Source organism: Diceros bicornis, chromosome 34 (assembly GCF_020826845.1).
Source record: "Diceros bicornis minor isolate mBicDic1 chromosome 34, mDicBic1.mat.cur, whole genome shotgun sequence".
Lineage (NCBI taxonomy): Eukaryota > Metazoa > Chordata > Mammalia > Perissodactyla > Rhinocerotidae > Diceros > Diceros bicornis.
The window spans coordinates 3,968,197-4,038,654 of record NC_080773.1 but is presented as its reverse complement, the minus strand read 5'-3'; the positions used below and the strand labels follow the sequence as shown (position 1 = coordinate 4,038,654).

The 70,458-nt window shown below is 52.1% G+C and overlaps 1 protein-coding gene across 2 annotated transcripts; it reads right to left on the bottom strand.

The window, feature by feature from the left end:
• Nucleotides 1-35,880: 35,880 nt before the first annotated feature.
• Nucleotides 35,881-46,298, bottom strand: CCNE1 (cyclin E1). 2 transcript variants are annotated; one of them, XM_058529056.1, is made up of 12 exons: nucleotides 46,156-46,297; nucleotides 45,651-45,702; nucleotides 45,461-45,548; nucleotides 45,176-45,244; nucleotides 41,026-41,165; nucleotides 40,784-40,919; nucleotides 38,173-38,319; nucleotides 37,493-37,588; nucleotides 37,152-37,286; nucleotides 36,929-37,040; nucleotides 36,678-36,835; nucleotides 35,881-36,403 (listed from the first exon to the last, which is right to left on the bottom strand). In XM_058529056.1, exons 2-12 carry the CDS (start codon nucleotides 45,671-45,673, stop codon nucleotides 36,281-36,283), a joined length of 1,227 nt encoding a protein of 408 aa, XP_058385039.1. In that variant the 5' UTR covers nucleotides 45,674-45,702; nucleotides 46,156-46,297; the 3' UTR covers nucleotides 35,881-36,280. The 2 variants fall into 2 exon arrangements, with proteins under 2 accessions (XP_058385039.1, XP_058385040.1); XM_058529057.1 differs by lacking the exon at nucleotides 45,176-45,244 and having other exon boundaries at nucleotides 46,156-46,298.
• Between the last annotated feature and the right edge of the window lie 24,160 nt (nucleotides 46,299-70,458).

Genomic DNA, 70,458 nt, shown 5'->3' with positions numbered 1-70,458 from the left:
GGGCGCCCACCACTCCCGACGGCTCCCGGAGCGGGGAAAGGAGCTGGAGAGGGGGCATTTGGCCGAGAGTGAGCGCAGGCCCCCTGGCCAGGCACCGGCATGTTCTGAGCCGGCTGGGGGAAGGGCTGCCGAGAGAGGGCGGGCGCCCAGGAACCCCACTCGGAGCGGGGGAGAGGGCCTCAAGAGTGCCGTGGAGAGCAGTGCGCGTTTGGGGCAGAAAGGGCTGTAGGCTCGGGCCGGCCGCGGGGGCGATGGCCCTGCAGCTGAGTCCTCTGCGCCGTGGGGGGGGGGGGGCTGAGCCGGGGCGCCCGCGGCGCTCTGCCTCACCCGCGCTCTGCGGCCGGGACATCGAGGGCGCGGGCGGGGCGCAGAGCGCAGGCGGCGGCCCCGCGGAAGCCTTTACGCAGCTGGAAACAGCGTCTCCGGGTGGACGCGGTCAAGCGGCTAATGAGATGACCTCCTCGGGCCGCGCGGTTAAAAGCCCACCTGGCCGTGCGCGCTCGCGCCGCGCTCCTGCCCTCCGCCGCCCCTCGGCCCGCAGCCAGGCCGCACGCGGGAGCCCACGCCGGGGCCCGTCCCGCCCGCCCGCCGGCCTCGGGCTGTCCCGGCTCCGCCCCGTCTCCGGCCGCTCGGGGCAGGGGCTGGAGTGGCGCCTGGAGGACCAGCCGGGACAGTCTCTGGACAGCGACTGGGCGCCTCCCGTGTGCACACTGCTGTTCCACACGTTTATTCAGGCGTCCTTAGGATAGAAGGACTAAAAACAATGAAGTACAACAAAACAGTGAAGGGCAATGAGAAAGTTCACATGTAAAAAGACAGAGCTGTGCAGTGGAATCGACAGCCTCGAGCCCGTCCCTGGCTCTCTCATCTCCTTCCTTGCTCTGCACTCGCCTCGGGGGCCTCCCTGGATCCCCTGCTAAGTGGGATGGTTCGTGCGCACGCACAGGGCCGCTCGCTGGGGGCGTTAAAAGGACGGACCATGGGGGAGGCTGCGGAATTGTGAAGGGTCTGAGGACCCACCGTCGTGCTCTCAGGGTCTCAGACCCACAGGGTCCTGCCGTAGTGCAACACGGCCTTTTATTTCATTTCATTTCGTTTTATTTTCTCTCTTCACTTGTATTTTATTTTGCATTGCATTTTATTTTACCTGTTTCATTGTTTTTACTCTTTCTTTTTCTTAAGGACCTTACCATAGCGCTAGCCCACGCCACCCCCTGCACGCTCCTGCTCTCCTACCCACAGTCCTGTACATTCTGTGAGTATGTGGGAGGGGGTTCCTGTGCCCCCAGATCTTTCTCTCAGGCAGTCTGGGCTGCCCTTGAAGAACCCAACAGCTCAGCCCTCTGTGATCTGGCCCTACTCCCGTGGCCGACTCCACTTCCAGGCCTCCTCGACCTCTAGTAAACAAAAGGTGATGAGAAAAAGACAAGCTATCCAATGGAAAAATGGACAGTCAGGACCAGACAATGAAGACGAGCTGCAGATGTCCCATAAACTGGTGAGAACACCTTCAACATCTCTAAGTGTCAGGAACATTCAAATGAGAACAGCATCCACAAGGGTGACAAAAACTCAAAAGAATGATAGCAAGGTGGGGCAGGTGAGGTGGGGCAATAGACACCTGTAGAAGTCTTTGCTGGTGGGAGAGTGAATTGCTACATGTTTTGAACTGTGTATCATTTGTTACAATTTTAAAGTGTCTGTGACAGGAGACAGGTTTTATTTCTCTCCACCTGTTATTCCCCTCTCCCTGCCTCCCCTGTCCTTCCTCCTCCACCCCCATCCAATGCAGGCAGCTAGGCCATTCTTTGCTCGCATTCTCAGGAGAGAAGTGGGAGGATGAAGATTGCAAGTATTTTTCCAACTTTGGTTTCCTAAAATCAAGCCCTTAAGTAAACAGAGAGGACACGGGCCAGAGAGAACATCTGGAGAAACGTTAGGAGGGCAGGAGGAAGTTTCAGGAAGCTCCCCTCCTGCCCTCCACTTGCCCTTCAGAAAAGAGTTCTCTGGACTGGGGTCCAGATGGGTGGACTGCATGAGGACAGAGAAAATGGCAGAGGATAACAAGAGCTGAGACACTGGCCTGGAGTGAGAAGGGAGGGGCTGCTGGTGTCTGTGCCTTCCTGTGGGAGGCAGGCCCCTCCTGAGATGCTGGGCTATGGCAGGAGGGGGCAAAAAGGCCCCCAGGTAATTGCACACTCACCCCCACATCCTATAGCACAGAACCCAGAGAGGGAGCTGCCTGGGCTGAAAGGATCAGGAGTCCATGATGTGGCTGAAGCTGGAATGGACCCAGGACAGAGAACAGATTCCCCACCACACACCAACGCCTGGGCATTTCAAGGGGGACTCAAACTTAGACTCAAACCCAGAAGAAGGGAACCCCAAATAAGCTAAGACTAGTTGTCTACATGAAATTAAAAGAAAGTTTTAGTGGAAAGATAGTTTTCTTTCTTGTGCACCCCAGGGTCCCAGCTCCAGCAGAGAAGTTTTCTTGACCCCGCAACTCCACTCTCCAGACGGCACTGAAAATCTCAGCATGTAAAGATCTCTGGGCAAGGACGTTTCCTGCAGCACTGTGTGTAGAGTGACAAAACTGGAAATAACTCAATGTGGGGAAATAAATTCTGGAGTTATAAAGAATTATATTTATATGCAGTCGCTAAAAAAGAAATAAAATTTAAGAGATTTTGCTAGATTCCTAGATTCCAGATAAATATACAAAAATCAATGGTTTTCTCCATGCCTACTATAAATGATTAGGAATAGAAATGGAGGAAAATCTATGTACAGTGTTCACAAAATCCAGACAACAATAAAGAATAAGTTTAACAAGAAAAGTTCAGCATTTATAAGGAGACAGTTTTTAGACGTTATTTAAAGAAGATTAAAGGCATTATTTGCAAGATATACCATGTTTCTGGATAGGAAGATTTACTACAATAAAATTTACTTCTTCCCAAAATTATGTTTAAAAGTAATTGGAATTACTTCCATCTTGGAATTGGTCCAAGTAATTGGTCTCTTCTGTCTGTTATGTATGCCACTTGTTTCATTTTCTTCTCTTATTGCACTAGCCAGTACTCTGAAATAATGTGGAATAATAGGCACCCTCCTGATGGCAGGACTTTGGTTGCTATTCAAGGTTTCTATGATTCTTGGTCAGCTGAGATTTTTTCTACCTACTGTCAAGTAAACTTTGGTAATCTATCTTTTTTGGGAAATTATCCATTTTCCTCTAGATTGTAAAGTTTATTGCCATAAAGATGCATGCCATGGGGTCTGCACTTGTAACTACTTGCTTATTTCTAACAATATTTTTTGCTTTTTTCCTTTCTTTTTTTTTTTTCAAAATCAGACTTGAAGGAAGTCTATTTAACTGTTTTTTCCACAAGAATCGTATTTGGGTTCACTTCCTTTATAGTATTTTCAGTTTTCTATCTCATTATTTGCAACTTTTACCTTTACTTATTCCCTCCTACTATGGGCATGTGTGTGGTGTGGCCTTTTGTATTGTTCTTTTTCTAATTTCCTAAATTAAATACTTAAGTGGTGTTTCTTCACTTTATTTTCTAATATTAAAAGAATTTATTACTGTAAATTTTTCTCTGATTTTAGCTATGTCCCTTAGATTTTGGTGTGAAATGTTCTCCTTCATTCCTCTTTTGATCCAGATAATTCAGAAGAGATGGTTTAATTTCCAAATGCTACAGGTTTGTTTTCCTCAATCATTTTTGGAGGAGATTGTTTTGTTTTTAATTGTTGCTTTCTGTTTTCACTGGGATCTGATCAGAGAATATTACATGTGAAATCTTGAGTTCACTGAGACCGCCTAAGGTTTTGCTTGTGGGCGAGAACAAGCTTGATGTTGGGACCGTCCAGGAGACACAAGAGAACGATGTGCATTCTCTGTTTACAGAGTAGAACCTGTAGCAATTGACCGCATTATTCAGATCTTCCACGTCTTTGTCCACGAAGATCTACACTTTCTGGAAGAGATACAGGACATCATCATTATCCGAGAACAATGGTACTAGAGGAAAAAGAAAAAAACAGTTTAGAGCTAATCCTCTTGGGAGAGGGCAAAATCGCATGCAGAGTAAAAAGATCTTACCGGCATTATATGGTGAGAAAGGAAACCAAATATTGTGAAAAAGCATTTATTTTATCCAATATTTACCAAAATTTAGGTTATAATTGCAATGACGCAGTAATTTTTAGAACAAACACATATAAATCTAGTGTACTTTCCCATATGTATGTTGTACTTGAACGAAAAGTTTGCTTAAAAACATTAAATCTAATGTTGACTTTTTGGAAGAATAATGCTTCCAATACAATTGAGTGAGAGCATGGCAAGACCCCCTTCACTTCACGTTTGACTTCTGCAGTACTGTTATGTTTTGCAAAAGGTAATTGATGGCTTCAGCTATCGTCCTCAGGGCCTCTCTTAATCTTCTATTTGTATCAGTCAGGATTGCATTTGACAGAAACTCAATTTAGTAACTGAAACAAGCTAAGAGCTTATTTTTCTCATATGACAAAAACTCCAAGGGCAAATAAATGGGCCAGGGTGCCCCTGCTCCCAGAAAGCATTGCAGACGCGGCTCCTCTGGCTTCTTGTTCTGTCATCCTTAGAGTACTGCTTTCCTCCTCGCATTCTCAGATGGCTGCTGCGCCTCCAGGTATCACATCCATGTTTCAACTCAAAGAAGGGGGCAGGACTCAGGGCAAAGATGTTCACGCCAGCTTAGTCTGTCCCTTATTTATCAGGAAAACAATAAGCAGGCTTTTATATCTCATTGGCCAGAATGTTGTTCCATGGCTACTCCTAGCTGCAAAGGAGTCTGGGGTGTGAGACTTTTTGATTGAGCACATCACCACCCTGAACAAAATTGGGTTGCTGTCAGTGAGAAGACGATGAGGGTGACAGTTAACAGCTTTTGTCACAATAGCCAAACCATTTTCTTTTGAAATACCCCTTTTTCATTTTTGGTAAAATTTTTCTTCTCCACTGTTTACTGCTCTTACTCAGTCAGTGATGCTGCGTGTGATTCTAGCAATTCTTCAGTGTCGTTTTTTTTTTTTTTGAGGAAGATTAGCCCTGAGCTAACATCTGTTGCCAATCCTCCTCTTTTTGTTGAGGAAGATTGGCCCTGGGCTATCATCCGTGCCCATCTTCCTCCACTTTATATGTGGGACACCACCACAGCATGGCTTGATCAGCAGTGCATATGTCCGAGTTCGGGATCCAAACCTGGGAACCCCGGGCCTCTGAAGAGCGTGAGAACTTAACCACTACACCACTGGGCTGGCCCCCCTCAGTATCACTTTTTAAAATATGATTCTTTTAAAAAGCCAGTTAAAATTCTACATTTTATTTATCCTACTTCATGAAATCTTACTTTTTTTTCAAGATTTATAGTTTCACTTTTGCAATTGACTTGCACTGTATTCTAACATGGGATATTCCTATGACCATCAAAAATGTTGATGCGTTTGTCTGGGACAGATGCAATCTGCAAACTGAGAGGAATGTTGAGTGGGAATTAATTTTATAAAATCTTGGTTCTTTGGTACCTAGATTCAAATCATGGCTTAACTTCTTACTAGCTGTGAAAATTTGGGCAAATTATTCAAACTTTCTGTGCCTCTGTTTCCTTATTTGCAAAATGGGGATTATCAATTATCTATTTATCAATTTCTGTAAATTATCAATTAGCTATTTCTGTAAAAGATACCACTCCAAAAAATTTTAAACAAAAACCATTTCATTTTCTCACGATTCTGTGGGTCAGCAGTTTGGGCTGGGCTTAGCTGGGTGGTTCTTCTGTTGGTCTTGTCTGGGGTTGCTCACGAAGCTACAGCCATCTGGTGACTCGACTGGGGCTGGATGTCCTAAGATGGGCTCACTCCTGTGTCAGTCATTCGTGCCTGGCCACAAGTCCTCAGCAGGCTAGCTCAGGACTCTTCACATGCTGGGGGAAGTGTTCCACCAGAGCAAGAGCGGAAGCTGCACAGTCTCTCGACACCCAGCTCAGAAGTCACAAAAAGGCACTTCTGCGACATTCAATCACCAAAGCAAGTCACAAAGCCAGACCAGATTCAATGGATGGAAAACAGACTCTACCTCCTAAAAGGTGGGAGTGGTAGAGTCACATTTCAAGGGTTATATGTACAAGGATGGGAGAAATTTTTATAGCCATCTTGGCAAACATTAATGATCATGACACATAGTCTGTGGCAGGGACAGCAATGGTTAATATACGCAAAGTGCTTAGAACCTTGGCTGGCACACCGTAAGTGCTTAATATCTGTTGCTTTTTATTATCAGTATTGTTGTTGTTGTTGCCTTAGGACTACTTGTGTTTCCCAAAGCAACCTCTTAACGGCAAGAACTTGAATAATGGATACTCAGATAATTGCTCCTTTGATTATAACTGCCTATTGTAGTTGTATTTTTATCATGTTCTCTGTGTACTCCTAGGAGTTTTGCTTTATGTGTTTGACTACCACATTATTTGGTACATACGTGTTTATGAAGGTTGTTTTTTCTCTGTAAGTTGTACCTTCACATTTCATAATTTCCCTTTGTCTTATTTGTACTTTTCCCCTAGGACTCCACATTGACTGATGTTCATATTGTCAATATGCTTTCTTTTTGTCTGCATTTGTCTGGTATCTCTTTGCTCAACAAGTAATTTCCAATCTTGTTTTGTATGTTTTTTTTAGATGTGTCTCATGTAAACAATATCTACTTGGATTTTATTTCTTTTTCCAAATTTGATGGGAAAATTCATAATTTGTTGTGATAGATGATATATATTGGGTTTAGTTTCTTCAATCTTATTGCATGTTAACTAATTTTATTAAATGTTTTTCTAGTTTATGTTTACTGTTATTGTTATTTTCCCTTTCCCATTTACTTGCCTTTGCTGGCTTGCTCAGGTTTCTTATCATTCTTTCTCCTACTAATTTGGAAATTCTGTGATACTTTTCACTCCTACCAATGGTTACTTTCCCATCCCTAACAATAATAGAAAGCTGTATTTCTTTACAGATTGTACTGGTTACCTATTGTTATGTAACAAACTACCCCAAAACTTAGCAGCTTAAAACAACAGGCATTTATTATCTCATGGTTTCTGAGGGTCAGGAGTCCACACGTGGGTTAGCTGGGTGGTCTGCTCAGGGTCTCTGCCGAGGCTGTAATCAAGTGTCAGCCAAGGCTACAGCCGTCAGAAGCTTGACGAGTCTGGAGGGTCTTCCTCCAAGCCCATGCGTGTGGCTGTTGGCTGGAGGCTTCAGTTCTCTGTCACATGGGCCTCCAGAGGCTGCTCCCAACAGAGAGATTCAGGGGAGGCAGTCCCTGTGCCTTTTATGGCTTAGTCGCACAGTGGCACCCCATCACTCTGTTATATTCTGTTGGTTAGAAGAAACTTGCTAAGTCCCTCCCATGCTCCTTGGAAGGGGAGTTAAGCTCCACCTTCTGAAGGGAAGATCATAAAAGAATTTGTAGACACATATATATAGACATATATATTTTTTTTTTTGGTGAGAAAGACTGGCTCTGAGCTAATGTCTGTTACCAATCCTCCTCTTTTTGCTGAGGAAGATTGGCCCTGAGCTAACATCTGTGCCCATCCTCCTCCATTTTATATATGGGACACCTGCCACACACGGCTTGATGAGCGGTGCATAGGTCCATGCCCGGGATTGCTGAAGTGGAGCGTGCCAACTTAACCACTATGCCACTGAGCCGGCCCCTGACATATTTTTTAAAAAACCATACAGACATATCAATTTCAAATAACCGTACCCTCCCATCAAGCTATTTTTCTTGCCTACTAAGATGAAAGCCCTCAAGTTACATTCTCCCCTTCTCTTTCCTCTTGCCCTTCTCCACCCCCTTCCCACCTCCTATGTCTGGGTTTTGCTGAGATCTGTTTGAATTCAATCTCCAGGTCATTACTTGGTTTCCCTCGCTGTGCCCCAGTCCATCTGGTTTGGGCTGTAGCATCTCTCCAGCAGCTTCCTCAGATGGGGTACAGGAATTTGCATGCTCTGACACCTCTTGCCATCACGCTGATATGTGAATGATACCTTGTGTGGATATGGGATTCTTGGGTCATTGTCCTTGTCCCTCAAGTGTCTGAAGTCAAGGTTGTGATTGGGTTGCAGGGTGGCAGACGAGAAAGCCAAAACCAACCTGATTTTTCTTTCCTTTGTAATCCAGGAATTACACCAGGTCTAACGATATGTCTTTTTAATTAATCCTTCCTGGAACTCTATGAGCCCCTTAATCAAGGCTTTTCTCAGCTCAGAAAATGTTCTTTAATTAATTATTCAATTATTGTTTTCCCTTTATACGTTCTTTTTTTTTTTTTCTTTTTCTGAAACTCCTCTCCTTTGAATGTTAGATTGCCTGGATTTGTCCTCTAAATCTCTTTCTGGTTTTGCACTGAGATGAGATTTTCTTCCACTTGAACTCCCAGGACGCTGACTATTTCTCAGCAGTGATCACTCTTTTTCATGGGTCCTCCCCCCACCACAAGCCACCCCAGGTCATCTCCTTAAGGCTTCTCACCTTTCTGTTGACCTTGTCTTCCTTCCTCAAGAGGACCGCTGTCCTGGTTCCTCAGTCTGAACTTCCTCCCTCAGATCCCTGCCTCCTCGCAGATAAGGTGCCAGTTTTCCTGGCTCTATATGGCCAGTGGTTCTCCGGACACTGACAAAGATTCTTTCCTCTACCAAATTCAACTCGGGCTCCCCAGAACTCTTTTTCAACTAGACTTCGACTTTCGGACTTCCCTGTTGGTCTCTGCATTGTCCAATTTTAGCAAGAATCCTGCTGAGTCAGTTTAACCAGAAACCCCCACCCTCAAAATCTGATTCCTCTTCCCCTCCACCCCCCAGGTAATGTCTGATCCCCCGGCCTGCCTTCAGCAAGAATCTTGTCCGGTCGGTTCAGCCAGCATCCCACCACCCTGATGTTTCCTCTTAGTAATTTTCCATCCACAGACTCCCACCTGCTCCTTGGCTATAAATCCTCCCTTCTAGTCATTGTTTTCGGAGTGAGCTCGATCTCTCTCCTCCGGTTCAAGACCCCTCTGCAGTGGTCCCTACACTTATTTTGATGTCTCCCTTGAATAAAATCTGCCTTGCTGTCTTCAGCAAGTGTCATAAATAATTTTTTCTTTAACAACCACACCCATGTGGGTCACCCTGCTAACATCTTCTGGGCAGAGGCAAACCAGCACCACAGTTTCAGCCCATGCGGGTCCCAGTGGGCAAACTGGTACATTGTTACCCTTCTACCGAGTGCTAGCGGTATCCTCCCAGGCTGCGCAGGAAGGCAGCCCACCAGCTTTCCTGAGGCCAGCAATGACACACAGACTTCCAAGTGCCTGTTTAGGCAGGTGGGAGGGCCTCAGGGCAGGGGATGGCAGAGAGGGGCTCCCGCATGCACATGGTGGGAAGCTGCAGGTGCCAGCCTGCCCTCCAGGGCTCCACTGTGGGCTGGCCTCTCAGTGCTTCCAAGGAGAGGAGGGCTGTTTTGGAGGAGGAATCAAGGAGAAAGGGCTGGGCTCTTGCTTTGAATGTGTGATGGGATGGAGCCAAGAGGGGACTGGGATTCCAGGCTGGAAATGTGAACCAGGGGTCCTGGGGCATATTAGAATTGCCAGGGGAGCAATTCTGACATACACTAACCCCCGGGCTAAACTTCAGACCTAGTGTATCAGATCTCTAGGTGGGGGGGCTTTAGCATCAGCATTTTTAAAACCCTAAGTAGTGGGTTCTGCAGAGCAGCCAGAAACAGAGGCACCGGCCTACGAAGGGTATTTGGACCAACCTTACCTAGATCTTGAGGGTGGTGTGTCCACATCCTTCTAAAATACTGGTCCCATTCGCCTGTCCATTTACACATCTGCGACGTCCCTCATCGTGCCTGGTCTTTCTGTCCGTGCACCTAGTGCAGTGCCTGACGCTCACATCAACAGAGAAGTGAATGAATAGATCTGCATTTGAACACGATCATAAAACTACGGCACCAAAAGACCCCTTGAGCCCATTTAGCCCACAGGCCCCATGCACACACTTCGCAGATGGAGAAACCAAGGCCCCGAGCGGAACAGATTTCCCCAGAGGCTCCCCCCGCCTGGAATCTGGGTTGGAAAGTAGCCATGGCCATCATTCCGCTTGCCCTATTTTTGGTCTCTTTTCCGTTCTTTATAAACAGGTATGTATGTGAGGAGAGGTGCACACAGATTGTCATGCCATAGGCTGAGAAGCTGGGCATCGCCCCCCAGTCCTCTCCTCATAGGCAAACTCTGCTTTATGCAGGCCTGTGTTTCAGGAATGGGGCTGGGCATAAACTGAATATTGGCAAATTGAGTCCAATTCATTCAACAAATATTTGTTGAATATCTACTATGTGCCAAGAACTATTCCAGTGTCCACATGTGGGACACGTCACTGAACAAAAAGAAAAGAATGCCTGCCCCCCATGGGGTCACATTCTAGTGGGGTGCGGTCTCCAAAGATGGCAGTCAAGAACGCCAGGCACCTGCATGCACACACTCCTCCTCCCATCAGGAGGGCTCGAATTCTCCTCTTCCTGAATCGGCCCCGTCCCGTGACCGACCTTGACTGACAGCATGCAGCAGAAGAGAGGCCATGCCAGTTCTAGGCCTAGCCATTAAGAGAACGGGCAGCTTCTGGTTTTTGTCTCTTGGAGCCCAGAGTACGATATAGCAAGTCCTGCCCAGAAAGCAGCCCAGCCAGCCCTCAGCCATTCCAGCCACCCCAGCTGAGGCACCAGACGCACAACCATGCCGTCTCGATGCTCCAGCTCCAGCCGAGCTCCAGCTGAAAGCAGATACCTGAAGGACCCTAGTCAACACCACGTGGAACAGGACTGCCCACCGAGTGCAGCCACTCACAAGGTCATTAGAAACAATAAATTGCTCTTGCTTTAAGCCACTAATTTACAGGGTGGTTGCACCAATAGATAACTAAAACATGAGAAGAGACAGGTAAGAAACAACAAGCATAGTAAGTATTCTTTATTATCAATCGTATTATCTATTGTCAGTGACTCCCAATTCTTTGGCTTTATGTCCTTGAATACTCTCCTTCCCTTCTCTTCGGGGTAGACATCCCCATCCTCAGAGCCTTGGCTGCCCAACTCTCCTTTTCTGAGCACGGTCAGATGGTTGAACAGTCCCCAGCAGCACAGCCCCTAGACCTGCCCCAAATCTCTCGAGTGCCTGGTACACAGTAGGTGCTTTCTCAGTGCATTAGGCTGGCTCTGTCAGAAACCCATCATCCACTTCAGTCCACACTATAACTACCCTGCAAGCCCTCCTCTCCACCAGGGGAGGAACCAGTGATGATAACCCAGCGCTTCTCCAGACAGTGCACACGTGATTTGCTCACGCTCCCTCTGGCCTGCGCCGGCCTTGCCTCCACTCCCGCCCCCGGAGGGCACTCTCTGCAGGCTGAGGTCTCCAGGGAGGGAAGGTGCCCAGGCAGTGTGTCATGCTGGCCCAGTTGCTGCCGCTCCTCCTTTCCGCCCACTCAGGCTTCTTGTGGTAACAGCACTGCGACTTTTCCTGGGGACCCACCCTCCCTCTCTGGTCCATCTGACTCCGTTGGCCACTCTGGGGCGGGCACGTTACTCAGCTGGGCCAATTCCTGTATCCTAACCGCGGCCACGGTGACTGGCTCAGGAATGGGCACACAGCCAAAGCCCATCCAATCAGGGCTAATCCCAGAACTTCGTGCATCTATCAGGAAGGAAAATTCCCTCTTCCACGGGGATTGCTCTTTGTAAGGATAACGTGAGCCTGGAGATGCTGGGGCTCCAACAGGGAGGTTGCTAGAGAAGGACACCTACATGGTAGAATGCAGAGTAGAGACAGACAGACAGAGATACAGACACAGACAGGGAGGGAGGTGACGACAGCGTTTGAGCCCCCCGGTCCAGCAGTTCCAGGAGCATGCTGATCTTGTCAGCAGCAGTAACATTTGCCAGAGGGATTCATCCTCTCAGGCACAAATGCCTCCCTTCATTCTGAAGGGCAGAGGCCGTATTCCAGGAAACCTAACATACTTTGCTGGCAGGTATATGAGCTGCTAACAAGTCATTTACAGTTAAAGAATCAAAAGTCACCTTTATCTGCACACATGCGACATGATGGTAAGGGGGGGGGTGGTCAAGCCTCTTTTGGTTGTGACGGGAAACTGAGCTTAAACACACAGAGCCCTTATTGACCCACCTATCCTGCCACCGAAAGGACAGAGGTGGTTCCGTCTTCAGGAACAGCTGGATCTAGGGACAAGAAAACTGTCTGGACTGTCTTAGGCTTTCTCTTTTCTCTTTACATGTCAGATTATTCTTTTCTGGTTTGGCTTTCTCTGAGTGTCAGGGAAGGTGGCCTCAGACAGTCCCCAGCTTACTTCCTCAGAGCCCAATAGCCAGAGGGAACAAAAGTCTTTCCTCTCTGACGCCAGTTAGAATAATCTTGGGGAAGGATTCTGATTGGCCCAGCCTGGATCGCTCGTCCATCCACGTGGCCAAGGTCAGAATCTGTTATCACAGGCAGGAAGACAGGTGCCCACATGGCCTCCAGGGGAGCCCAGGAGCCGGTCTTAATGGGGTCTACTTGGAGAGGAGAGGGGAGGGGGGGGAGAGAAACTCTTTGGGTGGAGGTGGGGAGACTCTTTGTTTACAGCACAGCCAGCCCGACGTCTAATCAAAGAACAGTGCCCAGGGCACGGGCTGCCCTGAGTCCCAGACCTGGGTTCCTGAGTGGTTATCGTCCCCCCAGGCTAGGGAACTGACAGCACCACCAGGAAGATTAGGGGGGAGCCTGAGAGAGGCTGGCTTGCCTTTGAATTTTGCAGAGTGGAGTGTCATGGTGGCTTTGATGGAATTTAATTAAATATTTGCCACATTTAATTAATTAAATATTTAAACGTTAAATATGGAATCAGATGTGACTTAGTGGACATTATATTTCAATAGCCGTTAGCCATTCAACAGCCCTCTGAACAGAGCCGCTGCAGCCTCGGCCGCCCCTCCCCTGCGTGAGGAAGGACTCCAGGAGACACTTGGGGAGCATCATTAATTAATTAGTGATGGAGGCTGCACTGGGCTTTGCTGTTTCAGAATGTCACGTGTCACTCAGGCGGGGGTCTCTCCTGTTGGGTCCCTGGGAAGTGGAATAGGCAAGAGCCCAATTCCTGGGTGGCAAAATCTGCCCCCAACCTACACACATACTTACACACCTCCTCTATCAAAAATAGTCACAGTGCCCTAAATTCCACCATTAGAGATTGCTTCCTTGGTTTCAAGCCATGTTCCCTCCCTTTGACCTGCCATTACCCCAGGGGTTGGGAGTTCCTTGGCAGCCTCAAAAGGGGGCAAGTGCTTCTTCCAAATAGCCCGGGATGAAATGTGGTGACCTTCAGCCCCCTCCATTTAGAGCTCAAGGACCCTCTGCCACCCCTACCCCACCAGCTAGGCTGGGAGGGGATCCTGAAGAAAGCCTCCTCTGGCCCAGCCCGCGGGAACCCCAAGGCAGGTCAGGCCCTAGTTATCCCCGGGGTTGGAGGTGTGCAGCTCCTCCCAGGCAGGGTGGGAGGGTGAGTGCCTTGGGGGGGTGGGGGCGACAATGAGATGCCAGGAGCTGCAGCCACAGTGATCTTTCCAGGGGGCAAAGCTGATAGTTTGAGTGGGCTGGGGGATTCCCCACTGCCCTCGAGATAAAGTCCAGACACTTCCTTCATTCAGGCTGCACTGGCCCAGCTGCACCGCACCCCCCCCCCCCCACCATCTTGACTCCCCAGCCCCCATCCCAATATTCTACATTCCAGCTACACCAGCCTCCGGTCAGGTCCTGAAAGCACCAGAGTCCATGTTCTTTGGACCTTGGCGTATTCTGTTCCCTCTGCCTGAAGCCCTTTATTGTCTCTCAAGTCTCACCTAAGACGTCAACTCCTCCAGGAAGGCCAGTTGCCTTTAGCAGGGACCCGGGCATCAGACGGGTGGGCGGGCAGTCCTGGGCAGGGGCAGCTGGATGCCACTAGGCTGCCCTGACTAGCTTCTCAGCACATCCCATGGCCTCCCTCCAGGCACCTGGACCCTGTGGTGTGTGGACTGAAAGGCCTGGGGATTCTGGGCAGGAGGAGGGCCAGGGGCCAGGAGGAAGGCTCAGAACTGCCACCTACTGGCCACTGAAGAGAGCAGGCCTGGGGGTGCTGCCGGGAACAGTGGAGCCGCAGCCTTCCCTAGCCCCCCCTCACCCCTACCTGGCTCCCCTGAAAGGCGTGGAAGGGGGAGGCCCGACCACTCTGAGACTGCAGGGACATTCTTTGAAAAGAGTCAGAAAGAAATACCACAAGAGCCATACAAGAACCATAGCTATTTAAAACGTTTACAATGAATGATCGAACACTTATTGATGCCAAAATACATACAACGCCGTGTAATTATGCTTTTCCCAAGATAATTGAAGAACTGATCTAAAAAACATTTGCTCAGGGAGCCACTACAGCTGTTGGATGGATGTCAGTGTCCCTCCCTCCTCTCTGACTCTAAGTGCAACCTCATTTGGAGATGGCAGTCCTTTGGGGACCCTGAGGCCGAGGTCAAGTGGCCCACATGCTCCTTGCAGGGATGAAAACTGAGGCCAGAGCAAGGAAGAGGCCAGCCCAAACTGGCCCAGCAAACCAGGCTGCTCCCGCCCAGCAGTTCCTTCCCCTGCTCCACAGAGCTCTGCGCCCTCCTCCAAGCCCCCAGCCCTGGCATAAGCCAGGCCTGGCAGGCTTCAGGATCCAGCACCCCTCCCACCTCCCTGCCGCCCCCAGCCCCCAGGAATCCGGCCTCCTCTGCCTTATTTCCCTGCCCTTTATAAATATGCATTGGGCCAGGGAGATGGGGGGGGCCTCTTTTTGAGGGAAAATTAACCACAATGACAAACTTAGTTATTCATGCAAACCATCAGCCCGTTCTCCCTGATTATGCAGGACGCAAACTGTGAGTATCTGAGTGACTGAGCGCGCTCATCAAAGGCGCCACCCGGCAGCCGCCCAGCCCACCTTGCCCGCCGCCTTTGTACTCTCCCTTAGTCCCGGCGCGGGCCAGCGGCCGCCTCCCTCTGACAGCGCCTGCTCCGGACGCAGGGACCCCTCCACGCTGTATTTTAAAGGATTAATTAACCTTGTGAGATTGGCGGGGAAAGCTCCACCCGGCTATCTGCTGCATGAAAGCATCCGCTCACCAGAGTATTTTAAGCTCACAGTGCAGACCATATGGTATTTCAAAGAACAGAAGTTGAAAGTACAGTACATATTTATTCCTTCCACACAGAGCATTAAAGGGGTTTAAGCATTTTATTAAAGCCTATATGTGCGGGCACGTGTGTGCGCGCGAAGCAAGTGGAAATATACTTGACGCATAGAAAAAATAAATGACACAGATTTATTTTCATCTCTCTGCCAACCCACCCCATAGCAACAGTGAAAACTTGGTCTATGTAAACTTGAGAAAACAAGAAATATTTTATCAAGTCGTCTCAACTCACGCCTTTTGCCAATTTCTCCTCTTTTCTGAAACACGAACAGTCTCCTTGGTGTCAGGACTGCAGGCAGAGGGGGGAGTGGGGAGGCAGGCCTAAGACGAGAAAGGAGGCCAGGCCACACGGGCAGCCCAGGCCCTGCCTTCAGAGACAGGGAGTTCCAGCACAGGGCCACGCCGCTCCGGCGAGGTGCTTAATCTGTCTGAACCCCAGTGTCCTTGTCTCGAACAACACCGACCTCTCAGGGCCGGTGTGGCAATAAAATGAGACAGCCCTGGCGGCCCTGCCTTGCAGAGTCCTGGACCCGGAGTGTGGAGGAAAGCTTACTGTAGACGTCTGCGGATTGCACCCTACCTAGCAGCCCAGCTCTCTTCTCCGGAAACACCCCACCCTTTTCCTTGGGGAAGCCCCTTTTCCGTCTCTCAGCCCAGGTGATCGGGTTGGAGTTAACTCCACCCCTTCATAGGCGTGGCCAGTGGCCCAGGCTAGCCAATCAGAGCCCTGCATCTCCCTGGCCTCAATGACTGGTTCAGGGATGGTCACATGACACACGACAGACCAATGAGGCTCCCCCCTGAGACTTTCGCTGGAATTACTGGGACAGAGGCTCCCTTTCCCAACAGACTTGCTAGGCTGGGAGCATGGAGCTCACTGCCAACCTAATGTTGGACAAAAACCTAGTGACAGGAGAGTCTAGGGCAGATGTGGGCTCTGTCCAAAGGACAACTCACCCCTCCTAAGCAAAGGCAGAAACTGAAATTCTCAAAATAAAAAAATAAAAATTTTAAAGGAAAAAATAAGGTAGAGTAGGCAAGTTGGTCGGGTTCAGCTGCCCAAGGATCTGACTGTCCTCTCTTGACAAAGCCACAGGCCTGGTCCAATCTAGAGAGGAAAGAGCTCTAAGGAATGCCGGGCTGCCCCATCCTTCAACACCTCAGGCTCTGCCTGCAGTCCCAAATCTCCCCTGATGGGGGCAGCAGTGAGCCCACGGGGCCTGTGACCTGAGGGCAGTGAGGAGGGGCTTAGAGCTTGGGACTCTCCACTCCCCGATATACGTCCCTTTTCACAGGAAGAGACTCTGTCACTCCCTGGTACACGTCCATTTTCACGGGAAGAGACTCTGTCAAGGAAACAGTTAATGGTCTCAGAAATTCATAAAAAGCACATAGCACAGGTGTCACAGCATGAAAAGACACTGAAATCCTAGGCCTCCCCTCCCCCCACCATTCTGCTGATGAAAGAACTGAATACCAGGAAGGTAATAACTACTTTCCACCCAGCCTTTCTCCCACCCCATATTTACCATCTTCAAGTCTTTCCCTTCATATATGTAGGAGGGAAGATATTTCCTGGCCACAAGATGTAAATGGGAAAATGCAATTTTCTCTAAAATTCTGTAACTGAGCATTGAATCTCCATTTTACATGATGATAAAAAAGTTAATCTGGTCAGTTCTACCTTTCCTCAGACACTTGGTGCTATGTTCAGTCATTTCGGATTTAAACTCAATCAATTGAGATTTTCCTCTCCACCCTCTTCTCCATCTGAGTTTCAGGAGCTAACAGAGTCACGGCACTGGGGACGTTGGCAGAGACAGAGTTCTTCTTGGCCATCCAGTGTCATTCCTCAGAGGTTCTGTTCTGGTCAGAGCCAAATAAGTCCTATCTGAACAACCCTCCTGTAGCAACAACCGCAAAGTCCAACACTGACTAAAGGCACAGGGGAGGGACTAAAGGGCAGACTCTGGGGGCGAGTCAGTACCTACAGAAAGCAAACAGCACTGGGCAAGGTTCCCATTTTTATGGGCTTAAGCTGACGGCAGGCTCCAGTCTGCCCCACGCAGGGCAACTAAAACTTGGATACTAAAGTCCTACTGGCTTGACGATCCAGGGGTCAGGGCGATTACAGCAACTAAAAAGTGACTGGAGAAATCCAAGAAAAGAGAGAGCCATGGAAGAGGAGTCCCAAAATCTGTGTATAAAACACCCAAATCTCTTGCCAACCCCAGAACCACACGTGAGGGAGGCAGTCACGAGGCACTAGAGCTAGAAGAACTTAGCTGAGATTTCAGCTGCCATCATCTGCAGGGGAGAGAGAGTTTACAGTCAGAGGTCAACCAAGTGAATTGCTTACTTAAATAAAAATCAACATTCTTCAGAGGACCTGAACGAATCCAGAATCTCCGTAACTTATCATCACAATGTCCAGGATAAAGTCCAAAATTATCCGACATAGGAAGACACAGGAAAACACGACCCAAACTCTAGAGAAAAGACAACCAGTGGATACCAAACATAAAGTGACTTTCGATGTTGGAATTAGCAGACAATCATTTTAAGGCAGCTATTATAAGTATGCATATAAACATAAAGGAAAATATGATCATAATAAATAAAAAGATAATATTGTCAGGAGATAAATAGAAAGTACAAGAAACAACAACAACAAAAAAAAACTGATGTCACCCTCCTATGTGTGGAGGGAAACCCACTGGTTATAGTCGAGACTTCTACACCTCCTGGCATCAGCTGAGAAGGCCAATCCTCCAACTGATCCACAGTTATCAGACCATACCAGCCCTTCTCTACCCTCCTCTTCCAAAATAAGAGGCCCCATCAAGTCTACAAGTCCTCTTTTGAGAAACACTTTCCCCCTCCTTTGGGCACAGGAAAATGTGACTGAAGTCCACAAATCTGGGGCCAGAGGAGCCACACACACACACACACACACCCCAAACCAACATCTCTCCTGAATACAGATGCAAAACCCATAACAACATTTTAGCAAATCAAATATAGAAATATATAAAAATGGGCTTATCTCAGGAATTCTACATTTGTTTAAAATTCAAAAATCAATAGGTTCATCATTATAACCAAAGAAAGGAGAAATACCACATGCTCATCTCACTGGGTGCAGAAAACACATATTTGAAAAATTTAAAACCTAGTCATAATTTTAAAAGAAAACAGACAAACTCAACAAACAGGAAGTGGAAGGGAAGTCCCTCATCTGATAAAAGCATCTTTGAAAAGCCTCCGTCTAACGTCATCCTTATCGGGAAAAGACGAATGCTTTCCTCCTGAAACCAGGAGGAAGGCAGAGAAGCTCCCTCTCACTACCCATACCCAACACTGTACTGGAGGTCCTGGGCAATGAAATAGGCCAGGGAAAGAAATAAAAGGCATACAGACTGGAAAGGAAGACCTAAAACTAAATTTATGCACAGAAGATATGATCGTCTCTGTAGAAAATCCCTAAGAATATACCCCCCAAAAAAGATTAGAAACTGTAATGTTATAATCAAATTTAAAATTTATATTTAAAATGGCATTAAAAAGTGAAATACTTAGGGATGAATCTAACAAAATATGTTTAAGATTTGTATGCTTAAATATTTAAAACCTTGTTGAAAGAAATGAAAGACCCAAGTAATTGGAAATATACGCCATGTTGATGGATTGGAACAGTCAATACTGTTAAGAGAGCATTGAAAGGCTTCCTGGCGTAGGTACTGTGCAGAGTCACAGGGATTTTGTGATCCCATCAGGAATTAGGATTGTAATGTATTTGGCATCAAGAAGGCTTGCAAGACATGCAGAAGGCTGCCCTAAATGAGCAGCCACATGCTGAAGACAGGGTTCCAGGCGCTGCTCTGCACTAACTTGCCAACTTCCCTTCTTTGGGCCTCAGTTTCCCCATTTGTGACACGAGGGGGCTGGACTAGATGGAAAGCTTCCCACAGCTGTGACAATGAATATTTCCCGGGGATGTCCACCCCTTCACTCACAGCTCCATGGCTCTACTCGCTCACACACCACCATCCCCCAGCCCGAGCCCCACCAGGAGTTTGTGTCCGAGGCGGCAAAGGGCTGGTTTGTCCCTGTCCTGCAACCCCCCCGACCTGGACTGTTGCAAAATTTCCAAGTCCTAGTGAACTTCATAATTAGGCAGGGTCCAAATGAAAGGGTACATCACTTTACATAAAAAAAGTTCTCCTATAACTATATGCATTGTGATGTTTATCACAGAAGTATTCTTAAAAGCACAAACTTGTAAACATCTAATGACCATCATCAATTGGGGATGGAATATACAGCCTATGAAGACTAGGTAATAACACCAGAAAAGCTCATGGGATAACGTTACTTTAGAGAAGCAGGATATAACATTATATGTGCCTTATGATTACAACTTAGTGAATATGCACAGAAAGACAGAATGAAACACTCCAGGAGTCTTGATTCTTGGCTGTACCCCAAACAGTCGAGGAATGACGGAATGAAGACAGAAGGAAACGGCTCATGCTTCTGAGAGCTGCAGCTCAAGGGTCTTACATTCTGTTACCAAAAGTCCATCTCCTTCTGGACTGTTTTTCTAGGCAGGGCTCCCCCTGGGGAGACAAAGACGCAGTTAGCAGCTCCAGGTTTATATTTTTACTGACCTAGCATCTCAGCAGAAAGCGAGAGCCTTTTTCTGGCAAAACTTTTGAATCTCCTTGGCCAGGCCTGAGTCACGCACCCGCCCACGGCTGCTTCCAGGGGTGCAGCCTCAAAGGGCCCTGAGTTTGGTTTGATGCTCTGCTCCCACCATCTTGAAATTCTTAATAATTTTTGAACAAGAGGCCTTGCATTTTGCACTGGGCCCACAAATAACAGAGCTGGTCCTGGGCTCAACGCAACTCAAATCCCACACTCTGAAAATAGGAGGGTTGGTTCCCAGTGGAAAATGGGAAACTGTTACCAGGAGGAAGGGAGGCTGAACGGAGACACAGCAGACAGGCACCACGGATGCTAACAATAGTTGGGCTAGGGTAGTGGTGATTATTACTAGTATTATTATCGATATTATTATTTTGCAATGTGGCTCTATTTCTCATTTAAGTACAAAATAATTTAACTTTAAATACAGAAAATGCAGCTGTCTTTGAAGTGAAGTGAGAGCTATGAGAACTGTGGACCGGGGTAAGGGGTTACCATTCCTGCCTACCTCTCACAAAGAGCTGCTCCCAAGAGCTGGGCAACCTCCAAAATAGCACTGGTTCAAAGCGCCACCTCACTGCTGAAGCAGGCCGGGGTCAAGACTTGAATTATCCGGGTCACTGAGGTGCATTCCCTGGCCCTGAGCTTCTCCTGAAAGGCTTGCAGACGGCTGTCTGGTGATTAGAAAAGTATGTAAAGGCCCCCAAAGAACAGGGGTCCCCACTTGTCCGTGCACCGTGTGTGTGTGTGCGTGTGCGTGTGAGAGAGAGTGAGACAGGCAGGGAGGCAGGGAGGGAGAGGACTGGTCTCAGATATCTTCTCTCCTTTAGCGCTCTGAGTTGGGCCTTATTTTTACTCCCACCTCCCTGGGAAGAAAACCAAGGTTCACTGTGGCTGGGTTTCCCGCCCAAGTTCACATCTCCAGAATGTAGAAGAGGGATGAAAACCTCTCTGTGTAAACTCCACAGTCCAAGATCTCCACTCCAGTCCTTTCTGCCACGACACTGGAGCAAGATCTGGGACCCTCCAGCCTCTGCTTCCTTAAGTGAAAGTGAAAATGTGCCCAAGCCTTCCCAGGTAACCCCAGGGCATCTGCCAACTTACCTTCTCCCCCACCAGGTCCAAATGCACTTCCTGGTGGGAGGGGCAAGAGGATCCAGGATAAAGGCTCAGAATCTACACAGCCCTCCCAGACAGCCGCAGGCACATCCCTGGTCTTGACTCACTTCTGGGAAGGCGGATGAAAGTCGTTGTGTTGTGTCGCCTCTCAGCTTTGGTCACCAGGTCTCCCACCCTCCTCCCCAGAGGCCGAGTGCTGGGCAGTCCCTGTCCTCCATGAAAGTCCTGTTATTATCTTCATTTACCAAATACTGCTGATCCAGTCCCCTCGTGGGGGATCCCTCCACCTCTGCTGTCACAAGCAACACTGGACGAACTTCCCGTGGGCCTCTGAGGAAGTTTCCCAAGGTATAGACCCAAGAGTGCACTTGCGGGGTCCAAAGGTCCACGGCTGGGACTCGGGGAGGCAGAGAGGGGCCTAGAGTGCAGACTCTTAAGGAGGCATCACTCTCACGGCCACGCACCCGACAGCGAGGCCTCCCGACACTGGCTTCCTAGGGCCTCACTCGCCTCACCCTCGTCCTAGCCCTGCAAAGGGACACCATCTGTAATTTCACTGCCCCTGTCACACTCCCTCCCACCCACTCATGCAAGCGCTTCACATCACCTGACCTGTGGAGCTGCGCCAGCTGGTTGGGGTAATGTGGCGTCTCATCTCTTCACTCCGCCCTTCTCTGATCACCAGCGAGGATGGGCCTCTTGGACACCCTGGCTATTCTGATTTCTCCTTCTGGGAATGGCCTATCTATCTATACATATCTATACATATACATATATCTATACATATACATATACATAGATATCTAAAGGATATCTATACATATCCTTTGCCCATTATTATTATTATCATTTTAGGGTTCCTTTCTTTTTTGGACTGATTTTCAGGAGTTCCTTGATTATTCTAGTTACAGCCTTTTGTTAGTTTAAGACATGGAGAGTACCTTTTCCTAGCTTATCATCCGTATGTTAATTTGTCTATTAAAAAAGCAATATTTTCCATTTTGGTGTAGTCAAATCCATCATTTTCCTGCAGATGGATTAAGTTTTGGAGGCCATGATAAATCCTTTCCTATCACAGAGATATTATCCTACATTCTAATTTATTCGGTTTATATTTTTACCTTTAACAATTAGATATTTAATCTATTTGGAGTTTATGTATATGGTATGGGGTAGAGGTCCAATTTTATTTTTTTCTCCATTATAGAAAGTCACTATTCCCAAGGCCATTGACTAAATAATGCAGCCCTCTTTCAATCATTTCCTTTTTTGTGTGTGTGAGGAAGATCGGCCCTGAGCTAATATCTGCCAATCCTCCTCTTTTTTTGCTGAGGAAGACTGGACCTGGGCTAACATCCATGCCCATCTTCCTCTACTTTACATGGGACGCCGCCACAGCATGGCTGGACAAGCAGTCCGCCCGTCCGCACCCTGGGTCCGAACCAGCGAAGGCCGGGGCCGTCGCAGCGGAGCGTGCGCACTTAACCGCTTGCGCCACCGGGCCGGCCCCCAATCATTTCTGATTTTATCTCTATCACAAACCAAGTGACCGTACACCATATTCCGTTGCGCGAATGTCCGCGCTGTATCGGATTCCACCTCCCACAAGCCGGGGCTAGCACGCAGCTCGGCGACCCTGCGGTCCAGCAGCGGAGACGCCGGCCACGCCCCCGGGCCCGCCCCGCCCCGCCCCCATGCCGACCCAGCGGGGCGCCTGCGCAGGTGAGGCCCCGCCCCCAGCCGCTTAGGCCCCGCCCCTTCCGCGGGGCGTACTCCGCATACACAGCGCACGGCCCGCCCCCGGCCCCGCCCCCAGCCGCTCAGCCCCGCCCCTTCGGCGGGGAGCGCCCGCGGAGTTGCGGCGCGGGACCCGGCCGTGAGTTCTGTCCCTCGCGGCACGGACCCGGCGCGGCGCCCGCGCCCAGCTGGCCTGGGGAGTGAGCGGCCGGTTCAGTCTCTGGGGCGGCCGTCGGGGCGGCGCGAGGTCGCGCTCCGGGTCCCCGGCACTGAGCAGGCGCGGCCGCCAGGTTCCAGCCGCGCTCCAGCAGCCGCGCGGGGCGGGGCGGGGCGGGGCGGGGCCCGGGGCCCACGGGCGGGGCGGCGTCACGTGGGTAAACAGGCGCACGTGGAGCGGAGCCTGAGCGCGAAGGGCGGGACCGGCTCGCCGCTGGCGGAGGGAGGCTGGCGGGCAGTGCGCGCGGCCTGCGCTCGCGCTGGAGGCCCGAGCAGAGCGGGCTGGGAGGCGGCGGCCATGCCCGAGGCGGCCTGCGCCCCGCCGAGCCTCAGTTTCTCCATTCTGCTAAAATCAGCCCGGCAGTGGCAAACACTGAAGTCGGGCTCAGCCGTGCCAGGCCGTGCCCTAAGAGACGTCATAAATCTGCGATGCCCCGGTGAACTGGGCACTGGTCGATTTCACTGATGGGAAAGCAGAGCCCGGAGCGGCTAAGAAACGTGCCCAAAGTCCCGTGGCCAGAAAGTGGTGCACCCAAGGTCCGAACTCCGGCAGTCTGGCTCCCTTCGTGCATGGGCCGGGGTCCTGCTCCTGGCCTCCTGCTCCCGCCCCTTGAGGCCGGGCCGGCCTGGGACACTCAGGGAGGCCTGAGATTCCCCGTTTGTACAGTGGGCTAGCAGTGGTGCCCGCCCCCAGAGGAGGCTCAGAGGCGGCGCTCGCCCAATCGTCGCGATAGCTTCGGTCCGGGCGGGGCGGGGATGGAGCTGGCGGGGACCTCTGGTCCTGCGTCACCGCTCACCCAACGACCCCTCCTCCGGAACACACCTGTCTCTTCCCGGCGCCGGGGTTCGTCAGCGCCCCCTGCAGCGGGCGGCGCCCAGGCCACTCGCGGGCTCCTTCCCGGAGCCGACTTCTACGTTGGCCGCCCTCCTCCCTCTCTCTTCCTCTTCCTCCTCCGCTTCCTCCTCCTCCTCTTCCTCCTTCTCCTCCTCCGTCCGTGCCGCGTGACCAGGAGGGGCCACACGCGGAGTCGGAGGCCGCGTGGGGCTGGTACTGTCAGACAGGCCTGGCGGTGGCCTGGGAGGGTAGCGCGGAGTACTCAGGACTCATAGGAAGAGCGTGTCCAGGCGTAGGAGCTGAGCTGCCCAGCTCCACGGGGTAATGAACGCTCTTTCCAAGCCATGCGGCCCGGGGCGCCCTAGGGCCCGCAGTCTCCGAGAGCGGGTACCTGGGCGTAGACCATCAGTTGAGTTTGGGGGTTCATATGAGGTGCCCGGGCTTCTCATGCAGTATAGCAACAGACCCAGCAGCCAGCCCCTCACACACACACAACTACACACACACACACACACACACCCCTCTAGAATAGGGGAGCGGGGAACTGTGCTCTCCTGCTGTCTGAATCCAGTCCCAACCCCCGACTCCAGTTCTTCCCGCAAGATCTACTTTATGAAGTTTTTGTGCGGGCACCTTCAAGCAGCGACTTGCCCAGAGGTGTTCACTGAGAACGTCAGGACAGTGACGCAGGCCTGTGTGGTGGCCTGGACGCTGAGCCCTCCTATTTGCCTCCTCCCGGCTCACTTACCTGCTGACCAGCCGCAGCATGCCTCTCTGATCATGCAGCTTCCTTTGCCCCTGCTCCCATCCCACGACCAAAGCCACACCTGTTTGGCCACACAGCCTCCCTGACCTGCAGTGTGATGTTGGACTCGGCACCCTTATTCTGCTAAAGAGGGCGAGTCTACCCAGAGTGGCCTTCTGGATGACTAACAGAGGCTTAGTGCATGAGAGGCCCAGGCCTGGGGCTGTGGCTGGTGAGGACCCTCCTGATCTCTGTCTTTGTCCTCCAGGCCAGGCTGTGGGACGGCAGCCACTGGTCTAAGGAAGAGGCAGATGGAAGCAAAACATGGGGAGACCCAGGAGACACCAGAGAGGAAAACTGGGGGACTTGGGGTGAGGCAGACCTCACGGTGGGCTATCCCACACCTGAGGCCAGGTGTTGGGGTAGGCTTCCCCACAGGGGTGTCCAGAACCTTGTGTGGGTTTGGGCCTGGCACAGAGGCCAGCACTGTAGAGTCAGGGACACTGAGGGGATGAGTGGCAGTGGCCACACACCTTCAGCAAGAAGAACCCTGTTGTTGGAAGCAGATTTGTGCGCTGCTGCAGAGCACTCGCACAACTTTGCTGTCAGTCATTGTTTGGAAGGGTTTTGTTGTTGTTGTTTCTGTATTGGCTGCTTTCTGCAGACCAGCACCCCTTTGCCTTTTCTAAGGACCCAGTCAGATGGGGCTGACTCCAACCCTGCCCTTGGGTCTGGCCACAGTGATTAGAGAAGGGATGGACATGTGAGCTACACTGGACCAATGAGAATCAACCCCAGGACTTCAACTAGAGATTCTGGGAAGGAAGGGCTGGCTGGTAGGACTGTCAGCCTGGAGATACTGGCACACACAACAGGGAGGACAAGGTCGGTACAGACAAAGCAGAACTGAGCAAGGGAGAGAGACAGAGTCTTGAGGACAGCATACAAACACCCAGATCCAGCCATACCTGAGGCTAGATGTGCTGCTGGGCCTTTCAGACGTGAATCCGTGAATGCCTTTTTTCTCCTGGCTGTATGAGGTGTGTTTCACTTGCAGATCTTAATCTCATCTGACCCTATGGTGGAGCAAAGATCATAGCCATCATTTCTGGATGAGAAGAGTGAGATTTGGGGGCTCCAGTTCACGTGGCTCTTTAGAGGTGGACCTGGCCTACACGTATCTCGTATACCGTCTCCAGCAGGGGGCTCCTGCCTCCTCTGGCCTCTCTCCTGGCCTCCTGCTCTGGCCTTCCTGACCAGTGAGTCTATGGCCACCCAGCCCACAGATGACCTCGACTGTGTGTTCTCTGGGTCTGTCTTGTCCATAACTGTATTCCCAGAGCCTGGCGTAGAGGCTCAGCAAACGTCGATGGAAAGAATTAATGGGTCATTGAAGTTCCTGTGGCTGGTTGGGGTGTGGGGGGGGTTCAAAAAATAGGAGCCCCCAGAACTACTTCTCTCCCACCCTGCCGCCTGCCCTTGGCATGCATTGCAGCCTCTTGGCCCCACTTCCACTGATTATCCTACCTAAGGCCTTGCTCCAACTCCTCTGCCCTCTCTGTGGACTATCTCATGGGTGACAGTGTGGCCAGTCTTGGGTAGTCGAGTGAGGGACAAGTTTTCACTTTACCTCCCCCTCTGGACCCCCCAGCCCCACTCTAAGGCCCAGGCACCCCAGAAACACTTTCAAGATCACACTCCAAGGGGCCATGGCTGCTCCCCAGCAGCACGCCCGAAGTGGGGAGTGAGAATGGACAGGAGGAGAGGGCTGTGTGCCTCCTGAAATGTGCAACAGCACATCTGCCCAGAGAAAAAGGGAGGCCTGAATCACAAGCTTTGTTATTTTTACTTTTTGTTGCAAGGGGCCATCTGTGCAGGTTTGCGCTCGTCTGGAGGAAACCAGGATCTGTAGATGAAATTCAAATGTAGGATTACTTTGCAGGCTGTCACGCTGAGACTTTCTCCAGGAGCCGGGGCAGCAGTGCTGGTATTTTTATAGCAGCAGAGTGTGCCAGGGTCCAGCAGCTGTTCGGGTGAGCGAGCACGTGGGGCCTTCTGCCAGGGCGTTGTCAACCCCTCAGCACAGGTCGTCTCAGCACTGGCTCCAAAGGCTGCCAGAGGGGCCTGGACCACCAGCTGTGCAAACCTGCCCCAGCGGCGGCCTGGGAGGAGGAGATCTGGATCGTAGAAAGTCAGGTGGGAAGAGGGGGCTGGCAATGCCAGGGCGTGGGAGTGGGAGCAGGCCTGCCCCCTCCGTGGTCCACCGTGGGTTCCTCCCAGACCACCTCAGTAAACCTGCGCTTGCAGATCCATCGTCAGGAGAGGCGCAGGGCCCCCTCTTTCAGCTGTAGGTCACCCTCGAGCCGCCTGCTTGGAAATTCCAGAACTGCGCTGTCTGAGCTGCAGGGGGAGATGGCCTCTTTGGGACCCCCTCTAGGATCTTCCCACAAACCAGGGCTCCCACAGAGGGGTGCATGTGTCAGTGTGAAATGGGGGCAGGAGGATCATCTGAGCCCCATTCTGAAAGCCCTTGCTTGCCTATTCCCAGTGAGAGCCGTGTGTGGGGCTCTCATTTTAACTGCCGGCTGTCCGTAGCTCGTGCACCAACCCACACACCCGAGCTGATGAAGTCGGTGTTCAGACAACAGCATAGGTGTCGGGCGTGCACATTTGTCTCACCCGTTGGTAACAGGAAACATTCCCTGGGCCTCCCTCCTGGACCAGATGTGAAGCAGCCCCTTCCAGGGTGGCTCTGGGGAGGAGGCGGGAAGGACACTGACGTTCAGCACGTGTCAGTTCGGAACCTCGTCGATGCCATTCCTGACAACTCCTCCCGGGTTCTGGGGTGACAGGATGACAACAGATGTGGGCAGATGATTCATGACTCTCAGTCTCCCCTGTGCCCTAACACACACCCTTTTCTAACTTATGCCAAATAATGAAATCCAATAATAATAGATGGGGATTGTGGGAAGAAAGCAACTCATAAACTATTTTTTTTTTCTTTCTTCGAAAAGAATCCTTAGGTGAGGAATATGATTTGAGGTGCACCAAGAGGGGTCCTTGGCTCTGAAATGATGCTCCAGACACTCCCCCCCCACCCCCGCCTGTCACTCTACCCGGAGGACTCATTACCCGTGTCAGAGCACCTCACCGGGGATTATGGCAAAGCAGGATGGAGGAGGGTGGGGGCAGGGCCTGGGGACACAGCAAATGGCCACTGCCAGGCTGGACTGTGTTGGCATTGCCAGGGAGAGCCAGGGTACAAAATGACAGGGAGGGAGCCCTGGGTGAGGTCTCCCAGGGCCTTGCTGGGCTCCAGGCTCACGCTGGGGCTGATGAGTTCCGGCTGACAGAGCTTTTTTTTTTTTAAACAGAAACAAAAGGATGAAATCATTAGCATCAATTGGGCACATTCAGTGTAGATTACTGACGTGCCATTGTTACGAGGATAAAAGAAATATAATTAATAAAACCCGCTCAGCCTGCCTTTTGTGCTTCCCATGAATTCTTTATTGGCGTCTGCATCTCTCTCACCACAGATGAGCATCTCTCCGCTGCCCTGGACAGGGCTAAAATGAACAGCGCGGAGAATCACTCCCGGGATCTGGAAACTCATCTTTTTCCGTGGCAGTTTGTCTTCCGATGCCTCAGTTTTCTCCATCACAGGGCAGAATTAGAGAGATGGTTTTCCAGCAGCACACTGCAGGCTTCCTTTCAAGCAAGAACCAAGCCCGCCCCAAGGCCGAGGCTTCCAAGGGCGGCCCAAGGTCCCTCCCATCCAGGACCATGTCCGGGGCCACCCAGCAGGGCCAGTGACCTTTCAGGCACCAACCTTTGGGTCAGGGACCATTTTCTGGCAGCAGCCCTGGAATCACACCTGCCCCACCTCTGGTCTTGAGGTGCCCTGGTTAGGCTGAAGATCAAAGGTCACCCCGAGGGTCAGCAGGAGGCCTGGAGGACCGGGGCAGGTGGGGCAGCTCTCAGCCCCAGGCAGGCTTCCAGCCCACCTGCTTGCCAGCCTGACTTCTGCCCTGCGCGTTGCTGCCCTCTCCCCCATCCTTCCTGACATGTAGAGAAATGAAACCTCCTTTGCATGGCAGGAAGCAGGGGAGTTCCCTACAGTGCGGCTGCAAACCTGCAAACACCCCACACTTGCCTTTCATCACCACCTGGAGGACTCAAGCTGGAAGAGAAACAGAAAGCAACTCTTAACCCCCGAGAGGCTGGGCTTCAGCTTGGTGCACGCAGAGGGAACGTGCTGTCGCCTCCCCACCACTGGGCGGATGAGGAAACTGAGGCCCAGAGTAGGTAAGGGATGAGCCGAAAGCCCCACAGACCTTGGGGTGATGGCGAGACTCTACCCTAAATCCAGGAAACTGAGACTCAAACGCCTGTGGAGCCGGACAGGTAAACAGGTCTTTGGACACAGAGACTGTCCCAAGTATTAACCACGTTCAAATGTTCTGCGCTCCCGGGAAGAAATACGCCACCACTTTTCTTGAAACATTCTACTTTCTTGATCTATACTGTTTTTGCGCTTTTAGCAGAGTCAGGGATGCAAGAAATAGTTGTCTTCTCAAGGAGAGGGGCAGCAAAGAGGGGAAAATCAACAACGATGGCCTGTGACGGCGGCTGCCTGGAGCTGGGCGAGAAGTGGGGAGACTCTAGTTCTCTGCAGACTGGGCCCTGCCCGTCTGGCTGCCTGGAGCTGGGAGCCATATCTGTGTGCCAGCACTCCCAGGTTTTAAAGGTTGGCTCAAATGTTTAAAAATCCCTTTGAAGCCCAAACACAATGAAACTCCATGGCAGCACCAGACCTGCAGCCCCAGTGTGCAGCCTTTCCTTCGCCCAACACAGGGAACACCCCCCAGCCTCGGGGAGGGACGGAGGACACAGAACTTCAGGGGACGCACTGCGGACCAGATCGTCATCTCACATAGACTGAGTGTTCATCATTTGTCTGTAACGAGAGACGACTTGGTTAGGTGCTTAGAGAGAGAGACACAGAGAACGTTCTGGAGACTCGGGCTGTGACTGCTGGAATATATTAACTTTGGATTTATTTTTCTTTTAAGGGAAGACTGGCACTCCTAGTCTGGTTCCTCACAGTGCTGGGGGAATGCTCTCTGTCTGGTGATGCATTGGAGCCTGGGCTCCTGTGTGTCACCCCACCCTTGCAGTCCTTCCAGAAATTGGAATTCAGTGTTGTGTGGCTCCTTTGCTCAGAAAAGCACTAGAACAGAGACAGGGGCCTGATTCATTCTTGACAATGTCTTGCTTTTCAATCTTAATGTTGGTCTTTTGCAAGTAGAAGATAGCCTATATTCTTCTAGGTATGGAAAGGTAAGAGATTTAATGACAGTGATCATACGTGTAAGAATCAAACCATCTTGCCATTCATTCATGGAGCAAATATTCAGTGAGCACCTGTTATGAGGCAGGCCCTGAAATTATGTGCAAAGCAATGAAATCCATTGGCAGGCAAACACTGAAAAATGAAAGTAACAAGGGAGTGAGTTTGTATGCGCATGTGCATTTTAAACTACTTAGAGATGATACAGTTGGATGAAACAGCCCTGTAGAAAAACAGCAAATATTTTCATTTATTCATATATGTTAGTGTATGCGTAGAAAAAATTCTGGAGCAATGTAGACTGTTTTAACACCAAAACTGTTAAGAATGGCATCTCTGGGGGGATTTTCACTTTCTATGTTGTACGAGTTCATGTATTCTAACTTATTTTAATAAGCATGTTCCACTTTTGTAATCAGAGAAGAGGAATAAAGTTAAATGACAGCAGTTTTCACGGGAAGGAAAGACGGCACTGCCGGGTGCTGGAGCGGGTGTGGGTGGCGGGACTCGCGCGCCCCCGGCTGGCCGTGTAAATTGGCGTAATTTTGGGGAGTAGCTGACCACATCTAGCAAAGTTGCAAAAGCACACGCCCTTGGACGTGGCAAATTCACGTCTGGGACTGTGCCCTAGGGGAATTCACACACATGGCACATGTGTGCGTAAGATGTTGATTGCAGCATTATTTGTGATGGTGATAAAATTGGAAACCTACTTGTGGATCAGCGCGGAAGGGAATATGTACACTGTGGCATAGTCACCCAAGAGAAAACTCTACCACAGTTAAAAGTGGATAAACCCGACCCGCAGGTATCAACACGGGTAAATCTTGAAAGTAACGTTGAAAGAAAATAGGAAGTAGTATTAAGGTATGTAAAGTTTGATTCCATTTATGTGAATTTTTAAAACATCCAAAGCAGTGTTTTCTGTAAATCTATTGCTTATGTATCCAAATATAAATGATAAAAGTCTAGAAATATGTTTGGGAGTCATCCACACGGACCTCAGGGTGGTGGTTTCCTCTGAGGAAGAAAGAAAGACCATGGGATTGGGAAGGGAGATGAGGGGGCCTTCAGTTGTGTCTATAATATTGTATTCTCTAAAAAAAATCATGTGAAGCCACTTTGGCAAATCTGGGTGATGGGTCCACAAGTAGTCATTGTATTATTTTCGGCACTTAAAAATTTTTGCCAGTCTGATGGGTGTGCACTGATCTCATTGTTTTGTTTTGTATTTCCCCGATGGCTTGTGAATTGAGTGTTGTTTACATGTTCATTGTGTGTTGCTAGTTCCCAGTTTTCCTGAGTGTTAACAACGGAAGATGAAATGAGGAATTTCCCTAGAAGATGGTGAAGTGTGTGTTGCCGTGAAGAGAAGCCCAGGTGGAGGCAGCCTTCAGGCAGGTGGTTCTGCAGGTGTGAAGCCAAGGGAGGCGTCCAAGTGAGTGGTGAGCTTGCCCGGGGACGAAATGTCGAGGGAGATGGACCCGTGGCTCCTCCGCCTTAGCTGAGCAGAGAAGGGGCCTGGAAGGAACAACACCTGGTGTGTGGGGGTGGAGGGGTGGAGGGGTCAAGAGAGGCGAACAGTTCCTGGAGGGAAGTGGGGTGAGCAGCGCTGAGTGTGGCCAGAATGCCCTGTGGGCTGAGGGCTAGAGGGGGCCGTTAGGTTTGCCACATGGCGGTCTTGGGTGGCCTTGGCAAGGGCAGTGTGTGGTTCGTGGGGACAGAAGCCCCTGAAAGGAGAGGGACGGGGTGTATATGACACTTTCTAGGAGGCTGCCCAGGAAGGGGAGGAGAGAGATGGGGCTGAAGCCTGGGGAGGACGAGGGGGCAGGCCCAGGTGGAGGAGCCTGGGGAGGCTAAGGGCACCTCAGAGCAGGTGCAACGTGATCCTGGGGTTACTGTGCTCTGGGCTGCATGGGCACAGAGGGGAGTCCTGCCCGCAGCCTCCCGCCAGGGCCTCAGCCTCCTGGGCCAGGACACGCCCTCCATTCTGAATGTTCACAGGACAGCCTGTCTTAGTACCAGCAGCAGCAGTGGTGGCAATAATAGCAATGGCAGCCATCATTTATGGTTTCTTTTTAACGTGCAGGCACTATGCTAATTTTTTTATGCATTATCCCATTTAGTCTCCCCCTTAATTTTATGGGTTAAATACTGTTATTACCACCCCATTTCCTGGCTGAGTATCATTAGGCTTGGCGAGGTTAAGCAGGACACTGGGAAGTGGCAGAGCCTGGTCCTGGCCCCAGGTGACTGCCCCCAGAGCCCCACAAAGAAATGGCATTAGTGCGGGCCAAAGACGGGGTCTCCTGCAGGAGGAGAGCTGCGGGCGGGCCTCGCTGCGGCTGGGTGACAGGCACAGGTGCGGGGGCAGAAATCGCTGTGCCTGAGGAGCGTTGCAGGGCAGGCACCCTGGCAGGACCACTCAGACAGGACCGTCTTCGCCCCGGTGCCTGCCTGCTTGCCCTCAGGAGCTGCACAGTCAGTTTCCTGTGGCTCCAGGAGGGGAAACGCTGGGCTGGTTTCCTCGACCTCTGCCCCCAAACGTAGCTCTGAGCCCATCGCTCTCCCGCTCACAAACACCGGCTCTGTGCAGAAGCCCTTTGTGATGTGGTCCTTCACCTCTTCTGCTTCGTTTCCCCCTTCCTCCACCCCATCCGTGACCACCCTTGGCTGGCTGCTGGGGAGGACTCAACAGCCCCCCAGGCAGACATGCTGCTCCTCCTCTCGCTTGCCCTTTCCTACCACCGCCCTGCCCCATCCAGCCGTTCACCTGCCTCCCGGGCTCACCTGAGCCCTTCGACCGCACCTTGCTGTTGTCTCCAGGGCTTGCAGCGCCAGCACCCAGCAGGGGCCTGAGAGTGAGGCATCTCCTGCATCATGCCAGGGAGCCAACATCTGACTTGACCCCACTGCACGGTCAGACGCTACACAATTTTTGGTGTTGGTATTGATCAGGAAGATGATTTAAAAGCAGGGTGGGGAGATGTTGATTCAATAAAGGAGAGCATTGCTCTCCTGTCTGAGGCTCCTGGGAAATAGTACCTGGTAAGCCTGTGAAACTGAGCGCCTTAGAGTCTTCTGGAGTTAAATTTGGCATTGGGACGAGGTAGGAGAAATCCATGCTCATTGAATACAAAATGCAATTGTCTGTCAGTGCAGGAACTGAAGGGTCTGCTGCAAATTATATTTAAGACTCGATTGTCACGGGCAGATTAGCTAATGCTTGATTTTAAGTATAGGCTTCTAATGCTGTTACTCCTGGTTAGCTCTGCCTGGCAGGTAACCTTGTGGAACAAATGAGTCTGTTGCTTGAATAACATATTTGATCAAACAGGACAATTCTTTCAAAAATTGAGTTCTCTGTGGCAATTTGAGACCTGTAATCAGCAAATTAGATGATTACAGCAGGGATAAAAATAGTCTTCTAACGATGTCCAAGGTATAAATGTGATTTGAATTTCAAAATATTCCACGTGGTAGGAAAATGCACGGCTGGGCAAATGCGACCAACATGATTGGATTTGATTTCTCGCTCCATCCCTGCTCTGAGCTGGAGCCTGATTTTGCCCGAATAAACTCCCAGCTCGTTTGTGTCTGAGTTAGAGACAGAAGTGTCTCTCACACTACGCTCCAGATCTTGAAGGGCTCCACAGCTTTACTTCTCTGCCTCAGGAACTTAGCGTGAACCCCAGCTGCATTTATTATCCACTTGGTATGAAACGACCTCCATGAAACAATAAGCCGTCCAAGTTCCATACAAGGAAGGTGGCATTGAAAACCTTCCACACCACCACCTGAAGACCAGCGTTTTCTTTCTTAGACACAGGGGACAGACACAGCAGTAGCTCTGGCGAGGCCCTGTGAGAGAACCGGGAGCTGGGTGTGGTATGAGGTGTGGCGTACAGTCCAGCCAGCCTTCGTGATGGGTCGATGAGGTGCTCTCAGTTTCTCCATCTTCAACACAAGTTACACGAAGGGGCCATGTGCCCTCCCTTCTCTGGGTCCTTCCTGCTGACGCATCTCTGCCTCAGAGCATTTTTTCCCCAGGTGGCCCAGAGCTGCCATTGTCACCCCTCATTTTGGTCACCTGGCCTCAGCTGGTCTTAGCCGAATTGAGAACAAAAATACCTTGGTAAATGGGCACACAGAGCCACGCGGCGAGGGGCTGCCGTTGTACCGACCACTAGCAAACGGAGGAAGCTCCTTAAGAGAGGAAGCTTGCTTTTACTTACCAGTGGCTCTTAGGATTTCTGGCAGAGCCACAGAAAATATTGATCACAATGGACTTCACTTACCTACTCGGGACTTATCCTTTAAATTAGTGCAGATGATGAAGAGCTGCCTGTGGCAATGCTGCCGTTTAAAAAAATACCAATTTCCAGAAATGAAACATCCCAGCAATTTTACATACATGGCATTGTCACCTCAGCACGTTCAGTCACCCTCTCCTACGTGAAGGCTTCCCAAATGGCCTATGAATGGACATTTGCCCCCAATATGCTTCCAGACCAGTGTGACCTCACCTTTGTCAAACTCTCAAACTTACAATACCACTTTGAAAATAGAAATGTTTTCAGTGCCATATTTTTGCATAGAAAATACAAAATGTAAATTAACCACGTTTAGGATTTTTCTAACAAGTCACTCCCAAGTGATCACCATTTAAAATTCACTGCTTTTTAAAGTGAGCGCATCTCTGCCTGAGATGAAGAAATAATTAGCTAGGAGTATTGTTTGACTAAATACCATTATGTGTAGATTTATAATGCATTTATTAGGGAAATTAGGGATTAAAACTTGCCAGAACTGTAACGTCACAACGTGAAAAAGTAGGGTCTCTCTCCAACTTAATAGAAATATGGTACAGATTTAAAATGGCTGTTTTTCTTTCTACTTCAGATTTTGCAAAATGAGATAAAATACCAAGCTGAAAATAAGTGGTATTTATCTGCTCATTCTCCCTCCCTTTTATGAACCCATACATACACCAGAGCATTGTGAGAAAGGGACACACAAGACTTAACAAGGCCACCACATTGAGAATGTTCAACGAAATGCGATGTGAACTGTGCACACACAGGCTTCAAGTGGATGGTGGCCTCCTTCATCAGGAAGGCACCTGGGATTCCACCAATGGTCAGGGGACAAATCGTATACTGACATCATGGCCTTGAGCTACACATAATTTTACTTTGCGTTTTCTTCTTCAAAGTATAGTTTTAGGCTACTGTGTTATGTTAACAAGTTCCCCAAACAAAAATTCTTTAGGTTAAGATTTGGGTAAGGATGAAAAGAATATTAAATAACACTAATGACAGAAGTTTTACGACCTTTAACCCATCCTTGGGAAGAAATCCTACCTAAGAACCCTCTCGGATGCAGATGTGACTTCAGCGCTACCGCCATCGCCAGCCAGGGAGCCCGACCTGAGCGGCCACTGCACAGGGCATTGTGGGAGAGATGCTAAATTGAAGCCTCATTCCCAGCTCAGGGGACCCTCAGGAGGCATGCGAGGCTGCACCTGAAGCTCAATTCAAAAGTATTCTTTTAAGTGTATTTGCTTGAAAGGCTTGAGCTTCAAAAGCATGAAGTTAAAAAAGAGAACTTGAGATAGCCACTTTCAAAGCTGACTTCTAACTTCAATTACCAGACACAGCTCATAAAACCAGCTGTCTCAAAGACAGTGTTATCTTTATTAAAAACGGATAGACGTAGCAGCACTGACAAACACAAGTTCATAAAAGGCATTGTACACTGTCAACTGATAGTGTGAAAGGGCAGGCCCAGCACAGCTGACTGCGGGCTCCGCACCACAACGTCACAACCACCTGTTCCACTTAAAACGACACAACCCAGAACACCGAGGGCAGGCCACCAGCGCCGTGGCACCCCTCGACGTCAAGCCTTTGTTGTTTGTGTGAACAGGCGTCGAGTCAAGCATCGCCCTCCGTAGCAGCATCTGGAGCACTCACTGGTGTTCTGGAGGTGGCTGGCGCACTTGACCCACTCATTAAAAAAATCCATGCATTCAATAAAAAACACTTCTCCCCGTCCAATGCCATCCACAGAAACACTTCTGCTGCGGAAGAGAAATGCTCTTCCTTTAGATATCTAAAAGCTAGTGCTCGCCTCTGCCGCGGCAGACAGAAGAGACTCGGCACAGGCACTTCCGCACGACTGTCTTTGGTGGAGATGCGGGCGTGGTCACGCAGTCCCCTGCCCGCTGCTCTGCTTCTTACTGCTCTGTGGGGGGGTGAGGACCCCCGTGGGGGGAGGAGAAATCCTATTTTGTTCAGACAGTATGGCTTTCTTTGCTTGGGCTTTGTCCTGTGAATGAGAATAAAAGCGAGGCATATTAAAATGGAAGAATATATCCTCCGGGCTTCCCTTACTGTGTGCTTTCCTTCTGTGGAGGTGAAGGAGGGGAAAACATAGCAAAGAACACTCTGAAAGTCTCCAGTCTACATGACACTTAGACACAACATCTACTGAACATCATTTTTCTTTTTCAAGGAGTGACAGAGCTGGAGTCTCTGGGATGCCTGCAGCCTGCCTGAAGGGAGGTGAAGAGCTCTGCAGGCAGGCAAGGAACAGTACTGACCAGCAAATCCAAGCTGTTGATGTGGGTCTGGATGTTGTGTGCGTCTTCAGCAGGAACTCCCCTGAAGTGCTTCAGTTTGGAACTCCCCGTCTCCCGTATGACCATGGCGAATGGGACCATCCACTTCACACACTTCTCTATGTCGCCCCACTGGTACCCTGCAACGAAGATAAAGGTTAGGCTCAACCTGAGGCCAACAACTGGTTTGTAAGTTTAATATACCTTGTGAATGCAGTGGAAGGCCAACGTACCAGAAACCTTTTGCATCAATTCAGATGAAGAGAAATGATACAAGGCAGAAGCAGCAAGGACACCGTAGGAAAACTCAAAGCAGCCAACATCCAGGACACAGAGGTCTAAAAGCTATGGGGAAGAAGAGAGCACTGAAACGGACGGCCAACACTCCTCCTTCTGGAGTTACTCACTCTAGCGGCGGGCAGGCAGGCAGCCCCCCGAGGCAACGGGGCCCCTTACCTCCGCAATCTGTATGAAGATCTGCTGGGGGTACTGCGGCAGGAGCACCTCACACAGGTCGTTCAGATACGCAACCTGCATGTACACGTTCAGCCAGGACACAGTGGTCAGGGGACTCAAATGCCACTTAAGAGCCTAAGGGGAACAGAGACAAGAGGCCAACAGTTGAGGAAAGACAGACATTTCTGCTCCCTCTGTCCTCTGAGGGTTCAAAATGCAGCCGTGCTCCACGCCACCATGTGTCAACTGGAGAACACCCAGCCAGAGGCGCTCACACTGAACGCGGAAAAGATATTATGTATGCATTTAAAAAGGGCGGGAACAATTAACTTGTAACTTACCTTCATAATGATTAATTCCATGGTAAGAATTTCGTCTCCTGAACAAGCCCCGTCTGTAACATAGGCAAACTGGTGCAGCTTTGGAGGATAGATTTCCTAAAAGGAAAGAAAAGGAAGACACTACTAGCAAAAAGCCAGGCTCTAACAGTTTTAACTTATAACGTACATCCAAAATTATTCTTTTTAGTATGCTGGCAAGGAAAGAAAGGGAGAGGGTACATTGATGGGATAAACAGAGGAGCCACTCCAGTGGTTCAAAATGCCTAATTGTGAAAGAAACGAAACACCCACCCCACAAATACATACATGCATACATACATAATTACAACTGTTACTCATTGGGGATATTTTTGAAATTTTCACCTTTTCAATACATTTAACAACATGTTTGAAAGTTGGGCCCATCCACCCTTCTAATCACACCAAAATTTTAATCTTAGGTCAAAGTTCAATTTTTTTGCTTAAAGTAACTATATTAATCTAAGCGTTTTATACACTCACTACTTTTCTCTCTTCTTAGTTAATTTCTAGCCTTTTTTGCATGTGTCTTAACTTTAGAGGCCTCAAGTTAGAAAAATTTAGGATATATATTACAGGCAAAGAGTTGATCTCTTCCCCTAATCCCAGTGGAGCTCAAGAAACAGCACGTGCTACATAACAAATATTTGAAAATTATTTACCTCAAGTTTGGCAGCAATAAATAAAGAAGAAATCCCAATAAGCTGTAAAAGTGTTTTTACGACATTTTGTTGTGTTGCCATATATCGATCAAAGAAATCCTGTGCCAAGTAAAATGTCTCTCTGTGAAGTTTATAGACTTCACACACCTGAAAAAACATTTAGGAAGTTTTAGAACAGTTACTTGAGGAAAAGAGAAAGACAAAAAAACTTGCCGTGAGATTTGGTGAAGGACAATGTAAGCAAATCAGGAGAGAGAACCTCACTTCTCTGCGAGGACGGCCACCTTGCCTGCCCATGAGCATAGGCACAGTGACTGCTGGGCCTCAGATGGAAGGACTCAGTGTTCTGTGGTCTATACAACAATAAAAGCAAACGTTCACAGGCCAGGGAAGGAAGATAGGTTCAGAGCTTTGTGAAAGCAGTATTTTCATGGAAAATCTATGAATTTTCTCACAGAATGGTGCCCCACTTCATATGTTTCACTATGACTTGAGCAAAGAACTAACATACTTCTTCACAACGAGGCAATATCAGTAAGAAAGTTTGAAAGCTGGAACATTCATGTATTTAAAGATTACAGCATATCCAAACACTGTTAACCTGCTAATCACAATAGGCAAAAGCCTTTTTAAAAAGATTTAATAAAAGATTCAGCCATCTAGGTCCTAGTTCAGGCTCCTACTTGGACAAACCCATTTATCGGATTATCTCCAACTATAAACTGAGGACACTCCTGCCCTGCCTGACCAGCTCACAGGACTGCTGAGGATGGTGAAACAGTGTGCGTGATGGAGTGGAAAAGGACCAAGGAGACAGTGGCCCTCAGTCCATCACCACCATCATCCGTCTGATTATGCATATAGGACTGCTGTTCCTAAACGAGACATCCATATAAGCGCACTTCATGGAAAAGGTGCGGAGAAACAACAAACAGGTATTCATAGAAAATTCCATCAATCACCAAAGAGTATTTCTCAAGTTCAGGCTGAGTCATATTTAGAGTCAGTCTTTATAAAGTAACATAACTACAATCTGGTCAGAAGTGAAACTAGAGCTCCTGTTCTCTAAGGAACACACTCTCGGACCTACGTCACCAGCTCATAGTCGGGCACATGCATGAGCACTGACTTCTCGCGTCCAGACTTCTTGGCCGGACCAGGGCCTGAGGAACTTGACTGCACCGCACACAAGCCTGCCTAAGAGCTGTGGACTCCAGTTTGTCCCACCGAAGACGTAAGTTACCATTCTTTTCTATCCTTTCAGTGGTATTACATGACTTTTTTGATTGACTTTCAGAGAAAAACATTCCTTCAAAGTATACGGCATTGATGGCATTGATAAAATAGAACCTCTTGGTCACAACGTCTTCTGAGCTGAAGCCTAAGAGGTTGAAGCAGACTACATCTACTGCTTCAAGGAATTGCAGAACGTTCCACAGGGCGCAGGCGGGCCATGTGCCGCAGTGGGTCTGCGGCGGGCAGCTGCAAGGCCCGGAGTTTTAAGCAGGCCTGCCAAAGAACTTAGTACAGAAAATGACGACGTTTTCAGGGGCCAATGAAGAAAAGCCAATTAAAACTGATAAAAACAGCTATCTTTTCTCATCTACTATGTAAGTTGCACTACATACACACTATTTCTAATCCACACACACTCTGCAAGGAAAATACTGCCAGAAAATACTACAGATGAGAAAAGCAGGACTCAAAGTTGGGTGACTTGCCTGACTCAGGCAGAGACAGTAAGTGGAGCAGGGGTCTGAGTCTAGGACGAGCACAGTGGGGTGCGCACCCTGTGAACGCAGGCCTTCTGAAGGTGCACAGCACAGCTGGTTTATAGGGGATATTTAGACACCCAACTTCCACGTGTACTCCGTCATAAAACGGATCTGCCTGAGCTGTCTTTCCATGCCACAGAAGAAAGCTTGCCTCTCACCCACTGATGGCTTAGAGTGTCCAGGAAGCGTCGCTTGATGGAGGCCCCACCGAGTCACCCACAGCTCCTCCCAGAAAGAGGGACATTGCCCATGCACTATCACTGTTCATGTCTAACAGTCCCCTCTCACAACCTGTAAAACCTGTTCTCTGATTAACTATTGCAGAGAAGTATGAGAGTGTGATCAATAAAAGATTTAAACGATATATTTAGTTAGGATAAAATTCTGTGGGGAAAGAGAAATGGATTCCAAGGAGTTAAAAAGGAGCAATGTATGATTTCTGACTGTTAAAGATAAGCTTGTTCATAGATTTTCAAAGCTTATGATAGTGGCTATCAAAGAGTTGTTTTCCACACTTCACTGGACACATTTAAAAGCAGTTTAATTAACAGAGACCAAATATCAATTTTTACCGTTATTGGAAAATACAACCTCTGCAACTATTTAAACTTTGATGAAAAAAACTAGATACCAACTTAAAAATACCTAAGGGGTAAAGAGACTTCAAAAACTCTTTTAAGGAAGTACACAAGCCAAAAAGTTAGACCACTGTAGTGTATAGACCACAGCTTCAGAGACACAGAGTGTGTCAGTGGAATCAGACACACAGAGAGCATAAAAGCATAGAAGATTCTAGAAACGGCAGTGCTTCCAGTAAACAGGAAGACTCTGCTCACCTCCATTAACCAGTCCAGCAGAATTGCTCGCATTTTGGGCTGCAGAAGAGGGTGCCGCTGCAGAAAGTGCTTATCCCTCAAGTACGTCTTCTCCTTGTTTAACATGATTTTCCAAACCTCCTCTCTGTTTGCCCAGCTACAAAAACACAAAACCGAGCAAAAACACAAAACAGGTGTCTGTGTGCGTCCACAGTGAGGAGGGGCGTGAGCACAGTAGTGGGAGGCACATGGCTGTCACTTACTTCAGCACGGGCAGCGGGGAGGCCCGCGATGGCGCGAAGCTCTGCGGCGCGTAGTTTGGGTACACCAGCTCGTCCTCTTCTTTGTCAGGGGTGGGAATCAGGGAGCAGGGGTTTTCACAGACTGCATTACTGTCCCAAGCCTATGAAAGAAAAACACATTTTTAAATGTTTGATGTAAACCCACTATTTTTACATTCACTGATTTGTAGAACAGCCAGCAAAACAGAAAATGTCTTCACAGTGGAGAGTAATCTCCAGGCCTAAATTAAGATGCAGATGCATGGATGAGAAGAAGCCACAGCAGTGACTCCAAGCTTTCATTTCACTTCTGTCATTAGCTTAGGAGTCTGTGCAGTAAATACTAAGACAGCTGCGAAGGCAGGAGCACTTTATCCTCTCCATCATCATTCTGATATGAGGTGCCTGAGCAGCAAAATGGACGCAGGAGGTGTAAGACAAAGGGCAAACAGCTTTTACATTACCGAAAAAAAGAATACGAATCCATTTGCAGCTCAGTAAGATACGGTACATGATGACCTCTGAAGTGCATTGTGGGATTACCTGGTCACAATTCAAAGATTTGTTTTTTAACAAGTACAACTTATCTACTAAAATGTATTAAAAGTGGAAGATAGAATTTCCAATAAAAGTATTTACACAAGCACTCCATATTCACAAGTATAAAAAATCAAATAGGTAAATTGATTGCCATCTATAATTAAGGTCTCCCCATTTTAAAACAAAACTCCATCAAATGTGACATCATCTTTTGGTTGCAGGACTAGCCAAAAATATTACATAATGGGGACGTTCCGTTTTCCCTAACTCAAAACAAAACAAAAAGAATACCTGCCTAGTTAAAACCAAAGTGAGCAATGGTCACAGTTATACCATGAAATCTGTGGAGACAGGGCCTAGATACTCCAGCAGATCTTCAAATCCCACCCCCGAAGCCTTGCACAAAGTAAGACTCATTGAGAGGTGAACAAGCCATCATTAAAAACCAAAATACACTTTTCTTTTAAAGATTCTAGATACTTAATTTTATTCAATTTTCAATATTTGGAAAATACTAAGGTCATTTTGCCATTTAGAAGATTTTCTTTTTAAAGCTACTCTGTCTATCATCCTACTCTAAAAAGAAGCCTATGACTGATTTTTAAAATTATAAAAGTGACTTTGTTGGGGCCGGCCCGGTGGCGCGGGCGGTTGGGTGCGCGCGCTCCGCTGAGGCAGCCCGGGGTTCGCTGGTTCGGATCCCAGGCGCGCACCGACGCACTGCTTTGGCGGGCCATGCTGTGGCGGCATCCCATATAAAGTGGAGGAGGATGGGCACAGATGTTAGCCCAGGGCCATCTTCCTCGGCAAAAAAAGAGGAGGATTGGCGGATGTTAGCACAGGGCTGATCTCCTCACCAAAAAAAAAAAAAAAAAAAAAAGTGACTTTGTTGAAGATACGGCAGGCGACACCCCCACCAGCACGGAAGCCCTGTGAGAGTCTGAGACTCTGGCACCACTTTAAAAGTACAGATCTTTAATGCTGACCAGAGAAGGAAAGAGATGACTGAAATGACTGAATGAACACAGAAACCGGGTTCTCCGAGCTACCTGAAGATACAGGGTAGCTACCACGGCACACCAGCCACTTTCAGGGGAAGCCAGAGCACTTTCAGTGTCCTGAGAAGAGCAAAGCAGGACACAGCTCTCCCCAGTCAATGTGTGAAACACTGGCATGCAAATGAACCAGGATAGCTCCTGCAACAGCTGCTGGGAAGGGCAACCCCTCCTCCAGTTCTAGCATCATGTGGTGGTAGCATTGCCTTGACTCAAAAAGGGTCACATTACAAAAGTTGCTCTTCATTCAAGAACAAATTCTTGTTTTGAAGGCAGAAGCCGGGTGCCACCCTCTACAGCCAGGTGACTGAAATAGCTGAGAGCATGCCTTTGGAGATAAACTGGTAGCAGTTCCCAATACAGTTCACAGACAAAGTGGGTGAACCGCGGGCAGACAGACGCCTCCCAAAGTTGACCCTTTTAGGAGCCAGTGTACGAAGCGGAATAAGGAAGTCCATCATGTCTTTTAACTAGTGTACATCATGTTTCAAAGGAGGCAAGATCAGTCTGACTTTAGGAAGGAATGGGATAAGAGCAAGAGACCAATTTTGACTATTCCTAACCACCCCTGACTCCTTATGTCACTTTGAATTAAGAACAGAACTACCTTATGCAACATTAGGTTCTGAGAAGTAACTAATACAAACTCCAGGATTCCACTTCAGTAAAAAAATTGGGTCTCATGCAAAAAATTAAACAACAGAATGGATATGTTAAATGGACTTTAGATAGAAAGGTATTCTTTGCATTAAGAAAGGCCTAAGGTAAGAATCATCCAAGGGTCCATGTGGTCTTGATGAAGCAGTTACATGGAGTTTAGTATGATAGCTACGAGTAGCTCAAAGCTGTTGTACTGGGCTGAACTATGATAACTTCAGAGAAAAAGTCTGGGTAATTAATAGGTAAAAATGTTCTGTTACTCCAAAATTCTAGCTTCATGAGTACACACAGAGAAATGACAAAGACACTCCATAAATAGATGGATAATTTTCAAGCTATCTACTCTACAAAATGTGCAGAAACCTGTTGTCATTAATCTCTGGACAACCATGAAAATGCCTTCTAGCGGGAAACGATACGGCTCTTCACGTGCCACAGCTATCACCTCTCCACAGTCTGGGATAGGGCCACAGCCCTGTCTTAGGCACCTGGGGCACCGCTCAGGTTATCCTGGAGAACAGAAACAACTCTAAAACTCTAAGAAATCAATATGGATGGCTTTGCTTCGTCCTCAGTTGCAAATTTCAATTCAAAGCACAGCTGGGAAAATAAACAATCTTGAATTTCCCAAAGTAGAGATCCATTTTATAATACCCACAAAAATAAACTTGCTTGGCTTAAAGTTTTTTTTTTTTTAAGTGGATGAAAAAAAAAGGAAAGAACTTGGGCTGCACTGTCTTATTTCCTTACCTAAAGTAAAGTATTTCTTCTTTTAACAAAGAAAAAAATCATCAACCCGTTGTTCAATATACAGTGGAACCTCCCCCAAAATGCTAATCACTAGGGTCTTCTGTGCAGTGACAACTGTTAATGCAAACTATGTGGCCCATTGCTTTGAAGCTCTTCACTCTCCCAGACCCAGCTGCTATGGCTGTTGTTCACTGCCCTACAGAGTGACGCGCTGCCCACTGCTAACCTAGTGGGGACCTCTGCCCTCGGCTCAAATACTCTTCCTGCTCAGCTTTTATCTGTGGTAGGGTCAGAAGGCCTGATCAGCTAGCTGGGAGATAGGCTGCTTCCCCTACTAGAGCCATAACTACAGTCTCCAGCCATTTCTGGAGGTAGAGAGATAATACGAGCTTTTTCGGCTAGGAACTTCTGATATTATAATGATATCGTGAGCACGCAGGAGATTTGGCGGGAACTCCATGAAGGAGAAGCAAGAGAAATGGCCTAGTCAATAAAAAAAATGTGTTGAGACTCACATATCATTACACACAATGTTCCACTAACACTCTGGCTGAGGCCAGGTGGAGCCCCAGACAGGGGAGACCACTGCAAGTAATTGCTGGATGGGCTGGAAGAACTTCCAGAAAGAGGGAAGAGTTGGAAAGCTGACCTAAACGGGGGGAAGGTAAAGGGAGGTCCTTAAGCACCAGGACAAACACAAGCGTGGATGGAGGAGAAGGGGACGCTCATGAACACACACGGCCCCCATCATCAGAGTCACCCACAGAGCTCTGGGCCAGGCGCCCTCCTCCTAGCGCACCAGCCTGGGGGTGGCGACGGACTCTGCCCCGGCTGGCACAGGACTCTGGGTTACTTTCGTCCTCTAACCGAGTCTGCTTCCTCAAGGGCAAAGGGGGAGGACTGAGTTATTTGATGTCCATTCTGGTTTCTCCAGACATCAGCACACATTCGTAATATCAGGGGTGCTGGAATCCCGAGGCTGGTAGAGGTCGGTGCCCACTGACAGGCGGTGCTCAGCCCAAGGGGCTGTGGCAGTAGTCAGAGAAGAAGCCTTCAGCAGGAGCAAGTGTACCTCCACAGAGAGCAGAGAGGCCCTCCACCCAGGCCCAGCCAGCAAGTGCACCTACCTGACCGCCACACTGGCTTCTCACCCTCCTGTCAATTTTGGCAATTTCTTCATCTGGATCCTGCAAAAACTATCAGAAAACAACCCCCAGCCCCCAAGGAAACATGCCATACAGCCCAAAGACAGAAACACAGAGAGAGAAGAAAAAGAAAGCTGGTTAGGTTATGGGCACCATTTCTGCCCAACACACCCTCCTTAACCCCCAGCAATAAATATGTGGGCAGAGCCCAGTCCGGTACCCAGGTGAGACGGGGGATTCTCCCCCACCTGTCCCCTTTGTACTCACAACGGCCACATTTGCCTTCCTCTTCCTGGAGCGCACAGAGACATCGGCGCTGCTCTCCTCCTTCATGCTGTCCCGCTCCTTGGCATCTCTGCAGAGCCAGGGTGGCACAGAGGTAAGGGGGAGCCCGCCCCTCGGCCCGCCCCTCCCCCACCGCTGCACACCCTCCCCTCCCGAAGCGGCCGGCGCTCACCTCTCCCTCCTCTCCCGCGGCATGGCGCAGGGCGCGGGATCACACCTCAGGCCTGGGGGCACGAAGCGGGCAGCGGGGTGAGCACGGCCGGCGGAGGGGGTCGGGGCCCGCCGGCCCGCCCAGGACACCCCTCCCCCCCTGCGCGGGCGGCGGCGGCGGGAGCCTCCCGGGCCGGTCGGGAAAATGGCCGATGAGCCCGGGGTGGCCTGTCACCCGCCGCGCCGCCGGCTGCCCGCGATGCCGGGACCGAACCCGGGGTGGGGGCCCACACGCCCCCCGAAACCCCCGCCGGCCCATCGCCTCCCTCGGGGACCGGGCTGCCTCAGTCTCCCCCTCCACAGCTCGCCCTAGCCCGACCCAGAGCCGCCCTGGCCGGGCACCCGCGCTGACGCCCGCGGGGACCCGACGAGCCGGCCTCGCCCCGCCCCCACCCGGCCCGGCGCGGCCCGACCCGGCGCCCCGGGGGTCGCCGCCGCCCCGCCGCCCGCACCGCGGCGGCCCTCACCGAAGCGTCTCCGCGGCAGGTAGGCGGCACGCGCCAGCGGGCGCACAGGCAGGGGCGCGGGAAGCCGGAGGCGGGAGCGGCGGCGAGCGCGCGGCGGTGGCGGGATCCGCGCCTGCCCCCTACACCGCGCGGGCGGCCGAGCCGGCTGCTCCTGCGCCCGGCCGAGAGCGGGACATTTAAAAATCCTGCGCGCGGAACCGGCCCCCGGCCCGCCCTCGCGCCCTCCCGCCACCCTCCGCCCCGCCCCGCCGCCGCCCTCGGGCCCGCCCCGCCGCCGCGCAGGGCAGCCGGGCGCTCGGGCTGCGGGGGCGGGGCCTCGGGCGGGCCCGGTGACAGGGCCTGCGCGCTGGGGGCGGGGCCTGCCGCGGGGGGCGGGGCGGGGCGGGCGCGGGGACGACGGCGCGCGCGGCTTCGGGGCGGGCCGGGCGCCGGGGGCGGGGCCTCGGGGCAAGCCTGGTGACAGGGCCTGCGCGTCGGGGGCGGGGCCTGAGGGACGGGGCGGGGCGGGCGCGGGGAGGACGGCGCGCGCGCGGCCGAGGGGCGGGCCAGGCGCCGGGGGCGGGGCCTCGGGGCGGGCCCGGTGACAGAGTCTGCGCGCCGGGGGCGGGGCCTGCGCGCCGGGGGCGGGGGCGGGTGCGGGAGGACGGGGCACGCGCGGCCGAGGGGCGGGCCGGGCGGCGCTGGAGCGTCTAAAAGCCGCGTGGCCGGGACAAGTGGAATGTAAACACGGCGGTCGGCGAGGGTGTGCGCCCCGTAGGGGTCCTGCTGGCGTGGGCGGGGGGACGGCCCGTGCACCCGCTGTCCGTCGGCCGCGCGCACTGCCAGACCGTGCGCGTTCTGCCTGCCCCCGGATGCAGGGTTCCGGGCCCTCAGTCGGGGCGGGGATGCGCCCAAGGTCACAGCGGCTGGTCACCGGGGTAGAACCAGGGCCTATGGCCGCGGGTCTGGGGTCCTCTGTGGAATAGCGGTTATTCCAGAACGCACGTCCGTCCGTCTGTCCGTGCGGGCAGGCATGCAGTAAGCTAATCGTCGGGCATCTTCTGTGTGCCCCCCGCGCAGACTGCCCGGAACGTCGACCTTCCCGACGCCGGGATTCCACGCAGGCCTCTCCCGCTGAGGCCCTTCCGCGTTCCCCGTCAGCCTCAGGGTCCAGTCCACACTCCCTGCCCAGGCCTACAGGGCTGCACGGGAACCGGCCCTCACCGCTTCAGATCTCCCCTTCAGCCCCCACTCACAGCTCCTCCCCCACCCTCTCTCCTTTCTCACCGCAGGGCCTTGGAGCTTGTCACCTGCTCTGCCCCTTGGGCTGCCCCTCCTTCCCGTCAAGTTCTCCAGGGACCACTTAACCTAGAGCAGCCGCCTCCCCAAGAGTTCGTCTCCACCTCCTCGCCCTGCTGGGGCTCCTTCCCAGCACTTGTCACCATAGTCTCTTGCTCCTCCTTCGTTTCCTTGCCTGGTGTCCCTCTCCCTCCTTGTCAGCCTTGTTCACTGCTATATCCCCTGGCTCTTGGCACAGTGCCTGGAGGAAGGGAGGCACTTAAATCGGATTTGTGAATGAATGCTTGAAAAACATACACTGAGCAAACCCTCGTGGAGCTTGCAGGGCAGTGAGAGAAACAGGTATTCAACAATAGTCACTTGAAAGTACCTTCTGTACTCAACTTCTAGAGGAAACACACAGCTGGAGGGCTCCTAAACACTTCTAAGGCCCTTCCTGATGTACAGTCTTGAGTTTTGCACCCCCCCATGACTCCCAAAGTTCGAGCCTGCGTCTTATTGGAGAGTGTACTTTGTGTCGTCCCCACAAGGTCCCTGCTTGCGGACTGTCAACCTTCCAGGGGCTCTGCGGTCAACGCTGCTGAGATGACTTGCTCAGGTTGGCTTAGGTACACATGGAACCCAGACTCCTGAGCTCCCAGCCCTGTGCCCTTTAGTAATAACAATAACAGGTCTCATAAACAGCATTACAAAACGGCAGCTTTGGGCTGAATCCTTCAAAATGTTATCTCGGTTAAACTTCACACTAATCCTAGGATGTTGATATCATGATGATCCTATTTCATGGATGGCAACTATCTCCTTCCCATGATTATTGTGAGGATAGAGGGAGATAATGCAGATGACTCACTTGGTACAGTGCCTGGCTCATGGAAAATGCTGGATAAATGACAGTTGTTAGAACAATGATAAACAAGACTGAGTTTTCCTTAGTGGTTGTAGTAATTTATACTCCCACCAGCAAAGAATGAAAGTTCTAGATGTTCCATATGCTACCTGACCTGTTCATCAGTAGTACAATGGATAGGTAAATTTTGGTATGGTCATTCAATGGAATACTACACAAGAAGAAAAAGGACAAACCACTGAAACCTGCAGCAACGGGAATGAATGTCACAGACATAGCGGTGGGCACAAGACGCCGGACACAAAAGAGTATTACTGTGCGATTCCAGGTATTTGAAGTTTAAGAAAAGGCAAGACTAGGGTGGCCTCGGTCAGAACAGTGGTTACCTCTGGGGTGGGAGTAATGACTGGACGGGACCAGGGAACCTTCTGAGTACTGCACATGTTTTATGTCTTGATCCGAGTGGTGGTTATGTGGCTGTGTACATACATAAAAATTCATCGAGCTTTACACTTATGTTTTGTGCCCTTTGCTGAGTGCTCTTATACTTCAATAAAAAATGAAAGAATTATTTTTTGAAAAAATAATTGAAAACAAGGAAAAGCAAGACATAATCCCCGCCCACTTGGGAGGTTCTGGGCTGGAAGGGAAGAGGTTGTGTGGACTGGCAGTTGCAGTACAGAGTGATAATGGCTGGGATGGGAAAATTCTGGGGGCCATGACTTCATGTGGAGTTGGGGGGAGGGGGCATCCAACCTACTCTTGCATGCCAAGAAAGCTATATGGAGGAAGCAGCTTGAGGCCGGAAGGATGAATGAATTTGGCAGAGGCAGTGGAAACAGCCTGTACGCAGGCTTGGAGTCTTCAAGAGTCACTGATGGCCACTCGTCTGGGGCAGCTCACCTTTGGCTGTTTGGGTTCATTTCATTCTGTGCCTGCATCAGGCTCAGAGTGCCCAGGCATTGGCTCAGCCTCGAGGGAGACTCTGGATTGGACTAGAGGTGGTAGACCAGCTGCTGTGTAGGGAGGGCAGCATCTTCTCTCCACCATGAGACTTTGGGAGAGTTCCTTAACTATCTGTAAAATGGGGTGATTCTAATTAGTCCAACCTCCAGGGTTGCTGTGAGGAGTAAATGTGTTAATACCCATAATGTATTTGCAATAGTATTTAGGACATAATGCTCAATATGTAGTAATAATGATATCTATCAAGAAATTTGGGGTCATTTGCTTAGCTCCATGTGTGGTTCTGACCCCGACGATGGTGGAGGGGTAAAGACAGGAGCCAGGATACTAGGGGTAAGGAGAAGTAAGCCCATGGGGGTTGCTGGGGGGAAGTCCTTCCCAGACAGGATTCCTCAACCTGGGCCCCCAGACAGCCTTCAGGGGCCCAGGAAACTGCCCGCTGACAGAGCTGGCCCATCGTGTGCCCTTTTCTGGGAGGCTGGGGCACAGCTTTTACAGGACCCTTAAAGGCAGCCAACAGCAAGTTAAGGAGTGCTGCTGTGGTGAGAGTTGGTCAGGGAAGGCAAGGGCTATGGCTGGAGTGAGCTGGCCAAGTGTGGCCGCCTGGCTGAGCTGAAGGAGGGGGCTCTTGTAAGGCTACACATGGGGATACCAGAAGAAGAGGGCCCAACTGGCTCACCAGTGTGAGCGGTGGGGTGCGGCCAGGCACCAGGAGCAGGACACACGCCAGGGAGCTCGAGTGTGGGAAGGCCCCGGAGGCTTGGCTCCTGTCCTCCCACAGCCCTGGAAACCTGTCTGCACAGGCCTGCCAGGTTGGCTGGATTCAAGGGCCCCAATCCGTGCTCCCCAAGGCTTGGTTACCCTTCAGATCAAGCTCACAGTGCCATGGACTCCGAGGTGGGAGACTGGCAAAGCATGGTGGTCCCAGGCCTGGCCTAACCCCTCTTACACTGAGGAGCAGGTCCAGTCAACACTTCTTTAGCCCGAAGGCTGTGATCAGTTAAAGAACTCCAGTGAAAATTAAAATTGACCTTTAAACTCAGTATATGATAGAGCGATGATGGCAGCTGACACTTATGGATTCTGTGCTAAGCTCAGGGTTGCCAGGAACAGAGACTAATTGGAAGACACTTCAAGGAGTCGGGGGTGACAGCCCGGGGGTGGGAAGGCAGCTATGCAGCAAGGAGCTATGCCTGTAGCTTGGCTGACACAGAGTGCTTTGTTCTGCGCCTGACCACCGTATCCTGAGCTTTCACTTAAATATCCTCCTTCTGGGTTTGCTGAAGTTAGGCACAGCTGCAAGACATAGAGGAGGAGCTCTGAGAGAGCAGGCCCTGGCATTTCCCTTCTGGTCAGGGACTCACATTCTCCTTGAAGCACCACCCTCTGCACTTTGATGGGGGAGAGGGCCTTGGCCAATCAAAGCATCATCTTACTGGCCATGTGATTGGTTCAGGGGTAAGCACATGACCCAAGCTGGGCCAATGAAAATCCTCTACAGTTGCTAGGCTGACCGGAAGAGGGCCTGGAAGCAGGAGGCCATCTTGCCACTCAGGGTGACCTTCCTTAGAGAGAAGTCCTTGGGAGATGGGGGAAGCAGAGCCAGAGGTGAGGGGAGGCAGGCTTCTGATTTGTTGAGCTCCTGGAACCAATCAAGCCCCAGACCAGATTGCTAGGAACTTTCTGGATGCTGAAGCCAATTAATTATTTTCATGTGTTTATTTAGCCAGTTGGGGTTGGGTTTCTCATAACTTGCAACCAAGAAAGTCATGGATGTCATGGGTGAGTGTGAGGGTGATGAACTGTCAAACTTTATCCATTTGTGCCAACAGAGAGCCTCCCAGTGGTCCCCTTGACCCACACTGGCCCTTCTCTATCAGGTCTGTAAATCTACCTGGTGTGGCTGGTGGCACAGGGTTCTAGGGGGCCAGGCCTGGGTCCCTGTCTGAGTTCCCCGGGAATCTTGACTTCCCTGGCAATGTTCCTTCATCACTCAGTTACATCAGTTGCATAGGGATTCACTGATTAATCAGCCTGGTAGCCTCAGGAGCCCCCGTGTGCCCGCCCCCAGTCGAATGCTAGTGGGCCTAGGGTGGACTGGCTTGACCCTGTGCTCCAGGAGCTCCTAAGAACACCTCACCCCCTCTGGGGGCAAGTGGACACTGAGCTGGACTCACCCCATCGTGACTGGATAGAGGTCACAAGCTGATGCCGGTGGCCCAGAGAGTATCAGCAAAAACTTGAATTCCTGTTCACATGAGGGTTTCCAACTTGTTGAGCAATGGGATGATTTGGCAAAGTCGGGCCCACATCTGTGCAGGGCAACAGCAGGCAGCCGACCTCTCTGGGTGGGGCAGCGTCTCCCTATATCTTTACTCTTGTAGGTATCACCCTGGCCACTGTACTTGTCTGACCTTGAGATCCCACCTAGGAATTCAGAGCTGCTGCAGGGTCTGCATAGTAGGGTCTTGGGTGAGGGAGGGTCGGGATTAAAGGAACGAGAAGGAGAGAACGAAGAAGGCATTGAGGAGGGGGTAGACTCCTCAATGGATGCTGAAGCCAATTAATTATTGGCCTGGGACCTAACCCAGGCCTAGACGCCTGAGCCTTCCCCAGGGCCCAACGCAGGTCTGGACAGCCAGGTCTGCTGAATACATAAGTGTCTGGATGAATGGGTAGGGCAAAGGTGAGAGGTACAGAGAGCCCTTGCAGATGATGGCGGGAAGCTGAGCAGGCCGGGGGCGTGCAGTGGGGGCACATTCTTTTGCTGAGGCCCCGTGGGGCTGGCACGGGGACACAGAGCTCGGCACTAGGAGCCTCCGTGCTCAAGCCGGGGCTTCCTGACCTCCGCTCTCCCACACTCTCTTCTCTGTCTGAGAGCCTCTCCACCTTCAACCTTCACTGCAAATTATGCTTCCCACTTCACTCTGTTTGTTTGAAAAGGAAAACCTACTGTCCCTACCGTACATGGAAAACCAGCATCACAAGCCACAAGGAGAAAGGAAGGCTCGAAGTGTCTATAACTACAAACGGGACAACGTACGGCAGGCCATGAGCCCAAGGCCTGATTTCTCTCTGTTTAAAACAGGAGATGACTGAATGATTCCACTTCTGTGAGGCACCTAGAGTAATGAGATTCATAGAGACAGAAAGTGGAAAGCTGGTGGCCGGGCTGGGGGGAGGGGGACGGGGAGTTAGTGTTCAGTGGGGACAGAGTTTCAGTTTTGCAAGATGAAAGAGTTCTGAGGGTGGGTGGTGGGGAGGGTTGCACAACACTGTGAATGTACTTAATGCCGCTGAACCACACACTTAAAAATGGTTAAGATGGTAAATTTTATGTTATGGGTATATGACCACAGTTTTTTAAAAAAGAGAATGAGCAAACATTAGGAGGTGCCCAAGCCATGTCAGCTTCAATCTGAGACTTCCTCCTTGATTGAGCAGAACACGTGAGAGGGAATGGAAGAGGGAGTGACTCACTCACTCTGTGCCACGATATTATTTAAATTAATGTATAAAACTGTAGTGAGAGTGAGGAGCCAAGAGGATGATAAAGAGGGAGGGTGTGGGGCTGGGGCGAGGTGCTGTGTGGGAGGGCACTCAGGGGCTCGGAGCACGTGGTCTGGGGGTAGAAGATGGCTGTCTTCTCAGGGTCTGTCCCCTGGCTCCCACAAGGAGTCTCCTAGGTTCACCTTGGTCAGTGTTTGGTGGGGAGGTCGATGAGCTCGGTTTCGGTGTTTGGGGACAGCTGTCTTCGTGTCCTTCATAAGCTGGACAGCAGAGGAACTGGTGATTGGGCCATTTTGCCTTGCCCAAGGCTAGTGCTCATTCAGTATCCGTGGAATGGCTGCAGGGATGAATTCTGTTCTAGGGGCATGAAGGCTGAACCAGACGTCCTGCCCTCAAGACACTCACCCCAGTGGAGGAGCACAGCCACCCACTGATCATCACCGAACAGCAGAGAAGCGCAGGGGAGGGAAGCACCTGGAAGCAGGGGTCCTGATCCAGCTCAGGGAGAGGCGACGAGCAGGAAAAAGCATCACTGAAAAGCGGAGTCAAGGTCACCCATACCCTCTGTCTCGTCAACTCTGAAGGGCACTTTTCAGCTCCGTTTCGTGGCCATCTCAGGAGTGTGGGGCCTGGCAGCCCACTCCCCTCTTCCAGAAAACACCACCACACTCTCCTGGCTTTCTCCCTCCTCCCCTGGCACTCGTCCTCAGGGCCTTTGCTCCTCCTCCTCCTCTACCTGAGCCATGGAGTTATTCTCCAAGTGCTCCCTCCCGGGTGCTCTTACTGTCTCCAGCCCACACCTCTGCCCTGCCCACTTGCCTGTCTCCCAGGCCTCAGTGTAAGATGCCCCAAGGTGAGCTCTGGCCTTCCCCACCCTGTGCCACCCGCTTCTCCCCCGTTCATGCAGTTGCTCAGGCCCCAAACCTGATATTCATCCTTGATTTTTCCCTTTCTCTCATCCTTTGCATCGCATGCATCAGCAAGCCCCCTGGCTTTCTGCCCCCCACGTGTTTCCAGTCTGTCTCCTCCTCCTCTGTCTGCCCTGTCCTGGAGGGAGCGACTGTCTGCTGCCGGCACTGCTGCCCTGTCTCCTGAACTGCTTTTCCACCCTTGGGGCCTCGTCTCCACTAAGATGCCTTTGTCACTGAACAGCTAGTCATCTCTGTTTTCTAAAAGTTTACTTCTGTAAGTCCAATCAAACCTGCCCCTTCTTAAAACCACTTGACAGCTTCCTGCTGATTGCAGAACAGCATCACCTGGCGCAAGCACAGGCCCTGCCTGACTGGCTCCCGCTACAGCCCTCTTGCCCTGGGGTCCTGGGCCCCTCCGCCCACTTCTCCTCTGCTCCAGCCTGTGGGCTCACTTCCCCTTTCTCTGACGCACCAGGTGCTCCATTCTCTGCTGTGTTCTCACCTCTTCTCCGCCCCGCTCCTCCCCAGCTCTCTCAGTCGCGGGCTCCCTTACCTTCAGTATCCTGTCCTCGAGGAGGCCTCACGGGGCCACACCATCTAGACTAGCTAGTCCCCATCTCAGGACTGTTATTCTGTCTTGCCTCTCGCCAATTTTCTCTTTTTGTTTTTTTATTTATAAAAGTTTTCAAACACACACACACAAATAGATGGATGATAGTGCAGTGAAATCTCATACTTAACCTACAGATTTATTTATTTTATTTATTTTATTTATTTATTTATTTATTTTCCCCCCAAAGCCCCAGTAGATAGTTGTATGTCATAGTTGCACATCCTTCTAGTTGCTGTATGTGGGACGTGGCCTCAGCATGGCCGGAGAAACGGTGCGTCGGTGCTCGCCCGGGAGCGAACCTGGGCCACCAGCAGCAGAGCGCGAGCAGTTAACCGCTAAGCCACGGGGCCGGCCCCAGCCTACAGATTTAATAATTAAGATTTTGTCACATTTACTTCATGGAGCCTGCGACTTTTTTTTTTTCTTTGATGAAGTATTTTAAGGCGAATTCCAGATATGTCATTTCACCTTTCAATACTTGAGGACACATCTCTAAAAAGTATGGACGTTTTCTTACATGACCACGATGCTAGTAACACACCTACCAAGAATTCTTGGTGTCATTTAATACTCAGTCTAAAATCAGATTTCCCAGTTGTGTACGTCTTTAACCCTTGATGTGAATCACCATCCGAAAGGCCCACAGCCACATCTGGTTGGTGTGTCCTTTGCTCTTCTCACTCCAAGCAGCCCCCTTTCCCACGTTTGCTGCGGAAGGCAGCTCAGTCTCCTGCAGAATTGTTTCATGTTCTGGGTTGGTTTGTTTGCTTCCCCACAGAGTCATTTAGCTTGATCCTCTCTCCCCCATAGTCCCTTAGGTGGAAGCTAGCTCTAGAAGCCCATAAACTCATGTCCGCGGGTAATGCTGTGTGCTTCAGATGTCATCGCCTCCAGAGGCCCCTGGGACCTGGCTGTCCCCTTCATGGCACTGAGATTGACCTGTGGGGTCAGGTGGCTGCAGCCTCATCCTTCCATTGTAAAGTTCCCCATCAGCTCCTCACCTAATAGTTTCATCCATTGATAATTGTTTCCTGAATCAGTTATTTGATTCGGGTTTGCAAAACGGTGATTTGCTATTTCCTCCATTTCTTCCGAATTAGAGGCACACCCAGGGAGAATGGTGTGTGGGAGCGGTCCACCCCGAGGCAGGCAACGGGGGGTGCGTCGTCTGTAAGGAACTTAAAAATAATGATCAAACGGCCTGCAAGTCCTGTGCTTTTACCCTTACCATATGCCCTTGCCTTTCTAAACAACATCAGTGATGACGCAGTGCTGCTGGCCGGGCGGTCCTCGCCGCCCCGCCCCCGCCCCACCTCGGGACACCGCTGTTCTGAACTTATTCGCTGGAGTCTTCTGTAAAGAAGTTTTCCATGTCAGTTGGGGCTACTTTGTTGCCCCGAAATGCAACTCATATGGTGAGATAAATGCTGATCTCTCCTTTTGATTAAGCCCCATATTGCTATTCTTCACTGCACTCGAGACGTTGTGTAATTGCGCGTGTGTTCACGGGCTGGGGGCCCTTCCTCCTCAGAAGGAAGCTGCGCAGGGCACAGAGGAGGAACTCGGGACTCAGACATCGAGTGGGAGATTTGGGGCTGCAGGCCAGGAGGGCGAGCGGGCAGTGTTGGAGGCGGGCTGGGCGGAGGAGAGTGCAGGGAGAAGACCGGGAGGCTAGGGACAGTGGCACCTCCTGGAGGGACAGCTGACAGGTGTGTGGGGCCCAGTGCGATGGGGAAGCAGAGCCAAGGCTGAGGAGGCCCCAGGGCAGGAGCCCCAAGAAGCACCCTCTGAGCCAGGTGTCCTGAGGGGTGGCCTCTGTCCTGGGGGTCGTGGGCCAGGAGAGCTCTGTGCCCCCGCCCCAGCCCGCCCCGTGCACTGCTGGATGGAGCCTGCTCCTCCTCGGAGCACGCGGTACCAGAGATCGGGCTCTGCTGAGCCAGCTCTCCCTCACTCCCTCTCTCTAATTGCTCTGTTTTCCTTCCACTTCACAAGTGGGTTGGCTAGTAACACCGAAGTCTGTTTTATATACATATAGATAGTTAGCAAACACAAAATGTGTGGTAAGCCACATTCCATCTTTATGTTATTAACACACAAAAGCAAGAAAGCTCCAAGTTAGAGCATCTGCAATTCAGCCCAGTGTGCAGCAAGCCATATGGTGTAAACGCGAAACGGAAGATGGCAGAAGCAGATCCTCCCGGCCTTCTTCTGAAGGGCTCCTGCAGCAAACCCGGGCCACAGGCTCCTCCCGCCCCGCCTGTTCCAGCCAAGGCTGACCAGTGTTCATTTATTCCTTCATCAGATGGTCATTGAACTCCTGTCATGTGCCAAGGACCTTTCCCTCACGAGGGATAGAGGGAACCAAGACAGGCAGAGATCTGTCCTCAGAATGGGAGATGGGGCAGGACATAGGTAAGTAAACCAATATATGAAAACGATACGCTGGGGCCTACTGGTTATAAGAACTCTTGGGGAAGTAACTGGGTGATGTGACAGAGTGAGCAAAGCAGGGCCGTATCATTCCAGATAAGGTGGTTCAGGAGGGCTTTTCTCAAGAGGAAACATTTGAGCTAAGACCTGAAGCATGAGGAAAATCCAGCAAGAAGAGCTGTGGGGAAAGTATCCCAGGCAGAGGGAACAGCATGTGCAAAGGGCCAGCGGTGGGAATGAGCTTAGTGTGTTAGCGGAACAGCGGGAAGGCTGGAGTGAGAGAGGGAGAGGGAGTGAGATGGGGGGAGAGGGGCAGACGGTGGTGCTGCACGGTCTTGTAGGCTGTGTGTGGTAGGGAGTTTGGATCTTACCCTAATTCTCTTGGAAGCCCTTGAAGGGTTTTAGGTGGGAGAGTGACTCATCTGATTGAGTTTAAGGATCACTCCACCCCTGAGTGTGGATGTGCGAAGCGGGCATATCCCGGAGGCACAGAGACCGGTGTCCCAAGCCAGGCAAGACGTCTTGGCTCAGGTTGTGGGGAGGTGGAGTGGACACGGGTCAGACGTGTTTGCGAGGACAGCGAGGGCGGGCTGCACATCGCCTTCTGAGGATGCGGACCCACAGCTTCCCCGCTCTGTGGGCCAGGTGCCCCGTCTGTATCGCTCTTGGAGGAAGGCCCAGTTTTCTTTCCTGTCCCCTCCCCTCCGCAGTCGTGAGCATAGTGACATGTCACCGTCATTCTTCTGCCAGGTGGAAGTTCAGGGAGGGGAAGTCACTGCCTAAGACCACACCGTGACAAGGGCCACCTCTGGAGGTTCCTTCTCGGTAGACTGCAAGAAGCCCTGGGCTGCTAGCCAGCCCTTCCCAGGGCCCGCCCGGCTGTCCTGCGTTCCAGGCGTGACTTCCCATTGTAGTTGTGAGAGCGCCCCCTTGCCTTCTCCTAGAATGGAGGTGAAGAGCACCATGCAGTCTGGGTTCTGGGAAGCAGAGCTCAGTGTGCGGTGGTGGGGGCTGGGGGGGGGGATGGGGTTAGGAAGTGCCCTAGGGATCCGGGCGCTGGAGGAGGAGAAGGCTAGGAGCGGGCGGAGGGCTCTGGAGCTCCGCGGCTGAAGCGGCCCACAGAACTGCCCGCACGGGCCCAGGGCAGGGCCTGCATCTCCCCGCCTCCAGCAGAGGTTGTCTAGGGCCCCCCCAGCAGGCGTGGCCGAGGCAGGCGCCCTCTGGCCGCGGCGTCCCGGAAGAGACTGACAGCAGGAGGCTGAGCGCGCGCAGCCCTCCCAGCAGCTGGGGCAGCGGGCCCTTGCGCAGGGGGTTCCTGGGCGGGGCGGCTCCGTGTCCCTCACGCCGCACTACCGCAGACATGACCGACTTGTAAAGCAGCCGTCATTCTGATTGAAGAATGAGGAGAGTGCCGAAGTCACAACTTCCTTTTCCTAAAGCAGGAACACCAAAGGTCCAAGGCCGCCACGGGCAGGTCTGAGACTCGGTGGGGGCCCCATTTACATGCCAACAGCGAGAGAGGCAAAGACAAATGCCCCTGTCCTCCAACAAGCCAGGCCCCCGTTAGACGGCCCTGCGTCAATCTAACTCAATGTCTTAACACTCTAAAACATGTGCTGCGCATCTCTCCAGGGTGCTCGGGCCGGGATGAGCAGGGAGCCCCTGGCGGTCCTGCCCTCATGGAGGCCACAGGCTTGAGAGCCAGTGAGGGCGGACGTTTGCTGCTTTAGTACGTTAGGTGCACGTCTCAGCAAGCGCGAGGTATGGTGCACACGCGGCCCTCAACAACCTGGGGCTGCTGTCAGTGTCCACCCCCCTGCAGACAGGGCACAGCCACAGAGGGCACGGCAGCCCCCAAGGTCACCAGCTAGGACACGGTGGAGCACAGGTACGTACTCTGAAAACAGGAACAGCATTCTTTGGAACCTGATCTGTACTGGGAGGAGGGAAGAGGTGGAGGAAGGCTCCTCTGAGGAGTTGCTGCTTGAGCTGAGAGGTAAGAGGTGAGAAGGAGTTGGGAAAAAGGAGAGGCCCCAAGTAGAGGGAAGGGCATGGAGAAGGCCCTGGGATTGGCGAGACCAAGGCTCGTTTGAGAAACTGGGAGGTGGTGGGGGGCTGAGAGGCTCAGGCTGGGGCACAGGCCCGGTGAGTGCTTCCTTCTTCATCCTCAGAGCCACAGGAGGCCATCGGAGGCGCCTCTCCTTGAGTTGCCCGGTGGAGAGCTGGCTTCTGGAGGATCCAGGTGCTGGAGGCCACCACAGTTGTCAGCAGAGGATGGGGGCCGGGCCTGGGTGTGGCAGGGTCCCACGGGAAGTGGCTGTATTCGGTGCTGTCTGCAGTAAGATCGACTTGGCTTGGGCGGCTTTGCATGGGGGAACAAGGATCTGGGCGGGTCCACAGACCCTGAGTTCCTGGCCTGCAGAACTACTCTAATGACACCCTTCACTGGGGTGGAGAACCCGGGACATTCAAGGTCTTGGGAAGTAACACGAAGGCAAAGTGACATTCTTTTCTCTGACTTTTATATGTCAAATATATCAGAAAATGGAAAGAATAGCATGATGAACACCTGTTAACTTTAACCTGGCATCACCAGTTGTTAATATTTTGCTACAGTTGCTTTTCCTTACTCTTTCTGTACTCACACGCACACACAGACACACACGTTTTTGCTCTACGTTGCAGACACCGTGACACGTCACCCCTAAATGCTTCTATTTGTGTCCCCTAAGGATAAGGACATTCTCCTCAGTCAACACAATTGCGTTCTCACATCTAAAAACGTTAACAGTTATCCCAGAAAACCGTTTGATATCTAACCCATGTCAGATTCCCCCAGTTGTCCCCAGACTTTTGTCTTCACCCGGGATGCAGTCAACGTGCGGCATCGCTGTTGGCCGCTGGATCTGCTCTTTGGTCTCTTTCAGTCCAGAGCAGCCCCCGCCCCCACCCCATTCTTGCCATGACTTGGCTCTTTGGCAAGTCCAGGCCAGTTGTGTTGGAGGACATCGTCTGCTCTGGATTCATCTCATGGTTGCAATTCTTTTGCTTTTTCTTTTTTGAGCTTTATCGAGATACAATTCACATACCATACAGTTCATCCTTTTTTTCCTTTTTCTGAGAAAGATTGGCCCTGAGCTAACATCTGTTGCCAATCTTCCCCTTTTTGCTTGAGGAAGATTGTCCCTGAGCTAACATTTGTGCCCATCTTCCTCTATTTTGTATGTAGGTTGCTGCCACAGCATGGCTGCCGATGAGTGGTGTAGGTCTGTGCCCAGGAACCAAACCTCGGCCACCAAAGCAGAGCGTGCCAAACTTAAACAGTAGGCCACGGGGCCGGCCCCCAGTTCACCCATCTAAAGTGAACAATTCAACAGCTTTTAGTATATTCACAGATATGTGCAATCTTCACCACAGTCAATTTCAGAACATTTTCATCACCTCAAAAAGAAACCTGTTAACTATCACCCCCTACTCCTCCTTCCCCAGCCCTAAGCAACCATGGATCTCCTTTCTGTCTCTTCAGATTTACCTGATCTGGATCATCATATGGATGAAATCATATAGTATGTGGTCTTTTGTGACTGGCTTCCTCCACTTAGCATAATGTTTTCGAAGTTCTTCCATATAGCATTCCTTTTTATGATCAAATAATATTCCATTGTGTGGATGTACCACACTTTGTTTATTCATTTGTCCATTGATGGACATTTGGGTTGTTTCTGCCTTCTGGCTCTTACAAATAATGCTGCTATAAACATTTGGATACAAGTTTTGTGTGTGCAAATGTTTTCATTTCTCTTGGGTATATCCCTAGGAGTGGAATTGCTGGGTCATATGGAAACTCAGTGTTTAATCATCTGAGGAGCTGCCAGACCATTTCCTACAGCAGCTGTGCCGCTTACAGTCCTGTCAGCAGTGTGTGAGGGCTGATTTCTCTACATCTGACCGACACCTGTTATCATCTGACTTTTTGATGCAGTTCTTTTCAGAGTTCCAGTGGAGACTTTCCTCTGAGGCCCGCTGGGCTTTGCCTCCTGCAGCCTCACTCCGCCGGCCTCGGTCGCCCCAGCCCCAGACGGGAGAGGGTGCACATGGCGCGTGGGACTGCACGGCACCACTTTCTTATCTTTGTAGTTTGCCAGATGCCACCCTTTCCTGCCACAGTTCCACCCAGTGCCCCCAAAGATCCCCAGGAAGCAGCCAGGGCACAAGTTGTTAAGTTGGGGAAACTGAGGCCTCAGAGAGGTGAAGGTTGCTCAGTGGGCTGGTGCAGGAGGCTGGGCCAGGGATCCTGGGCCTGCTTCTGGGTGCTGAGGCTGTACCCTGGCCCTGCAAGCCGTACTGTGTGGCACTGGGGGAGGTGGCAGGAACGAGGAGTCTCCCGAGAAAGGTGACCGGTAGAAGCAAGCCTCCACTCCACACTGCCTCCCAGAGCCCCTCCCAGGGAATGCTTTTGTGCCCCCCACTGTTTACCAAGGAGGCACCAATGCTGGGGGGACCTGGCGTCTCGGGCAGCGCCAGGCTGAAGCAGCTGTGGGCGCAGCCGGGAAGGCCGAGGGCTCAGCTCGCCTGAGGAGGCGGGGCCCAGCATGGTGGCAGCCCCGCCAGCTTGTCCAGACGCAGGCAGGCCCCTCCTCTTGGGACAGCGCCTGAGTCAGAGCGAGGCTGCCCTCGGGGTGGCCGCTCCTCTCGGGCAGCAGGGTTCGGGTGCTCGACCCCCCGACCAGGTGAGGCTACAGCAGGCAGGTGTCCACCTGGGCAGGAATGCCCCTCCTAGGGCCCAAGTCTCCCGGCCCACCCCTGCACCGACCCTGATGCTTCTGGGATTCTAACCTCCTCTTCTTGTCTCCTGCTGTTTCTTTCCTGTCCCGTCCTTCTGTCTGTCTTCATCTGTCATCATCTGATGTAAGGCCCGGTCAAAAGCCCCCTCCTCCAGAGAGCCGTCCTGCCTTTGCCCTCCTCCCTCTGCCCTCCTCTGAATGGCATGTACTTCTGCGCCACCTAGTGTCCTACTGCTCTGTGCTCTGGGTGACCAGGCCTGTGACTTCCGGTCCTCACAGATACCAAGTGTTCTCCTTGAGGACAGGACCCCAGTCCCGCTCACCTCTGCCGTCTTTATTGATTTGGTCAGAATTATTTTGGTTCAGTAACAGAATCTTAGCTCAAACTGGCGCTTTACTGGTGATGTTACTGAAAGACTGGGGGCTTCAGGTACAGCTGGGTGCACGACCCCATTTGTCAGGGCTGTGTCTGTTTCTTGGTCCTGCTGTCTGGCTGGCTCTTCCCAAGTGGTGGCAAAGATGGCCAGCTCAGCTATCCCAGCAGAAGCCCCAGACTCGGCGTCCGTTGGCCTGGCTTGGGTCACATGCCCCCTCCTGCGTCAGGGATTGTCCACGGAGCAGCTGCTGTGATTGGTCAGGCTTGCATCACGGGCTCACCTCAGAAGTGGGGGTTGTGGACCAAGAGCGGGGAGGGGTGCTTCCCAAGGGAACTCATGACCACGGGCGGGCGACACAGCAGGAGCCCCCTGGAGACGACCCTCCGTGGCTCCTTCCTCCCTCTCAGTGCCCCATTCAGGGGTCGGCAGGTCTCGTTCACCTCCCTCCTGGTACTTCTCACACTTGTCCCTTGTTCTTATCAGGAACTGCCCCCCCACCCACCCCTCTTCCTGGCCCACCGTTGTCTATTCTCCCTGCAGCAGCCAAGCGGGGTCTTCCTAAAACATAAGCAGATCTCATCCTCCTTAAAACCCTCGATGGCTCCCCATTTCCCCTGGATGAAGTCTGCTCTTCTTAAGAAGGCATGCCCAGCCCTTGGTGATCTGGCCCTGTGCCCTTCCAGCCCCATACCCCTCCGTTCCTTCCTCCCCCTGAGACTCAGTGCTCTAGGCTCCGCAAGCCACCACGAGTTGCCCCTGCCTCTGCCTGGGATGCCCTTTCCCACCTCGTCTGACTAGCAAATCCTTCCTCCTCCGTACCAAGCTCCGGCATCACCTCCTCCAGGAAGGCCTCCAGGACTTCCCCGAGTAGTTAAGAGCGCCCTCTGCTGGGTGCCCACAGCTGTTCACCCCTCTGAGCCAGGCTGACCGGGGGTTTCACTCTCTGGCCCCTGCTTGCCTGTCACGTGCTTCTTCTGGCCCCCCTCCCCAGTGTCTAGCCTGGAGCAAGGCCCAGCAATGGCACCTGGGCAGTGCCTGTTGACAGATCTGAGGACCCAAGGGAGTGAGGAGCCTCGGTGGGCCCTGCCTGCCCTGGGGAAGACAGATTGCCAGCTTCTTGCAGAGGCCCCTTCAGTCCTCAGCTTACATGCCACCTTCCCAGCCCACCCTCTGAGATGTCGCCATCCAGTCACCTTATCACATCACTGGTTTTAGCCTGGCTGTTATCTTCTGTGTGTTTACTTGTTGTCCTCTTTCAACCCCTCACACTCACGACCTTGTCAGTTCCACGAGGGCAGATTTCAGGACCTGCCCTGTCCCAGTACTTGGCAGGATGCCTCACACCAAAGGGCCGAGAAATATCCATTGAATGAAGGAACCCAGGACCCTTTAACCCACCTTTGGGAAGAATTGTCATGGGTCCGAGGTTCAGGGGGCTGGTTCCCACGGGGGGAAGTTCCAGTAGGGTTGATGGTCCTCTCCCCTTGGGGACCCCTGTCTACCCCAGAGCCCAAGCTTTTGGGTGGCAGAGGCTGTTGCAGAGAGACAAGAAATGACTCATTCCAGGTTGGGTGTCTCAAGACCTCATTCTCAGCAAAACCACCAATAACACAGACGCAGAACCTGTAGGCGGCAGCAGGCAGGGCTGGGCTTCCCGGGCCCCGCCCTCCCTTTCACTGGCCTTCCAGGCTGCCCCCAGGCTCCCCCAGCCTCACTATCCATCCCTGCAGCCTTGGGCCACGCCTCTCTCTCCCCTCCCCTCGCGCCCGCTCTGCCCTCTTCTTAATCTTCTCTCCTTTCCCTATCATCCTCCCCATCCACTGCACAGCAGGCTGCCCACAGTAGGTACACAGCAGCTGTTGGCTGATTCAATTTATAATAGTTTCCTCTTATTGGGAAAGAGATGGAGATGCCCCCACCCAACTTTTCCCCATCGTCTTCCTCCATCCCCAAGGTTCCTGACACAGAGTAGCTTGACACCTAGGTGTCAGTCTGCCTCTTCTATTTCATTTGGTTCGTTTGCCCATACACTCAACTACCTATCCATCCATCCATCCATCCGTCCATCCATCTGTCCATCCATCCATCCGTCCATCCACCCACCCATCCATCCATCCGTCCATCCTACTTTTAAAAAAAAAAAAAAAAAGTAGGTGGAATCACTGTGTGTGCTGTTTCCACCTTACTTCCTTTAAGCTTCCTTCCTTTTCCGGGATACCATTTCCTGGAGCTTCGGAGCGCGCTCGTTCTCCTCGCTGCTGCTCTAGCCTGAGGTTCCACAGCTACTTTTAGCCATGTGGCTCCCGCTGTCAACTTAGGATGCTCCTAATATTTGTTCCCACGGAGAGAGCTCAGTGAACGCCCTTATGTCCACCTCCTCGTGTCTCCGTGTCATTGCTGGGTCATAGGTTGGCATGACCATCACCTTCCTGATGATCCCAATGGAAAGAAAGCCCAAAACCCGCCTGTCCTCTGAGCCTCGGTGTCAGGGAGGCCCTGGAAGAACAGGCGCTGGAGATGTAGGAGGCTGCACAGGCTGAGTGTTGTTGTGAAGGGCCCAGTCCCCAGAGGAGGGGCCCTCTGACGGGGCCTTGACTTGGACTGGAGGTACTTCCCCGGTACCTACTCCGTGCCAGGCCTGGGGCAAGGCACCGAGGCATGTTGGCAGCCTCATGCCTGCCTCATGGGGCTCCCAGTCCACTACGAGTTTGTGTAGGTGCTGGGCTGGGGGCCCAAGGTAAGGACTAGGTGAGGTGGCTGCCAACCCCTGGAATGGTGGCCTGGAGCGAGTGACTTCTGTAGGATCACAGAGACTGGACGCATGAGGAGGTCAAAGATCACCCTGCCCCCTCCTGCCCAGCACCTCTGCAGCCTGATGCCCAGCTCTCACAACCCCAGCCTGCACGGCCCAGGGGCGCCCAGCCCTCCCCCTCCCCCTCCCTGTCCCCGGTCCCTCCCTTCTTCCAGCACTCGAAAGCATCTCTGATTCCAGGGGGCACCGCAGTTTGCAGCTCCTCGGCAAGCTTGGCACAGGTGCCAACTGTTATTTGCTCTCCCAGCTTCCATTTCCACAGCTCGGCACCTGCAAAGCCCCCATTAGCGTCGTGCCAAGGAGAGGGGCTGCGCTGTGTGTGTGCGTGCCCGCGTGAGCACACGTGCCCGTCTGCTGGTGCTGCAGGAAGCCACGAGGGAAGTTTCCCGCACAAAGACCGTATGCCTGAGAGAGAGGCAAACTGCTCAGCAAACTTCAGAAGCGATCAAAATGTCCTTTCCATAAAGTCCCGGCTTAAAAAATGTTAGCAGGTGCGTGTACAATAGCGAGTCAGTGGGGATGGATTACTATAGAATACCATTTCCGCTCATTCCAGATTCTGAATTCAGAGCCTAATTTTCTGTAAATTGTCATTCTTGTCTGGTAAGGAAAGCTAATTTTTTCCTTATATGGAAAAAAAAAACCAATGCCACCACTATCCTGCCCCCTGCTCCTTGGCATGGGGCCTGCTGGAGCCCCCACCTCCCCAGGGCCTGCCAGGACGGGCTGAGGCTGGGTCAGCCGGAGCGGAGCGGCCGTGGTCGGCGGCATCACAGGGGGCGTTCTGTTCCTGGGGTGGACAGAGAGCCGCCCGTGTTGGTGAGAGGACTTTGGGGAAAGAAGACCCTGGGTGCCGGGCCTTCCCTGGAAGAAGGGTGGGGAACGAGGGTGGTGGTTCTGGATGTGTGTGTCCTGAAGATAAGATGCGGGTAGCCAGGCGAGGGGAGGGTCGTGGTAAGGCATTGGAGGCTGTGTTCATCACTCATTCATTCACTCAACAGGTGTTTACTGAGTGCCCAATGTGCAGGGCCCTCTTCCAGGCTGTGCAGTCACCGTGACGCTAAGGTCCTCTGCTCCCGTGGGGAGAAGCAGGCAATAAACAAGGGACTAAGGGAAGGAGCCATCGTAGCTACAGAGGAAGGAGATCAGAGCGACTGGAAGGGGCGAGTCAGGGAAGCCCCGGGAGGTGACTTTGGGGCTGAGCTACACGCAGAGGAGGAGCCAGCTGGGAGGTGAGAGGCATTGTGCCGAGCAACCGAGCGTGAGGGCTGGAGGTGGAGCCAAGCGGGCTTGTTCTAGATGACAGAATGAGCCAGAGAGGCCGGAGCCGGGGAGGAGGGGACAGTGGCGAGGCCAGGCTGGGGCGGTGGTGCCCGGCTGGGTACAGTCTAAGTGCATGAGAAGGTACTGGGTGGTTTTCAGCGAGGGAGAGACACAGCTGGTTTCTGTTAGACGCCTCCTCTGGCTCCCAGTGGAAAATCGACAGTAGAGGGTGCTGTGGTGGGAGAGGGACCCTCTGGCTGGGAAAACCAGGGCCCCTCACTGGACCTCTGGTCTTCGCTCGGCCCCCAGGGCACCCTTGGGGGTGTGTCTGTGGATCCATGCCAGCTGCCACCTCTTCTCCTGATGGAACGCAAGGAAAGACAGTCCCTTCAGAGGTGTTAGAGCTCCTCTCTGTCTTGCGATGGCAGGAGACTCTTCAAGGCAGGGGAAGCTGGAGCTTATTCTAGCATGGACCCATATTCTTCAAGATGAAATATCATCATATTCAGACGAACAGAACAGAAACCTGAGTCAACAGGCTTATTGGCTCTTGCTATCTGAAGTCTAGGGACTTCAGGCATGGCTAGATCCGGGGGCTTAGACAATATTGACAGGAATCTTTCTTTGTTACTGCTTTCCTCTGTGTTGGCTTCATTCTCAAGCAGATGGTCCCCAAGTGGTGGCAGAGATGCCGTCAGCAGCTCTGGATTTAACCTCCTGTCGGCTGAGGAGGGGACTTTGCTCAAATGAGATTCCCTGTGGGAGTCCAGGAGGTAAATGAGAACAAGGGAAGCTGCCCTGGCTGGAGCTGGGGGCGCCCCTTCTGCTCGCTGCCCTTTGCCCCTTGGTCTGGGCAGGTAACCCCTGACAGGACTCTGGAGACCACACTGTGGTCCCTGCCTCCCTGATGTCCCGCCCATCTGTCCTGGCTCTCCCTGCTGATGAGCCTGCAGGCCCCTCGCCAGCCCCCTCAGCTGTGATGAGGGCCTGCGCCTGGGCTGCCTCTGGACACTGCGCACGCACCCTGCCTGGGGGTGGCCCTGGGAACATGACATGCTCCTGCCCCACTGGGGACCAAGATCCCTCCAAGGCCCTCATACTCCCCGTAGGAGAGGGCCTTTAATGTGGGGAAGTTTACTTCATCCCCCTCGCCATCAAAGCATACACCCAGAGCCCCCATCCTGCTTCTGCCCCCAAGATGCCAAGACGCCACTGTGCTCTCTCAGAGCAGCGTGCTCATCAAGAATGCAGGCCCTGGGGACAGATGGCTGTGTGACCTTGGATGCTTCCTTAACCTCTCTGTGCCTCAGTATCCTTGTCAGTGAAGTGGGGATAATAATGCTAGGGCTGTGGTGAAGACTAGGTGAGGTAGGGCGAAGGTGTCTGGTGCTCCATACATGCTCACTGTGATCATCACCAGGTCGTGGGGCCGCGTTGGCCTGGGGTTTGATTGCAGGTGACAGGAACCGACTCCAGCCATCTCAAACATAACAGGCATCCCTGGAGAGATCTGACTTCCCAAATGGATGCTCCCTTCCTCCTTGTGTCTCGCTCAAGACTCGAGGCCCCGAGAGCAGGTGTGTGGTCAGCCCCCGCCCCTGCCATCCAGTTGACCAGGGTGGGCAGTCAGGTCTGAGCCCGCCCGGTCTCCATGGTGTGAAGGGGCAGCAAGAGGCAGGCCGAGGGGGTTGCCCTCTTGCCAAGACTATACGCGTGAGGACATTCCCCTAAGAGGGCGGCTGTCAGGAACAAGGCAAGAGACCGGAGACCCACCCCACACATGTGCGCCTGAGCTGTTTCATTCAAGTTCTTTTCCATCCACCGCTGAGCTCACCCTGGCGCTAATGTGGTGGACTGCCGGCGGCGTGGACAGGGAATTCTGAGGCTCGGGTCCTCTGGGGGCTGGCCGGGATGCTGGCTCTGGCCCGGAGGGTCCCATCTGCAACCTGTGTGGGCTGGGCCAGGCCTTCAGAGCGGCAAGAGTCTGAAGTCCTGGTGCTCAATCAGCTCACCCTCGGGGTCCGGGGTCTGTCCCCCACAGCTGAGCTCCGGGCTCCGGCGAGCCGCACGTCCTCGCACTTGACAAAGGCGCCTGCGTACGGAGTGTGGGCAAGGCCAGCAGCAGGCCTGCCACAAGGAAGGGGCGACTCCCACCCTTCTCCTGGAATGTGTAGACTCCGGGGGGCGGCGCTTAGTCTGGCCCTCAGCGTCCTGCCCTCTTCCCATCCACAAAACAGGAATGAGACACCGCGCCCACGGCCACCACGATGCTGCGGGGTCCCACGCCACGTGCTCTGAGCGTAACTGGAAAAGGCACCAGGGACAGCCAAGGTGTCACCACTATTATTACTCAGCGTAAAATACTCCACAGATGATTGGAGCTCTGCAGGCGAGGAGGAGTCCTCCTTCCTGGGGAGAGATTTGAGGGCTGCTTTAAGAGTCTTCTGGAGTCACAAACCCTAGCAGAGGGAGCAGGCTCGTGGGAGCCTTCAGGAGCAGAGCTCTTCGGGGCTGGGAAGTCTTTGATTACCTACATCTGTTTTTATGGAAACTTCTGGGAGCCGCGGAGGGGAATTGGAAGTGTACACAGCGCAGCGGCAGCAGCCTCCTCACCAGATTGTTGATGGGTGGCCCCCGCGCTCCCCTGCGCCCCGCGCAGACTCGGCCCTCATCTGAGGCAGGAGTTATTAAATGATACGAGCATACGGAGAGCGGGCCCAAGCCACAGAAGAGGAATCAGGGTTTTATGCCCCTCGGTTCTGCGCAGTAAAAGAAAATATCCCCATTAAGTGTGAATTAATTGGCTCCTGTAATGGGCGCATGGAGCTGCCTCTGGCCTCTTCGTGGCTGGGGCGGATCAGAGGCCTGTCCCCCAGTGGAGAAGCTGCAAGGCCCACGAGCTGGGGGAGTCCACGCAGGCCCGCTCTGCTGATGGATTGCTTCCTGCCTGTCTGCCTGAGCCCGCTTCAAGGAGCGCTCGCCCCCGGGCGTGCAGGTCAGGCATGCAGCCGGCCCCGCAGAGCTGCCCGCCTGCTCTCCGCGTCTCGCCCGTAGCCTGGGGGCTGCCGTCCTTGTGCCCACTGGCATCTCGTTGCAGGGGGCTGGGTCCTGGTCAGGCACTGTGGGACACACACACACACACTCTTCAGCTCCAGGGAGGAGGCCTCCAGGTGGGCTGACAAGGTCTGCCCGGTCCAGTCCTGACATCCTGGCTGGGCTGCCACACACAGTTGTGCATGTTGTGCACTACACAGCCTGGCCCAACCAAAGCCCCTCTGCACTCCACTCACCCTGCCGTGTACCCTGGGCCTGTCCTCGCCCAGGAGGGCACTCTTCCTAAGGGCAGCGGGCCAGCTAGCAGACACCCGGTTCTGGTGTTCTGGCCCCTGACTACACTCCCCACACTCCATCATGCCCCCAGCCCCAGTCACACCGCAGGGTCTTACGCCATCTCTCCGCGCCGCGGGGCTCCCCGCCTCTCTCTGCAGCCGAGAGGCGCCCACCCGTCCAAGCCTGTGCAAATCCGCCTCCTCCAGGTCTTCCCGATGAGCTTTGCCTGTTGCCCCACTTTCCTGCTGGAAACAGTACTCCCGCCCCCCAACACACACATATGCTCTTTTTGGGGAATTGCTCCTCCCTCACTCCAGGCCCACCTTCACTGCCCCCCCACCCCACCCTGCTGGTCCCCAAGCCAGGCCACTCAGAGCAGTTCCCTGGGCCACTCTGAAACCGCAGCTGGACGGAGAGGGTTGGTCCTTCCGTGAGAGGGAAGGATGTGGGAGCCTTCAGGGGCCTTGCTTCTGTCCCTCGCCGAGGAGGCCGGCCTTGGAGAATGACGAGAGACGAGGCAGCCCTGGTCCCTCAGGCTGGGCCCTGGCCCACACCCTTTCCCCTGCCGAGGGCCTGCATGACACATCGGGGTTAAGTGCTGCCCTCTCGTGGCACGGGGGGTGGTGCTTCTCTGAAGACTAGGGCAGCCTGGGGTCCTGCGGGGTGTCTGAAGGGAAGGTGGGTCAGAAGATGGAGAAGAGGGTGGCTGCAGAAGCCCAGCCCCTCCTCTCCCACCCAGACAGCCCGCCACAGCCCCCAGCTTCCCCTCCTGCCCCTTCAGAGGGGCACGGCCAAAAACAAACCATTGGAAAGAGCCCGCGGAATCTTCTCAAGAATTCCCAGGGCCAGTTCTCAGCCCTCCCCTCAGCCAGCCATCCAAGGTCCGGGCTGGAGGAAGGCATGTGGGCAGGGGCCGCTGGGTTTGCCCACTGGGAGTGGGGGGCTGTCCCCGATGCTTCTGACACAGGGACCCCCACGGAGCCCGTCCCCAGCCCCTCTGTTCTCTAATCCGTTTCCGGGAGGGAGTGGCAGGAGCAGTGCTCTGGGTCCCATGGACACTGGTAGTGTGCTGCTGTGATGCTGGGGAATGATGGAGGAGCACGGGGTGCTGGGGTTCCGCCCTCTAGCCGGGGCAAGGCGGGTTCCAGTGACGGCTCTGCCGCTTACAGCCGTGTCATGCAG

What these genes read in the sequence shown, in the direction of transcription:
- CCNE1 (XM_058529056.1), bottom strand. Translation starts at nt 45,673, where the DNA reads ATGCCGCGGGAGAGGAGGGAGAG. An exon ending in TGCTGGACTGGTTAATGGAG is followed by an intron (nt 38,320 to 40,783) that starts GTGAGCAGAGTC and finishes ATGTTTTTTCAG; the next exon opens with GTGTGTGAAGTCTATAAACT. An exon ending in ATTGATGCAAAAGGTTTCTG is followed by an intron (nt 36,836 to 36,928) that starts GTACGTTGGCCT and finishes TCTTCGTTGCAG; the next exon opens with GGTACCAGTGGGGCGACATA.